Genomic DNA, 72,089 nt, shown 5'->3' on the forward strand with positions numbered 1-72,089 from the left:
CTGACAGAGATGCAGAGAAATACGCAAGAAAAATGGGATGAAGTCCGGAAAGAGATCACAGATGCCAGAAAGGAGATCGCAGAAATGAAACAAACTCTGGAAGGGTTTATAAGCAGAATGGATAGAATGCAAGAGGCCATTGATGGAATTGAAATCAGAGAACAGGAACGCATAGAAGCTGACATAGAGAGAGACAAAAGGATCTCCAGGAATGAAACAATATTAAGAGAACTGTGTGACCAATCTAAAAGGAGCAATATCCGTATTATAGGGGTCCCAGAAGAAGAAGAGAGAGGCAAAGAGATGGAAAGTATCTTAGAAGAAATAATTGCTGAAAACTTCCCCACACTGGGGGAGGAAGTAATCAAACAGACCACGGAAATACACAGAACCCCCAACAGAAAGGATCCAAGAAGGGCAACACCAAGACACATAATAATTAAAATGGCAAAGATCAAGGACAAGGAAAGAGTGTTAAAGGCAGCTAGAGAGAAAAAGGTCACCTATAAAGGGAAACCCATCAGGCTAACGTCAGATTTCTCAACAGAAACCCTACAGGCCAGAAGAGAATGGCATGATATATTTAATACAATGAAACAGAAGGGCCTTGAACCAAGGATACTGTATCCAGCACGACTATCATTCAAATATGACGGTGGGATTAAACAATTCCCAGACAAACAAAAGCTGAGGGAATTTGCTTTCCACAAACCACCTCTACAGAACATCTTACAGGGACTGCTCTAGATGGGAGCACTCCTAGACAGAGCACAGCACAAAACACCCAACATATGAAGAATCGAGGAGGAGGAACAAGAAGGGAGAGAAGAAAAGAATCTCCAGACAGTGTATATAACAGCTCAATAAGCGAGCTAAGTTAGGCAGTAAGATACTAAAGAGGCTAACCTTGAACCTTTGGTAACCACGAATTTAAAGCCTGCAATGGCAATAAGTACATATCTTTCAATAGTCACCCTAAATGTTAACGGGTTGAATGCACCAATCAAAAGACACAGAGTAACAGAATGGATAAAAAAGCAAGACCCATCTATATGCTGCTTACAAGAAACTCACCTCAAACCCAAAGACATGTACAGACTAAAAGTCAAGGGATGGAAAAACATATTTCAAGCAAACAACAGTGAGAAGAAAGCAGGGGTTGCAGTACTAATATCAGACAAAATAGACTTCAAAACAAAGAAAGTAACAAGAGATAAAGAAGGACACTACATAATGATAAAGGGCTCAGTCAAACAAGAGGATATAACCATTCTAAATATATATGCACCCAACACAGGAGCACCAGCATATGTGAAACAAATACTAACAGAACTAAAGGGGGATATAGACTGCAATGCATTCATTCTAGGAGACTTCAACACACCACTCACCCCAAAGGATAGATCCACTGGGCAGAAAATAAGTAAGGACACGGAAGCACTGAACAACACAGTAGAGCAGATGGACCTAATAGACATCTATAGAACTCTACATCCAAAAGCAGCGGGATATACATTCTTCTCAAGTGCACATGGAACATTCTCCAGAATAGACCACATACTAGGCCACAAAAAGAGCCTCAGAAAATTCCAAAAGATTGAAATCCTACCAACCAACTTTTCAGACCACAAAGGCATAAAACTAGAAATAAACTGTACAAAGAAAGCAAAGAGGCTCACGAACACATGGAGGCTTAACAACACGCTCCTAAATAATCAATGGATCAATGACCAAATCAAAATGGAGATCCAGCAATATATGGAAACAAATGACAACAACAACACTAAGCCCCAACTTCTGTGGGACACAGCAAAAGCAGTCTTAAGAGGAAAGTATATAGCAATCCAAGCATATTTAAAAAAGGAAGAGCAATCCCAAATGAATGGTCTAATGTCACAATTATCGAAATTGGAAAAAGAAGAACAGATGAGGCCTAAGGTCAGCAGAAGGAGGGACATAATAAAGATCAGAGAAGAAATAAATAAAATTGAGAAGAATAAAACAATAGCAAAAATCAATGAAACCAAGAGCTGGTTCTTCGAGAAAATAAACAAAATAGATAAGCCTCTAGCCAGACTTATTAAGAAGAAAAGAGAGTCAACACAAATCAACAGTATCAGAAACGAGAAAGGAAAAATCACGACGGACCCCACGGAAATGCAAAGAATTATTGGAGAATACTATGAAAACCTATATGCTAACAAGCTGGGAAACCTAGGAGAAATGGACAACTTCCTAGAAAAATATAACCTTCCAAGATTGACCCAGGAAGAAACAGAAAATCTAAACAGACCAATTACCAGCAACGAAATTGAAGAGGTAATCAAAAAACTACCAAAGAACAAAACCCCCGGGCCAGATGGATTTACCTCGGAATTTTATCAGACATACAGGGAAGACATAATACCCATTCTCCTTAAAGTTTTCCAAAAAATAGAGGAGGAGGGGATACTCCCAAACTCATTCTATGAAGCTAACATCACCCTAATACCAAAACCAGGCAAAGACCCCACCAAAAAAGAAAACTACAGACCAATATCCCTGATGAACGTAGATGCAAAAATACTCAACAAAATATTAGCAAACAGAATTCAAAAATACATCAAAAGGATCATACACCATGACCAAGTGGGATTCATTCCAGGGATGCAAGGATGGTACAACATTCGAAAGTCCATCAACATCATCCACCACATCAACAAAAAGAAAGACAAAAACCACATGATCATCTCCATAGATGCTGAAAAAGCATTTGACAAAGTTCAACATCCATTCATGTTAAAAACTCTCAGCAAAATGGGAATAGAGGGCAAGTACCTCAACATAATAAAGGCCATCTATGATAAACCCACAGCCAACATTATATTGAACAGCGAGAAGCTGAAAGCATTTCCTCTGAGATCGGGAACTAGACAGGGATGCCCACTCTCTCCACTGTTATTTAACATAGTACTGGAGGTCCTAGCCACGGCAATCAGACAAAATAAAGAAATACAAGGAATCCAGATTGGTAAAGAAGAAGTTAAACTGTCACTATTTGCAGATGACATGATACTGTACATAAAAAACCCTAAAGACTCCACCCCAAAACTACTAGAACTGATATCGGAATACAGCAAAGTTGCAGGATACAAAATCAACACACAGAAATCTGTGGCTTTCCTATATACTAACAATGAACCAACAGAGAGAGAAATCAGGAAAACAACTCCATTCACAATTGCATCAAAAAAAATAAAATACCTAGGAATAAACCTAACCAAAGAAGTGAAAGACTTATACTCTGAAAACTACAAGTCACTCTTAAGAGAAATTAAAGGGGACACTAACAGATGGAAACTCATCCCATGCTCGTGGCTAGGAAGAATTAATATCATTAAAATGGCCATCCTGCCCAAAGCAATATACAGATTTGATGCAATCCCTATGAAACTACCAGCAACATTCTTCAATGAACTGGAACAAATAATTCAAAAATTCATATGGAAACACCAAAGACCCCGAATAGCCAAAGCAATCCTGAGAAAGAAGAATAAAGTAGGGGGGATCTCACTCCCCAACTTCAAGCTCTACTATAAAGCCATAGTAATCAAGACAATTTGGTACTGGCACAAGAGCAGAGCCACAGACCAATGGAACAGACTAGAGAATCCAGACATTAACCCAGACATATATGGTCAATTAATATTTGATAAAGGAGCCATGGACATACAATGGCGAAATGACAGTCTCTTCAACAGGTGGTGCTGGCAAAACTGGACAGCTACATGTAGGAGAATGAAACTGGACCATTGTCTAACCCCATATACAAAAGTAAACTCAAAATGGATCAAAGACCTGAATGTAAGCCATGAAACCATTAAACTCCTGGAAGAAAACATAGGCGAAAACCTCTTAGACATAAACATGAGTGACCTCTTCTTGAACATATCTCCCCGGGCAAGGAAAACAACAGCAAAAATGAGTAAGTGGGACTATATTAAGCTGAAAAGCTTCTGTACAGCAAAAGACACCATCAATAGAACAAGAAGGATCCCTACAGTATGGGAGAATATATTTGAAAATGACACATCCGATAAAGGCTTGACGTCCAGAATATATAAGGAGCTCTCACGCCTCAACAAACAAAAAACAAATAACCCAATTAAAAAATGGGCAGAGGAACTGAACAGACAGTTCTCCAAAAAAGAAATACAGATGGCCAACAGACACATGAAAAGATGCTCCACATCGCTAATTATCAGAGAAATGCAAATTAAAACTACAATGAGGTATCACCTCACACCAGTAAGGATGGCTGCCATCCAAAAGACAAACAACAACAAATGTTGGCGAGGCTGTGGAGAAAGGGGAACCCTCCTACACTGCTGGTGGGAATGTAAGTTAGTTCAACCATTGTGGAAAGCAGTATGGAGGTACATCAAAATGCTCAAAACAGACTTACCATTTGACCCAGGAATTCCACTCCTAGGAATTTACCCTAAGAATGCAGCAATCAAGTTTGAGAAAGACAGATGCACCCCTATGTTTATTGCAGCACTATTTACAATAGCCAAGAATTGGAAGCAACCTAAATGTCCATCAATAGATGAATGGATAAAGAAGATGTGGTACATATACACAATGGAATACTACTCAGCTATAAGAAAAGGGAAAATCCAATCATTTGCAGCAACATGGATGGAGCTGGAGGGTATTATGCTCAGTGAAACAAGCCAAGCGGAGAAAGAGAAATACCAAATGATTTCACTTATCTGTGGAATATAAGAACAAAGGAAAAACTAAAGGAACAAAACAGCAGCAGAATCACAGAACTCAAGAATGGACTAACAGGTACCAAAGGGAAAGGGACTGGGGAGGATGGGTGGGTAGGGAGGGATAAGGGGGGGAGAAGTAGGGGGGTATTAAGATTAACATGCATGGGGGGGTAGGAGAAAAGGGAGGGCTGTACAACACAGAGAAGGCAAGTAGTGATTCTACAACATTTTGCTATGCTGATGGACAGTGACTGTAAAGGGGTTTATAGGGGAGACCTGGTATAGGGGAGAGCCTAGTAAACATAATATTCGTCATGTAAGTGTAGATTAGTGATAGCAAAAAAAAAAAAAAAAAAAAAAAGGGCAGTTCCTGTGTGGTAACCTCCAACGAGTTCTACACAAGGGTATAAAGGGCATATAAAAGTGTAGGCAAAGGGTCTGTTTGTGTTTATACAGAGGATCAAAGCCTAATTGGGCTACCCCGAAAATGAACTAAGATACGATATGAAAAAGAACTTCCAACATCTGCACCCTCTGGAAGACTCATGCCAGAAGATGATCATCAAAAAACCCCAACAAAGATCCACGCACTGCTACAGCTGTAGATGCACTCATCCCACCAGTTCCTGGACCTGCCATGGGAATGAGGAAGGAGATATCTAAGCTGGCCTGTGCATACAGTAAAAGAACAAAATTGGACTGGATCTATACTGTTGGAACTCAACCAAGAATTTGGAGAAGTGCAAATTGTAGCGCTCCAAAGTCTTACAACTACGAACTATTTATTGTTAAAAGAACATATGGCATGTGAACAGTCCCCAGGAATGGGTTGTTTTAATTTGTCTGATTTCTCTCAGACTGTTCAAGTTCATTTGGACAATATCCACCATATCATAGATAAGTTTTCACAAATGCCTAAGGTGCCTAACTGGTTTTCTTGGTTTCACTGCAGATGGCTGGTAATTACAGATATGCTTTGGTTATGTAACTATACTCCTATTATGTTAATGTGTGTGTGCAATTTAAGTAGTAGCTTAAAACCTATACATGCTGAAGTTACTCTACAAGAAGATATATCAAAGAAATAATCAATCTTCCCATGTTTTCTTCCGCCTGCTGCTTCTATAGCTTTTCTTCTTCCTTCCTAATTACAACCCTTAAATAGAATTCGTGCCTCATATCAAATTTACCGAGTATCATAATTCTTCCAAGTGGTAAAGATACCTCAAGACAAATGCTGGGCACAGAAGCCACAGGGCATAAATATGCAAAGAAGTAAAAAGCTAACTTTTTCAAACAATAAGGCTTCTCTCTCACTTACCAACTTCACATTTCCCTGTATGGCCCCGGAAGATGACTGGTTAGCCAGAGACGGGTAAGATTCCTCAAGGGAGGAACAACCTAAGACAGGCACAGTCGCAGGGGGGCCATCAGGTGAGAAATTGGGGATCAACAGAGGTGAGGCTTAGAACCTCACCCCCCCGTTCTGAGAGAAATCTTCTGCATACGTGGATGTTTTATTGCCCTGGTCTAGCTTGGATTAACACATAGTCTACAGGCACACACCTGATCATCTACATGTGCTCTCTTACAACACTAAACTATGTTTTCTACCTTTATCTTGTATCTACCTACCACTTCAGCATTTTATTAAAAATAATAATAATAAAGAGAGAAATGTGGTATCCACATATAAATCAAGTATAAAAACCAAATCAGTATTCATATTTGAACTGACTGTTTATAGTTCATAATGCATGAGCAAAACCGAAAGTTTCTGTGATGACTGCCCTTGTACTGTTCACTATGTAACTTATTCATTATGTAAGAATTTGTTCTACATGTAAAAACTTGTTTGTTATGCCTCAGAAGATTGGAGACTGACAAAAATTAGGCTTGGGGTGGAATAATGATTGTGCATTGAGCATTGACTCCCCTATACAGAATTTTATTGTCGTTAACAACCATTTGATCAATAAATATGAGAGATGCCCTCACAAAAAAAAAAAAAAAAAAAAGGACAGACTTCCAATGGTAAAATAAATTAGTAACCGGGATGTAATGTATAGCATAAGGAATATAGTCAAGATATTGTAACAGCCTGGTAGGGTGATAGCTGGAACCTAGAATTATGTATATAAATGTTCTACCACTGTGTTGTACACTTGAAACTCATGTAATGTAATACTGTGTGTCAACTACCCTTCAATAAAAAATAATTATTATAAAAAAAAAAAAAAAAAAAAAAAAAAAAGGATCAGAGGGTAAAAGCAGAGAGATGCAAAAATCCTGAACAGAATAGTAGCAAATCAAATCCAGCAATGCATACAAAGAATTATACACCATGACTAAGGGGATTTGTATGTCCATTATATCTCACTAAAAACATTGTAATTGTGTGGGATGATGGATGTGTTAACTGCCTCTAGTAATCACCAATCTGTTGTCTGTGTCTGTGAGTTCAGCTCCCTCCCCCATCCCCCGCACCATTTTTGCATTCTAAATATAAATGAGATCAAATCTTTTTCTGACTTGTTTCACTTCGCATAGCGCCCTTCAAGTCCATCCATGTTGTCACAAATGTCAGGATTTCCTCCTTCTTATGGCTTAACAGTATTCCAGTGTGTCTATATGTATATATGTGTACACACATCTCACATTTCTTTTTTTATTTTATTTTGGTATCATTAATCTACAATTACATGAAGGACATTATGTTTACTAGGCTCCCCCCTTCACCAAGTCTCCCCCACATCTCCGTTTACAGTCACTTTCCATCAACATAGTAAGATGCTGTAAAAACACTACTTGTCTTCTCTGTGTTGCACAGCCCTCCCCGTGCCCCTCTACACCACTATACATGTTAATCGTAATGCCCCCTTTCTTTTTTTTCCCACCCTTATCCCTCCCTTCCCACCCGTCCTCCCCAGTCCCTTTCCCTTTGGTAACTGTTAGTCCATTCTTGGGTTCTGTGCTTCCGCTGCTGTTTTGTTCCTTCAATTTTCTTTTGTTCTTATACTCCACGTATGAGTGAAATCATGTGGTACTTGTCTTTCTCTGCCTGGCATATTTCACTGAGCATAATACCCTCTAGCTCCATCCATGTTGTTGCGAATGGTAGGATCTGTTTTTTTCTTATAGCTGAGTAATATTCCATTGTGTATATGTACCACATCTTCTTTATCCATTCATCTACTGACGGACATTTAGGTTGCTTCCATATCTTGGCTATTGTAAATAGTGCAGCGATAAACATAGGGGTGCATCTGTCTTTTTCATACTGGAGTGCTGCATTCTTGGGGTAAATTCCTCGAAGTGGAATTCCTGGGTCAAATGGTATTTCTATTTTGAGCATTTTGAGGAACCTCCATACTGCTTTCCACAGTGGTTGAACTAATTTACATTCCCACCAGCAGTGTAGGAGGGTTCCCCTTTCTCCACAACCTCGCCAACATTTGTTGTTGTTTGTCTTTTGGATGGTAGCCATCCTTACTGGTGTGAGATGATATCTCATTGTGGTTTTAATTTGCATTTCTCTGATGACAAGCGATGTGGAGCATCTTTCCGTGTGTGTTGGCCATCTGAATTTTTTCTTTAGAGAACTGTCTATTCAGCTCCTCTGCCCATTTTTTAATTGGATTATTTGCTTTTTGTTTGTTGAGGTGACACACATCTCACATTTCTTACCCATCATTCATCAATAGGCATTTAGGTTGTTTCCACATTTTGGCTATTTGTGAATAATGAACACAGGGGTGCAGATACTGATTTGAGAATTGTCTTCTTTTCTAATGCAAATTTTCAGTGGTATAAAGTTTCCTCTAACTGACGTTTTAGCTGTAACCTACAAATTTTAGTATGGTCTAAATTTATTTTCATTCATTTCAATGTATTTTTTAAAACCTTGGGACTTCGTCTTTGACCCATGGATTATTTGGAATTGTGTTAATTTCTGTTTTCTTTCTTTTTCTGATTTCTAGTTTGATCGTGCTGTGTCCACAGAACATAGTCTGTACGATTTCAGTTCTAATACATTTGATAAGAATCGTTTATGGTCCAGGTTCTGGTCTGTCTTGGTGAACGATCTTTGGGTGCTCGAGCAGGATATGTATTGTGCTCTTTTGGGGGTTTAGGGTTCCATAACTGCTGATTAGCTCTTGTTATTTAGTTGATGGCAGCGTTTAGTCCGCAGGAGCAAGGGAAAGGCCAGTCAGCGCCCTGGGGTAACAAGCGCGGGCTGTTGCTGTCTCCTTCCAGGGTACACGCCTGGGCTTGCCGCCTCTCCTGACAACCTCGGCTAGTCCCTGCATCATTTATTTCACCGTGGCTGCCGCAGGCCTGAGGGTCAAGGTTCCGCCGCGAAGCAGCCGCTGAGCATGCGCACACCCTGGCCACGCGCAGGTCCCGCAGGGACGGGGAGACGCGAGAGAAGCGGGTCCGGCTTAGTTCCAGCGCGGATAGTCGCTGCTCGAGGTGAATGGCCTCTGTCCTGAGGGCGCGGGGGAAGCAGGTGCGCGCGGGGACTGGAGCCCCGGGGGCTGAGGGAAGAAGCGCCGTCGATGCCGGTGATGAGCGTTCGGGCTGCGATGGGGGCGGTCAGGGAACGGAGTGACGAGGGGCGGCGGTCCGCAGGGTCTGGGCGGGGGTCGGAGGCGGTCCGCGCGATGTTGGATGTGGGCCCGCGGGCGGACGGATGGGTCTGGAGTCCATGGGGCTGGATGACTGTGGGGACTGAGTAATGAGGAATCCGAGGCGTGAGTGGGCCTTAATCCTAATTGATTTCCTCTCTAACTGGCTGACTAGGTTTTTCCATTTATGATTTATTATCGTGGTATGTTTTGCTAGACTTGAAAAGCATATTGCCATGGGGTTTGTGTAAGTTTACACTGACCTTATTTTTTTAAAAATTTTTATTAAGGTATTATTGATATATACTTTTATGAAGCTTTCACATGAAAAAACAATGTGGTTACCATATTTACCTGTATCATCAAGTCCCCCCCATACCCCAATGCAGTCACTGTCCATCAGTGTAGTAGGATGCCACAGATTCACTGCCTTCTCTGTGCTACACTGTTTTCCCTGTGACCACCCACACCGTGTGCACTAAACATAATACCCCTCAAACCCCTTCTCCCTCCCTACCCACCTGCCCTCCCACACTCCTCCCCTTTGGTAACCACTAGTCCCTTCTTGGAGTCAGTGAATCTGCTGCTATTTTGTTCCTTCAGTTTTGCTTCGTTGTTATGCTCCACAAATGAGGGAAATCATTTGGCACTTGTCTTTCTCCGCCTGGGTTATTTCACTGAGCATAATATCCTCCAGCTCCATCCATGTTGTTGCAAATGGTAGGATTTGTTTCTTTCTTATGGCTGAATAGTATTCCATTGTGTATATGTACCACACCTTTTTTATCCATTCATCTACTGATGGACACTTAGGTTGCTTCCATATCTTGGCTATTATAAATAGTGCTACAATAAACATAGGGGTGCATATGTCTTTTTCAGTCTGAGAAGTTGTATTCTTTGGGTAAATTCCAAGGAGTGGAATTCCCAGGTCAAATGGCATTTCTATTTTTAGTTTTTTGAGGAACCTCCACATTGCTTTCCACAATGGTTAAACTAGTTTACATTCCCACCAGCAGTGTAGGAGGGTTCCCCTTTTTCCATATTCTCCCCAGCATTTGTTGTTCCTAGTCTTTCCTATGTTGGCCATCCTTACTGGTGTGAGGTGATATCTCACTGTGGTTTTAATTTGCATTTCCCTGAAAATTAGCAATGTGGAGCATCTTTTCATGTGCCTGTTGGCCATCTGAATTTCTTCTTTGGAGAAGTATCTGTTCAGATCCTCTGCCCATTTTTTAATTGGGTTATTTGCTTTTTGGTTGTACCTTTGTACAAGTTATCTCCTTCTGCATGCTCCCTATAACCCCTAGTTCAGTATATTAATGAACTTCCTTGCCCTTAAACCCTACATTATTCCTTATATTATGGTGACAGCACTTCCACAGTTCCTGGTGAATTATCCATCCCCCCAAAATTTTCTGTGGTGTTTTATCAACCCTATTCTGGTGCTTCTCACAGCCCTAATCCCAACAACCTGCCTCCAGGTGTTCACTAACTTGGTTTCACTATACATTATAATTTTTAAAATATCTTCCACATCTCTGCCTAACATGCTCAGTCTTTCCTCTAGCTTCTAAAGTGTATGAGATGTGATTACAGTGTCTACTTTAATGTCCTTGTCTACTAAGTCTGTCATCTGTGTCAAACTTGGGTAAGTTTCAATAGATTGATTTTTCTCCTCATATTGAGTCATATACTTCTGCCTCTTTGTAAATCAGTACATTTTTACTTGATGCCAGACATTATGTATTTAACATATCAGGTGCAGAGCATTTTCTATTTCTATAAATATTCTTGAGTTTTGTTCTGGAAATCATTATGGTATTTACAGAAAGTTTTGTGTTTTCAGGTATTGTTTTTAAACCTTGTCAGGTGGTACCAGTGATTTAATTCATGAATGATTTTGCCTCAGTCTGAGGCAAAACCCACTTACAATTTATGAGATTCTCCACCCTAATTGGCGGGATCAGGAACTGTGTCTCTGATCCCTTCAGGTAGGTCTTTCCTCAGCCTTGGGTAATTTCCCGTTACATACCACATATGTAAGGATCAGTATTCTTTGAAAATTCTCCAGCTCTTTAAAAACAGACTCTGTCTCTTTCACTTCAGTCTTCTTTCCTGAAGACTCTGTATGTTTGCACTGGCCTTCTTATATTCCCAGTTCCATTTCTGCACCTCAGAGAGAGATCATCAGTCCCCTTCTGGGTCTCTCTCCCCTTGTACCAGAGACTGGAAACTCTTTCCGACTAATAAACTAGGAAATTGTAAGACTCCTCTTGTATTTCTCATGTCTCTCAAGAACAACTGTAATTTTTTATCTGCTGTCCAATGTCCTGAAATCCATTCTTTTCATATATGCTTTCTATTTTCTTTAGTTATTTCCATGTTGGCCAAATGCCAAAGCCCTCATTGATAATCTTATATGCTCTCTTTTTTAATCCTTTTGGGCTAATACGATTTTGTTCAGGTTTTTACTCTCAAAATGGCTTTTCATTTTTACAGTACCTATCATTCCTCAACCTAGGATCAAAGCATTCCTTGGGAAACAAAAATTGGGTAATGTTTAATTTTCAAAACCTTTCAGTGCTGCACTCTTTAGAAACATGAACCCTACACTGTCTTTAGGCATGCAAGACCCTCCATGTTCTCCTCCCTTTCTGCTTTTCCAGCTTCCTTTCCTACCTTTTCTTTCATTTATGTTGTGCTCCAGGTATACTAAACCACACATTTTCCTCATTGAAGAGAATGCTTCTGAGGATTTGGTCGTTTTGTTTCTTATGCCTGAAACAATTAGCCACCCCAATTCATTTTTCCTTTTGAACTCTTATTTATGCTTCAAGACACAGATCATTATTTCCCTCTTTCTTTAAGTCTTTCCAAACTCATCAAAAAAGAGTTTATCATGCTTTCCTTTGTGTAGCCACCAAACTATTACTGCATGCATCTCAGTAGGTCGTACTTTCTGTTTGTCACTGTAGAGACACAGGCGAAGCCTTTTTTCATTTTGGTTCTGCAGCAACCCTTTGGTATGTACAGGACAGTACAAACCATCATTACTTCTGCTCACCAGATATTCCAGCTCTCCACCCTTCAGCCATGTAAGTTTATATTTGTTAGGCCTCTTTTGTGTGGGTAGAATAGTGTTTCTACTTATGGTCAGCAAGTTGTGAACAAAAAGACCTATATCATATTTTGGATGGATCATCTCTGAAAAGAGACTCTTCAGAACACCATTATCATTTCCACAGCTAACAGTGCTCTGGTGGCTGGCCCTTCAGCTTGGGTTGAGAGTGAGAAAAACATGAATCAGAGATGGCAATTCACTTGAGACAGATATGTAGCATAGCATGAGCAAAAAATCACTTTGATGTTTTAAGCTACTAAAAGGTTGCAGGTACTTTTTATGAAGCATCATCTAGCTTATCCTGACTAATATTAACTTAAATTCTTAATAAGTGTTAATTGAATGTACAGGACAACTAAATGAACAGACATATCTTATAGTTTCATAAATATTATATTAAATATTTGAAAAATATGATTCTGTAAAATGGCAATACTTTTATGGTCAAACTCTTTTCTAGTTCACATGGCTCTAGCTCATGTATGAATTGATGGGCTGTAGAACACAGGGTTCCAAGTGGTGGATCCAAACAAGAACCATAAGACTGCTATGAAATTTAAGTTTCTTTGATTATACAGAAAAGAACTAATTGATCTTATGATTAAAGAGATTCCATTCAGATAAACAATATTAGAGGTACCTACAGATTGATGAAATTTCTCTGGTTTGCTAATCTATTAATTATTTTCTGCAAGCTGAACACTGACTGAAGGTCATGGCATAAGTTAGGGCACATAGATCTCTTGTTCCTATGATGGGAAAATCACACAGTTCTTTTTATCATTGTCTTTGACTTATGTTCTTTGCAGTTTTCAAAGACATTTCACGATCATCATATATTTTATTTATTTTGCATTCAGTGGAGGAAATACATATATTTTTTGTGTCTATTTTACAATGAGTAAATAGAAGCAAGGAGAAATTAATTACTTTGTCTAAGATCATGCCATACATAAGATCCAGGGACTCAAATAGGTCTGAAGTCCAAATACTTGTTACTTTGTAGAAATAGGTTTCAAAATATTTTATTTTAACGTGCAGAAATTAATCTTCATATTAACCATAATGATAAAAAGTCCAGCGAATTGGTCTATTTTTACCTTAAGAAATTCTATGTATCAAAATATACCATTAAGAGGGGAAAAAAAAGAAATCCAAAAGGTAGAAAAACATATTTGCAATATGTAAATCCAACAAAAGATAAAGAGCCTCCACAAATCTATTTGAAAAGGACATTGAAACTAGCAAAAGATGGGCAGAGGACCTGAACAGACACATCACAAAAAAAGGGCATCCAAATGGCCAGTAACATATAAAAGGTACTTTAGTAACTTTATCATCAGAGAAATACAAATTAGAACAACATATACCTATTCCACTACATTTCAGGATGGGTGAAGTTTATATAATTAAGTGTTGAGAAGCATGTGGAGAAACCAGACTCTCATACACTGCTTGCAGGTGAGCAAATCGGTAATACCTCTTTGAAAAGTGTTTAACTCTATGTACCAAAGTTAAATATATGCATATCCCATGATCCAGAAATTCCACTCTGTGGTATACACTTAACAGAAATATGTATATGTTCAAAATAGAACTATTTATAATAGCCCAAAGTGATAATTCCTCAAATGTCTATCAATATAATGGGAAAATAAATTGTACTCTATGCAAGTAATGGAATACTGCACAGCCATGACAGTAATCTACAACTACATGTAATAGTACAGATGTCTCATTAACACAATTTGAGTGGGAAAGAAATAGACACAAAAAAGTACATGCTGTATGATTTCATTTATGTTAAGTTTAAAACAAAACAGATCTATTGTGTTTAAAAGTCAGGATAGTGGTTAACCTTGGGGGATTAGTAACTAGAACAAGGTGGGTCTTATGGTGGGATGGTAAAGTTCTGCTTCATGATTTTGATGGATTTTACACAATTATGTAAAGGCTGTGAAAACAAATTGAAAATATTAACTCATTTTAGAAGTGTATGTTTATGTGTATTACACTTTAAAAAAAGCTTAAAAAACTGAACTTAATGATCAAAAGATATCTTGTTTTCTGGTATTCCATGTTCACTTTATATTTCCATTTTTAAGAAGATTGCTAACAAAAAGAAAAGCAAGTAACTTAGAATCTGACATTTCAAGGAGCCACATTCAAGAATAAAGAAAATCCAATACAGTGATACATGACATCAAAATGTGGCAAGAATGTAGGCCTGAAATGTGAGAATACCGAGGCTTTGTTCATAAGTCTAATGTAAAGTATGTTTGGACAATACATTTATTTAATAGCCAGTTGATATTGTAATGGTCTGCTAGGTGAAAGCATGACACCAATTATACAAATTAAATTATTATTATTACAGTCCAGTTCTCTCAGCATATTATAAAGAGGTCTCAGAATATAGAAACCTAGGGCTGACAAGTGCAGCTTTACTGGGGAAACTAAAAACTGTATTCTGACAAATTACTTAACAATATTATTTGTTTGTAAAGGTTTGATTATTCTTGTGCTCCTAGTACTAAGCTAATGAAAAAATGTTCTTTTGTATTATTGCTCCTTAGAAAGCAATTATTCTGATGTCGTTACGGAGCCAACATGGCGGCGTGAGTAGGACAGTGGGAATCTCCTCCCAAAAACATATATATTTTCGAAAATACAACAAATACAACTAATCCTAAAAGAGAGACCAGAAGACACAGGACAACAGACAGAATACAACTACACCAGCGAGAACCCAGCGCCTGGTGAAAGGGGTGAGATACAAGTCCCGGACCGGCGGGACCCGAGCGCTCCTCCCCACAGCTCCCGGCAGGAGAAGAGTAGGCAGAGCGGGAGGGAGACGGAGCCCAGGACTGCTGAACACCCAGCCCCAGCCACCCGCACCAGAGCGCAGGCACACTGCATGCGTAGAGGGCTGGTAACTAATGAAATAGGGCAGCAAGACCTCTGAGCGGGTGCCAAAGCTGATGCCCCTGTGACAAAGAAAAGCGGAGGCTTTTTGAATGTCTTAAAGGGACAGGGATTTAACAGGTGGATGGAAACAGCATAGGTCACAGCCCAGTGGCAGGAAATTACAGGGAAAACCTGGCGCACTAACCCCCTGGGCAACAGCTCTGAGACCCCTCACGGAGGTAAACAGCCAAAGAGCCCCCCCACCCCCCACCCCGGTCCATTACCCCTCCAGGTGCTGCGAAAGCAGAGAAACAGCCTAAGGCAAACCCTGCCCACAGAAAGGGCGATCCATCCATATCGGCCAGGCAAGACACAAAGACCCAGCCTACTCGCAATTACCCAACACAAACCACTAGAGGACGCAGTTGTCCCAGTAAAGAAAGGCCAGTAGCAAGTGAAAAGTTTGGCCCTCCTAGCCGACAGTCAATAGCACCTGTCAACATGAAAAGGCAAAAAAATATGATCCAGACAAGACTAACCCAGACAGCTTCAGCATCTGCTACACCTTCCCCTGAGAAGGAACCTGGGGAGATAGATTTAACCAGTCTTCCTGAAAAAGAATTCAAAACAAAAGTCATAACCATGCTGATGGACTTGCAGAGAAATATGCAAGAACTAAGGAGGGAGAACACAGAAATAAAACAAGCTCTGGAAGGACTTCAAAACAGAATGGACGAGATGCAAGAGACCATTAATGGACTAGAAAACAGAAAACAGGAACGCAGAGAAGCTGATGCAGAGAGAGATAAAAGGATCTCCAGGAATGAAAGAATTTTAAGAGAGCTGAGTGACCAATCAAAATAAATAATATATGCATCATCGGAATAGCAGAAGGAGAAGAGACAGAAAAAGGGATAGAAAATGTCTTTGAAGAAATAATTGCCAAAAACTTCCCCAAACTAGGGGAAGAAATGGCCTCTCAGACCACAGAGGTACACAGAACTCCCATGACAAGGGATCCAAGGAGGGCAACACCAAGACACATAATAATTAAAATGGCAAAGATCAAAGACAAGGAAAAAATATTAAAGGCAGCCAGAGAGAAAAAAAAGGTCACCTACAAAGGAAAACCCATCAGGCTATCATCAGACTTCTCAACAGAAACCCTACAGGCCAGAAGAGAATGGCATGATATACTTAATGCAATGAAACAGAAGGGCCTCGAACCAAGACTACTGTATCCAGCACGAATATCATTTAAATATGAAGGAGGGATTAAACAATTCCCAGACAAACAAAAATTGAGGGAATTTGCCTCCCACAAACCACCTCTACAGGGCATCCTACAGGGACTGCTCTAGATGGGAGCACTCCTAAAAAGAGCACAGAACAAAACACCCAACATATGAAGAAGGGAGGAGGAGGAATAAGAAGGGAGAGAAATAAAGAATCATCAGACCGCGTTTATAATAGCTCAACAAGCGAGTTAACTTAGACAGTAAGATAGTAAAGAAGCTAACCCTGAACCTTTGGTAACCACAAACTTAAAGTCTGCAATGGCAATAAACTCATACCTTTCAATAATCACCCTAAATGTAAATGGACTGAATGCACCAATCAAAAGACACAGAGTAATAGAATGGATAAAAAAGCAAGATCCATTGATATGCTGCTTACAAGAGACTCACCTCAAACCCAAAGACATGCACAGACTTAAAGTCAAGGGATGGAAAAAGATATTTCATGCAAACAACACAGAGAAGATCAGGTGTTGCAATTCTGGTATCAAACAAAACAGACTTCAAAATAAAGAAAGTAACAAAAGACAAAGAAGGACATTACATAATGATAAAGGGCTCAGTCAAACAAGAGGATATAACCATTCTAAATATATATGCACCCAATACAAGAGAACCAACATATGTGAAACAAATACTAACAGAACTAAAGGAGGAAATAGAATGCAATGCATTCATTCTAGGAGACTTCAACACACCACTCACTCCAAAGGACATATCCACCAGACAGAAAATAAGTAAGGACACAGAGGCACTGAACAACACATTAGAACAGATGGACCTAATAGACATCTACAGAACTCTACATCCAAAAGCAACAGGATACACATTCTTCTCAAGTGCACATGGAACATTCTCCAGAATAGACCACATACTAGGCCACAAAAAGAGCCTCAGTAAATGCCAAAAGATTGAAATCCTACCAACCAACTTTTCAGACCACAAAGGCATAAAATTAGAAATAAACCGTACAAAGAAAGCAAAAAGGCTCACAAACACATGGAGGCTAAACAACACACTCCTAAATAATCAATGGATCAATGACCAAATCAAAATGGAGATCCAGCAATATATGGAAACAAACGACAACAACAACACTAAGCCCCAACTTCTGTGGGACACAGCAAAAGCAGTCTTAAGAGGAAAGTATATAGCAATCCAAGCATATTTAAAAAAGGAAGAACAATCCCAAATGAACGGTCTAATGTAACAATTATCGAAATTGAAAAAAGAAAAACAAATGAGACCTAAGGTCAGCAGAAGGAGGGACATAATAAAGATCAGAGAAGAAATAAATAAAATTGAGAAGAATAAAACAATAGCAAAAATCAATGAAACCAAGAGCTGGTTCTTCAAGAAAATAAACAAAATAGATAAGCCTCTAGCCAGACTTATTAAAAGGAAAGGAGAGTCAACACAAATAAATAGTATCAGAAATGAGAAAGGAAAAATCACGACAGACCCCACAGAAATACAAAGAATTATTAGAGAGTACTATGAAAACCTATATGCTAACAAGCTGGGAAACCTAGGAGAAATGGACAACTTCCTAGAAAAATACAACCTTCCAAGACTGACCCAGAAAGAAACAGAAAATCTAAACAGACCAATTACCGGCAACGAAATTGAAGCGGTAATCAAAAAACTACCAAAGAACAAAACCCCCGGGCCAGATGGATTTACCTCGGAATTTTATCAGACATACAGGGAAGACATAATACCCATTCTCCTTAGAGTTTTCCAAAAAATAGAGGAGGAGGGGATACTCCCAAACTCATTCTATGAAGCTAACATCACCCTAATACCAAAACCAGGCAAAGACCCCACCAAAAAAGAAAACTACAGACCAATATCCCTGATGAACATAGATGCAAAAATACTCAACAAAATATTAGCAAACCGAATTCAAAAATACATCAAAAGGATCGTACACCATGACCAAGTGGGATTCATCCCAGGGATTCAAGGATGACACAACATTCGAAAGTCCATCAACATCATCCACCACATCAACAAAAAGAAAGACAAAAACCACATGATCATGTCCATAGATGCTGAAAAAGCATTTGACAAAGCTCAACATCCATTCATGATAAAAACTCTCAGCAAAATGGGAATAGAGGGCAAGTACCTCAACATAATAAAGTCCATCTATGAAAAACCCACAGCCAACATTATATTGAACAGCGAGAAGCTGAAAGCTTTTCCTCTGAGATCGGGAACTAGACAGGGATGCCCACTCTCCCCACTGTTATTTAACATAGTACTGGAGGTCCTAGCCACGGCAATCAGACAGAACAAAAAAATACAGGGAATCCAGATTGGTAAAGAAGAAGTTAAACTGTCACTATTTGCAGATGACATGATACTGTACATAAAAAACCCTAAAGACTCCACCCCAAAACTACTAGAACTGATATCGGAATACAGCAAAGTTGCAGGATACAAAATCAACACAAAGAAATCTGTGGCTTTCCTATACACTAACAATGAACCAACAGAAAGAGAAATCAGGAAAACAACTCCATTCACAATTGCATCAAAAAAAATAAAATACCTAGGAATAAACCTAACCAAAGAAGTGAAAGATTTATACTCTGAAAACTACAAGTCACTCTTAAGAGAAATTAAAGGGGACACTAACAGATGGAAACTCATCCCATGCTCGTGGCTAGGAAGAATTAATATCGTCAAAATGGCCATGCGGCCCAAAGCAATATACAGATTTGATGCAATCCCTATGAAACTACCAGCAACATTCCTCAATGAACTGGAACAAATAATTCAAAAATTCATATGGAACCACCAAAGACCCCGAATAGCCAAAGCAATCCTGAGAAAGAAGAATAAAGTAGGGGGGGGATCTCACTCCCCAACTTCAAGCTCTACTATAAAGCCATAGTAATCAAGACAATTTGGTACTGGCACAAGAACAGAGCCACAGACCAATGGAACAGACTAGACAATCCAGACATTAACCCAGACATATATGGTCAATTAATATTTGGCAAAGGAGCCAGGGACATACAATGGCGAAATGACAGTCTCTTCAACAGATGGTGCTGGCAAAACTGGACAGCTACATGTAGGAGAATGAAACTGGACCATTGTCTAACCCCATATACAAAAGTAAACTCTAAATGGATCAAAGACCTGAATGTAAGTCACGAAACCATTAAGCTCTTGGAAGAAAACATAGGCAAAAACCTCTTAGACATAAACATGAGTGACCTCTTCTTGAACATATCTCCCCGGGCAAGGAAAACAACAGCAAAAATGAACAAGTGGGACTATATTAAGCTGAAAAGCTTCTGTACAGCAAAAGACACCATCAATAGAACAAAAAGGAACCCTACAGTATGGGAGAATATATTTGAAAATGATACATCCGATAAAGGCTTGACGTCCAGAATATATAAAGAGCTCACACGCCTCAACAAACAAAAAACAAATAACCCCAATTTAAAAATGGGCAGAGGAACTGAACAGACGGTTCTCCAAAAAAGAAATACAGATGCCCAACAGACACATGAAAAGATGCTCCACATCGCTAATTATCAGAGAAATGCAAATTAAAAGTACAATGAGGTATCACCTCACACCAGTAAGGATGACTGCCACCCAAAAGACAGACAACAACAAATGTTGGCGAAGCTGTGGAGAAAGGGGAACCCTCCTACACTGTTGGTGGGAATGTAAATTAGTTCAACCATTGTGGAAAGCAGTATGGAGGTACATCAAAATGCTCAAAACAAACATACCATTTGACCCAGGAATTGAACTCCTAGGAATTTACCCTAAGAAAGCAGAAATCAAGTATGAGAAAGACCAATGCACCCCTATGTTTATCGCAGCACTATTTACAATAGCCAAGTATTGGAAGCAACCTAAATGTCCATCGATAGATGAATGGATAAAGAAGATGTGGTACATATACACAATGGAATACTACTCAGCCATAAGAAAAGGGCAAATCCAACCATTTGCAGCAACATGGATGGAGCTGGAGGGTATTATGCTCAGTGAAACAAGCCAAGCGGCGAAAGAGAAATACCAAATGATCTCACTCATCTGTGGAGTATAAGAATAAAGGAAAAACTGAAGGAACAAAACAGCACCAGAATCACAGAACTCAAGAATGGACTAACAGGTACCAAAGGGAAAGGGACTGGGGAGGATGGGTGGGTAGGGAGGGATAAGGGGGGGAGAAAAAGGGAGGTATTAAGATTAGCATCCATAGGGGGGTGGGAGAATGGGGAGGGCTGTACAACACAGAGAAGACAAGTAGTGATTCTGCAACATTTTGCTACGCTGATGGACAGTTACTGTAAAGGGGTATATAGGGGGGACCTGGTATAGGGGTGAGCCTAGTAAACAAAGTATTCGTCATGTAAGTGTAGATTAATGTTAAAAAAAAAAGCAGTTCCTGTGTGGTGACCTCCAATGAGCTCTACACAATGATATAAAGGGCATATAAAAGTGTAGGCAAAGGGTCTGTCTGTGTTTATACAGAGGATCAAAGCCTAATTTCGCTACCCCGAAAATGAACTAAGATACGATATGAAAAAGAACTTTCAACGTCAGCACTCTCGGGAGGACTCATGCCAGAAGATGATCATCAAAAAAACCCCAACAAAGATCCACGCACTGCTACAGGTGTAGATGCACTCATCCCACCAATTCCTGGACTTGCCATGGGAATGAAGAAGGAGATATCTAAGCTGGCCTGTGCATACAGTAAAACAACAAATTTGACTGGATCTATACGGTTGGAACTCAACCAAGAATTAGGAGAAGTGCAAATTGTAGCTCTCCAAAATCTTACAACTACAGACTATTTACTGTTAAAAGAACATATGGGATGTGAACAGTCCCCAGGAATGGGTTGTTTTAATTTATCTGAATTCTCTCAGACTGTTCAAGTTCAGCTGGACATCATCCACCATATCATAGATAAGTTTTCACAAATGCCTAAGGTGCCTAACTGGTTTTCTTGGTTTCACGGGAGATGGCTGGTAATTACAGGTATGCTTTGGTTACGTAACTGTACTCCTATTATGTTAATGTGTGTGCACAATTTACTTAGTAGTTTAAAAACTATACATGCTGAAGTTACTCTACAAGAAGATATGTCAAAGAAATAATCAATCTCCCCAGGTTTTCTTCCGCCTGCTACTTCTATAGCTTTTCTTCTTCCCTTCTAATTACAACCCTTAAATAGAATTCGTGCCATATATCGAATTTACCGAGTATCATAATTCTTCCAAGGGGTAAAGACACCTCAAGACAAGTACTGGGATAGAAGCCACAGGGCATAAATATGCAAAGAAGTAAAAAGCTAACCTTTTCAAACAATAAGGCTTCTCTCTCACTGATCAACTTTACATTTCCCTGTATGGCCCCGGAAGATGACTGGTTAGCCAGAGACGGGTAAGATTCCTCAAGGGAGGAACAACCTAAGACAGGCACAGTCGCAGGGGGGCCAGCAGGTGAGAAAATGGGGATCAACAGAGGTGAGGCTTAGAACCTCACGCCCCGTTCTGAGAGAAATCTTCTGCATACGTGGATGTTTTAATGCCCATGTCTAGCTTGGATTAACACGTAGTCTACAGGCACACACCTGATCATCTACATTTGCTCTCTTACAACACTAAACTATGTTTTCTAGCTTTATCTCGTATCTCCCTAGCACTTCAGCATTTTATTAAAAATAATAATAATAAAGAGAGAAATGTGGTATCCACATATAAATCAAGTATAAAAATCAAATGAATATTCATATTTGAACTGACTGTTTATAGTTCATAATGCATGAGCGAAACCGAAAGCTTCTGTGATGACTGCCCCTGTAATGTTCACCATGTAACTTATTCACTATGTAAGAATTTGTACTCCATGTAAGAACTTGTTCCTTAAGCTTCAAAAGATTGGAGACTGACGAAAATTAGGCTTGGGGTGGATTAATGATTGTGCATTGAGCATTGACCCCCCTATAGAGAATTTTATTGTTGTCAACAACTATTTGATCAATAAATATGAGAGATGCCCTCACACACACACACACACACACAAAATATATATATATATATATATATATATATATACACGCACTTCCAATTGTAAAATAAATAAGTAACCGGGATGTAATGTATAGCATAAGGAATATAGTCAAAATATTGTAACAACTTGGTATGGTGATAACTGGTACCTAGAATTATCATGTATATAAATGTTGAATCACTGTGTTGTACACCTGAAACTAATGTAAAAAAAAAAAAAAGAATATGTACTCAATACATTCTTGATTTGTAATATTAAAAAAAAAAAGAAAGCAATTATTCTTTAATGCCTGCTGTGTACCAGCATTCAGTATGTATTTGTCTAGCACACAACAGCGACCGCCCGCGGACTCCTCCCGCCGGCTCTAAGGGCTTCCCTCGCCAGGACCGGGCGCCCTCTTCCTCACGCAGGCCTGTGCTCCTCGCAGCGGCAGCTCACGGTAAGCGGCCACCCCCAGGGGGCGGGCGGCGTCGGGTACGGGAGCGATCGGGCGGGGAAGGTGTCCGCTGCGAGAAGCCGCAGGCTGGGGCGCCTCGCTGCGGTGTCTGCGACCGGGGGCGCAGTCCAGCCCGCCGTCCGCTGGTGCGCCCCAAGAGGCGGCAGCGGGCGGCGGGGAGCGGGGTCTGCAGTGGGCCGCAGCGTGGACGGGCTGCCTCCACGGAGGGCCGTGGGGTCAGCAGCTGCGGGAGGCGCGAGTGTCTGTGCGCGGGGCGGACCTCCGAGGCTACCATCCGCAGGTGGCGCAGCCAGAGGCGAGGGCAAGGGAGCGGGGAGCGGGGTCTGCAGCGGGCCGCAGCGTGGAAGGGCTGCCTCCACGGAGGGCCGTGGGGTTAGCAGCTGCGGGAGGCGCGGGTGTCTGCGCGGAGCGGATCTCTGAGGTTGGCGGCGGCTGGCGGTGTCTCTTTGGTGTCGGTTGTCGGGTGCAGGGGCAACAACGTTGTAAGGGGACGGAGTCCGCCCACAACCGACGCCCAGCCCCCGCCAGCCAAAGCCAAGGGCCTCCGACGCCACTTCCTTCCACCGAAGCGCAGCTACCATCCCCGGAACCCGCCTCCCGCCTAGCCCCGCCAGCCGGTGCGCTGACACCCCCGGCCCGGACACCTGCCGCCACCACTGCCCTCCAGTGCCTTCTTCCCGCTGACGCTGACCTTGGCTACCTTTGCCTTGGCTCACTGACGCCCAGCGCTCTCTGCTGCCAGACGCCCTCAGACCCCTGCCACCGCCACCAGAGGCCCTCTGGCCAGGGACCCGGCTCCCTCGTTCTCATGCAGGCCTCGCCACCTTGCAGCAGCCTAGCTCATAGTAAGTAGCTGCCGCCATGTTGGCTTTTTGATCAGGGAATTTGGGAGTGTTGTATGGGCCCTGGGAGGAAAATGGAAAGCTGTGCGTGGGCGTTGGAAAGCCACGGGCAGCCCACGCACCTACCCAGCCAGGAAGGTGACCAGGTTTTATCCGGGAGCTTCCCAGGCCCTCCAGCTTCTCTGACTGAAGATAATGGTTCTGGTGTCTGGTCCATGGGTACGCGGGCATGGGCGCTGCGAAGGTGCATCCGCAGGGGCTGGGAGCCTTCTGTGCTCCCAAACGTGTCAGCTCGCAGGAGTTCAGGGGTTGTGTCAAGGTCCCTGCGGCTGCGTGGCGGCAGCCTGGCCCCCTGGTGAGTGCATCACGTGGTGTCGGCTCCCCTCTGTGTGTCTGTGTGTGTCTTACCTCTTGCACGTGTGGTGGTGTATGTGTGTTAGAGCACTGTGCGGCCTGGGACAGTGTGTGTCTCTGGGTGCCTGTGCACTAGGAGAACTCAAGGAAGGCAGCTGGCTCGCCACAACCGCCTAGCAGAGAGGTCAGGTGGGGAGACTTTGGGGCAGGCTGCTGGGGAGATTGCTCTCAGCAGGGACGCCCCTGGAGCGTGAATAGTCACAAGTGAGAGTATCGTTCCCACCCTCTTCCACGAGGCAGGTTGCCTGCAAATCAGGGCTTCCCCTGTGACCCACCCTCCCTGCCTCCGAGAAGAAGCTGCTAGTGGACTGTCCCTTCTTAGTGGAGAACCCCAGTGGGTCAGGTTCACCCTCTTAATTTTTGTTTTCCCTACAAGGTCTCCACAGGGAACAACTTCATCTCTCTGAACTCAACCCATGAAAGTTCTACTTGACCCATTTCTGCAAACATCTGCTGCTCTACCTCCAGGGTCACATGAGGCAGGTAGGTAACTCCATTTAGCATCCTCAGCAAGCCACCATTCAGTGTCCTTCCCAGTGTTCATCCCATAGCATTACAGAGAGCACAGCTGTTCTCTGAGAAACCTCCATCCTGCTTTCCATGGTGGCTACACCAACTTGCAATTTCCTCCCAGAGCTGCAGGTAGTTTTAACAAAACTAATTTTTATTTTAACGTTAATATCAACCATTTTACTTCTTGCATTCCATAAGCATGAGATGCTTTCCATTAACTTGTGTCACCTTCAGTTTCTTGCCTCAGTATCTTAGCATCTTCAGAGTACAGCTCTTTCACCTCCTTGGCTAAACATCCTCCAGATCTCTTACTGCTTTGCTACAACTGCAAGTGGGATTGTTTTCTTACATTCTCTTTCTGCAAATTTGTTTTTTTTATATATTTCTGTATATTCATTTTGTATCCTGCAGTTTTACTGAATTCATTGCTTAGTTTTAATCGTTTTTGTTGGATTTGTTAGTATTTTCTAGATAGAGTGTCATGCCATCTGCAAATAATGGCAATTTTACTTCCTCCTTACCAGTTTGGGGAACTTTTTTTCTTTTTCTTGTCTGACTTCTTTTTCTTTCTGATTGCTGTGGCTGGGACTTGAGGTACTCTGTTGAAGAAGTGTTGAGAGTGGACATCCTTGTCTTGTTCCTAATCCTATAGGAAGCATTTTCTACTTTTCACCATTATGATTTTGGCTATGGGTTAGTCCTATATTTCCTTAAAATATTGAGTCATGTTCCCTCTCAACCCACTTTGTTTTAAGAGATATTTATCATGAGTTGATGTTGAATTTTGCCAAATGCTTTTTTCTGCATGTTTCAAGATGATCATAGAGTTTTCACCCTTCCTTTTGTAATGCGGTGTATCTCATTGAGTAATTTGTTGATAACTGATCCATTGTTGCTTCCTTGGAAAATATCCCACTTGGTCGTGGTCAGTGATCCTTTCAGTGCATTTTTTAATTCCGTCTGCTCATGTTTTGTTGAATATTGTTGCATCTATGTTCATCAGGGCTATTGGGCTGTAATTTTCTATTTTTCTAGTGTTTTCTTTTTTCTTGGTTTTGATGTCAGTGTAATGCTGGCCTTGTAGAATGAATTTGGAAATGCTTTATTCCTCACAGTTTTGAGTATATATATATATATATATATATATATATATATATATGTTTCATAGAATTGAGCTGTGAAGTCACTTGATGGTGGGCTTTTTTCTTTGTTGTTTTCTTTTATTATTCCCAATTCATTTTTGTTATGAATAATCAATCTCTTCAGATTTCCTATTTCGTCCTACTTCAGACTTGGGAAAGTGTTGGTTTCTAGGAACCTATCCATTTCTTCTAGGTTGCCCAATTTATTGGCATGTAATTTTTTGTAGTAATGTCTTGTAATCCTTTGTACTTACATAGTTTATATTTTAATGTTGTCTCTTCAGCACTGATTGTGTTTGAGTGTTCTATCTTTTTCTAATGAGTCTCACTAGAAGTTTATAATTTTTGTCTCTCTGGAGAAACTTTTTTTTATATTTTTGTAATACTATACATCATTTAATCCTCCTGCCTTTATTGTTTTCTTCCTTCTCACTTGGTGCTTTGTTCTTTTTCTAATGCCTTTAGAGGTAATTTTAGACTGCCTATTTGAAATTTTTCTTGTTTCAGGAGGTAGTCCTGTATTGCTAGAAATGTCTCTCTCAGAAGGGCTTTTGCTGTGTCCTAAAGATTTTCATCTGTTCTTTTTCTATCTTTATTCAGTTTTCAGGTATTTTTAGTTTTCCTCTTAGATGTACCTGTTGCACCATTGGTTGTTTAGCATCATGCTGTTTCGCCTTCATGTATTTGTGTTTTTTTCCAGTTTTTTCCTGTAACTGATTACTAGCTTGCCTTCCAGTGTGGTTGGAAAAGATGCTTCATAGGATTTGACTCTTAAGTTTATTGAGATTTGGTTTCTGTCTGATGTGTGATATCTCTCGGAAAGTGCACATTTAAAAATATGTATTGTTTGTTTTGGGATGGATTCTTCTATATATGTTGGTTAAGTCCATCTGGTCTAATAACTTGTTCAAAGCTCCTGTTTTATTTTCAATTTTCTGTATAGATGGTCAATTCTTTGATGTCCATCTGTAGGGTGATAAATTCCCTGCTCTTATTGCATTACACTGTTTTTCTCCCTTTATGTTTGTTCATATTTGTTTTATATGTTTAGGCACTCCTCTGTGGGGTGCATATATATTTATAGTTTCTATGTCTTCTTGCTACATTGATGGCTTTATTGTTATGTAATGCCTTCTCTGTTGTATGTCCTTTGTCTTAAAGTCTTTCCATGTCTGATAGTAGTATTGCTTCCCATCTTTTTCTTTTTTTTTTTAGTTTCACTTGCATAGGGTATCTTTTCCCATTCCTTCACTTTTAGTCTGTTTGTGTCCTCAAATGAAGTGAATTTCTTGCTGGGAGCATACAGATGGCCTTGTATTTTCATCCAATCAGTCACCCTGTGTCTTTTAATTGGAGCATTTAGATTCTTATATTTATAGTGATTATTGATAGCTCCATCCTTATTTTCACTTTGTGAACTGTTTTATTTTTTTTGGAGTCTTTTTCTGTTCGTTACTCTCTTGGTGATGAGTATAGTTTTTTTTAGTATCGCGCTTGGATTATTTTCTCTGTATCAGCTCTAGGTTTTTAGCTTGTGGATACCTTGAGGTTCACCTATAATATCTTAAGTGTACAGCAGCCTATGAAATTAATTTCAGATGCATTCTGATGGTATTAAGTTTTTACTCTCCCTTCTCCATGCTTCATGCATATGATAGCATGTATTCATGATGATTCCCTTAACAAATTTTTTAAATAAATTGAATCCAGCACCGTATGTTAAAAACACTATCCTTTAAATAGCCTGAATAGCCTCTGTTGAGACTCACTTGCCCATATATGAATGGGGATCTATTTTTGGAATTTCTACCCTATTCCATTGATCTTGTTTATTTTGACACCAAATCCACACTGTCTTAATTACTGTAGCTTTATGAAGAGCCTTGAGGATTCACCTTTTGTTCTTCTTTTTCAAAGTTCTTCCAGATATTTGAGGTGCCATACATTTTCATATGATTTTTAGCATCAGCTTATCAATTTTTACAAAAGGTATACTGGGATTTTAATTGAATCCATAGGTGAATCCATAGATTGATTTGGGGAGAATTGAGATCTTAACAATATTGAGTCTTCTGATCCTTCAGCACAGTATGCCTGTCCATTTGTTTGGCTCTTTTTGATTTCTCTCAGTGATGTTTTGTACTTTTTGTAATGTACAGGTCTTACGTATATTCTTTTGGACTTGCCCTTAACTTTTTCATAGTTTTTATACTACCATGGTATTTTAAAATTTCTATTTCCACTTGTTGCTAATATATAGAAACCAAGTCTTTACTCTGTGGGCAATTGTGAGGTGTGCTATTTAGTTTTGAAATACTTGAGGATTTTCTGGATACTTTTTTATTATTAGCTCCTATTTTTAATGCCCTGTAGTCAGAGAATATATGTTGTGTGACTTGACTCCTTGGATCCTATAAATTTATTGAGACTTGTTTTATGGCTCAAATATACCATATTGATAAATGTTCCAATGTACTTGGAAAGAATGTCAATTCTGTTGTTGTTAGGAAAATATTCTATAAATGTCACTCAGTTCAGACTGGTTGGTAGTACTGTTCAGTTCTTCTGTATCCTTATTGATTTTCAGTTATACATGTACTATGATTGTTGGGAGAGAGGCATTGAAATTTCCAAGTATAATTATGAAATGCACATTACAGTTCTATCAGTTTCTGCTTTGTATATTTTGAAGTTCTATTATTAGGCGTATATGTGTTTAGGATTGTTAGGTCTTTTTGACCAATTGACCCCTTTATCATTCTGAAATGGCCATTTTTCCTCCTAGTAATATTCTTGGCTACACGAAATCTTTGTCAGATATCCCTATAGTCACTCTAGCTTTATTTTGATAAGCTAATCCTTTTACCTTTAACTTATTTGTATCTTCTTATTTAAAGTGATTTTTTTTGTAGGCAGTATATATTTGGGTCTTTGGACACAATTTGACAGTCTCTGTCTTTTAATTAGGATGTTCAGACCATTAATATTTAGTTAATATTAATACATGAGTTTGAATCTACCATGTTGCTATTTATTTTCTATTTGTCTCATCTGTTTTTTTATTCCCTTTCTCCTCATTTTCTTCTTACTTTTGGATTAATAGAACAGACAAAACTTTTCCATTTTATCTCCTTAGTTGGCTTTTTAGCCACACCTACTTGTGTTATTGAGGTTATTTTAGGGTTTAGGGTATACATCTTTAGTTTATTATACTTTTCCTTCAAGTGACATATCACTTCATATGCAATATTAAAACCTTACAAGAGTATCCTTCCATTTCACCTCTATTGGCCTTTGTGCTGTTTTTGTTACACAGTTTATTTCTGCATATGTTATAAACCTCACCATACAGTATTTTTGCTTTAAACACTTCTTCTTAGCAGCATACCTCCAACAAGCTTCTCCTTTCTGTTTTCTTGTTAGAAATTTGTCTAAAATAAGAACAAGTAGGATCTGAGATCATGAGGTTTCATAACCTTTCCTGTGTAGTCTTTGTTGCACCAATTTAACTGCTCAGAAGCTTTTTCCACCTAGCTTCCTGGTTGTTATTTGTGGATTTGTTGGATAAGCAACCTTCAAATATAAGTGAATTGTCACTGGATAAAGAAAGTAGATAAAAACTCAGAAAGTGATTAGAAAGAGAACTTGGGATAATTCAGTAAAGAGAAACAGATCAAATCTAGTTTGACTATAACTGTTACCAGTCAAAATAAAGTTATTCATGGAAAGGGTGGTGGGAGGTGGGGGCTATGCTCTGTATTTGTTTCTTTATTATAGGACTAAAGTGTTGGCCAAAGTTGTCTTCTTTTCCCTTTTATGAACTGGTCTAAAATGTTCTCCCTTCACTTCATGAGGCATCTCCCCATTTCCCAAGCCAGATTTGATGATGGAGGCATTTTATATTTTCTTTAGCCAGCAGTATTAGATGTAGAAAAACCTCACCAACTTAGAATAAAGAAACTTCCCCTGGAAATAATGAACAGTATGGATTCTGGGATAGTGTAATATGTTTCGGTACATTCAAATACTTTGAATAAAGTCGATGATGGAACGAACAATAGGAAGAAAAGAGTGGGCTCCATATAATGAGAATTGTAAAAACTGGTTAATGGGCAAAGGAGGAACAAAGTCCTTGCTTATACACCAGCGTAGCTTTCAAGTCCTTCATTTTTAAATACTTGATCTCTGCTTCCTAATCAAGGGTACAATACAATTGTCCATTTCTCAAATCCCTCCTTCTCCCAGCACCTAGTTTGGTATTTCTTCGCGTTCTCTATTAAGATTATTGTTCTAAATTGAGTTCTAAAATGCCTCAAACTTAGCGTTCCATTAAGGGAAGCTTGCTGATGAGAGCCGTTCAGTACCCACTTCGGCTTCCCAGTCATTTAAGACCATTTCCTAAATCAAAGCTTGCGATGCGTGGCGAGCTTGGCAAGTGTCCTCGGGTTCTCTATCCTGGCGGCCGGGCGGCCGCGCAGAGGCTGGGGCGCGCGGGGCCGCGGGCTCCTGTTCCAGGCGGGTTCGTGGGGGCTCGGCGGGGCGGCGGCCGGAGGACGCGCGGGGGGCGCGGCTGGGATAGACGAGCGCGCGCGCACACACTCGCGCCGGCCGCCCGCCAGCAGGCGGGAGAGGGTTTCCCCGAGACGCCGACTCGGGGCGGGGACCGCCACGTTCCCACGGGCGACCTGGGTGACAGAAGCAAGCGGAGCGAGGAGGGCGCTGGGCCCACCGTCCGCCACGCCCGGGTGAGGTGGCGGCCCTGCCCACGCCCCGCGGGGGACGCTGCCCCAGCCTCGCACCCGCGCCCCTGGCCGTGGTCGCGGCGGCCCGGAGCGCGCTGCCCCCAGACGCACCGGGCTCTCGGCGGAGACGACGGCGGCGGACCATCCTCGCCTCTTCGCTTCTTCCCTCCAGGCCCGAGTCCCCGCAGCCGCGCGGGGATGAGCCCCGAGCCGGTCCCGGTGGCGGCTGCGGGGAGCCGTCCGCGCGGGCGACTACGAAATGGTAGCCGAGCTGTTGCTGGCCGGGCTGGCGCAGCCCGACCGCGGCCTGTGCCTGCGGCTGGGGGACGCGCTGGCTCGCGCGGGCCGCCTCCCCGAGGCCCTGGGCGCTTTCCGCTGCGCTGCGCGGCTCGGGGCGCTGCGGCCTGAGGATCTGGGGGAGCTGGCGGGCGGCCTGGCGCGCCCCCTGGGCCAGCGCGAGGGGGCGGCTGCAGCCTGCGAAGCCGGGCGAGGGCCAGTCGGCCTCGGCGGCCGCGGCACCGCGACACCTGCTCGGCTGCCCGCGCTGCCAGCGGCTACTCCACAAGTCGGTGACCCTGTCGTGCGGGCTCACGGTGCGCAGGCGCTGCGTGGACTTGGGGCCCGCGCGGCCGCTGGCGCGGCGAGTCAACGTGGTGCTGAGCGGCCTGCTGGAGAAGTGCCGAGGGCCGGGTGCGCAGGCTGGCGGGCCAGGCGCGGAGTCTGCAGCGTCAGCAGCAGCCCGAGGTCGCAGTGCTCAGGTGCGGCCAAGCCCTGGACCTGGGTAAGTCGGCCGTGGGAGCTGCCGTCGTCCCGCACGCCTGTCGAGCGGCAGGGGTGGGAGTAGAGGCTTTGTTCAGGCTTGGGGGTTGTTTTACTTTACGAAGGCGGAAAGGTGAAGATGCAGACAGAGTGGCTGGTGTCAAGGTCAGTTGAACCCCCTGGGTGTTTTTTTCCTGGGAACCCCCACAGCCCTCCAAGGCCTAGATGGCCTTTCCACCCCATCTCTGCTGTTCGGTAGTGGGAGGATGAAAGTGTGTTTGCTTGTCCTGCAGGAAAATGCCAACAACTAACACCCTAGAGGCGCACACCGGAGGTCTTGGGACATGGAAGGATTTTGCTTTGAAGGAATCCAGGAAGGATTCCCTTCCACTGCTTTTATTACTTCATACTGTCAGGCTCTGTTTCCTCTCCAAAAAAAAAAAAAAAAAAAGGTGCTATGGTGTAATTAGCTTTTTAGTTATGCTAACCAGTGCTGTGACCTTTTAATTTTTAAATTTTTTGTAAATGGAAGTCTATAAGGAACTCCCTCCTTGCGTCCTCCGCAACCTCCACCACCTGTTAAGAATACATAATTTAAAGGAAGACCAAACTTTCAGCAAATGATTTCGGCTCCCAAAGAGTGTGCTTTATTGACAGTTGTTTTGGGGAGAGAAGTGTGTGTGTGTGTGGAGGGTGATTTGTTTTCTGAATTCACTGGCTTTGTCACGGTGTATAGATGATTTAAATCACTAGTAAAGACGACTTGGCTTAATCTTTCGTTATTAAGAGTCTTCTTGTGTGCTATAGTCAGAATGTATTTTATTTTAAATTTAGGGGTAAGGTTTTCTCTTTTAGAAGGCATACCTGTATCTAAGTTGGGAGATTCTCTGCTGGAGTAAGCAGTTAAATTGCTTTATATAACAGGTACTCTGTACTATTTTTGCAACCAACATATCCACACTTTAACAGGCTATGTGTTTTTGAGTTTCCTACTATTTTGTTTATGACAATGTGGTGTGGAGCCTCCTTGTCCAGAAGAAATATTGTGTAAGCCACACATATAATTTAAAATTTTCTGGTAGCTAAATGTAAGTGGTTAGAAGGAAGCAGGTGAAATTAATCATAATGATTTTTAACCTTATACATTCAAGGTGTTATTATTTCAGCATACCTTCATTTAAAAAAAAGACTGAGATTTTACTGCCTTTAAAGAAAAAAACTATCTTTGAAATCCATTGTGTATTTTACATTTACTGTCTACCTCAATTTGGACACTGAATTTTCATCAGAAACACTTCCACTACACTTAGATTCCATGAAATGTAGAGTTGAAAAAATAGACTCACTTTGTAAAGTTGTTTCAAATTAGGTTTTCCACTGACTGAACAGAGTCTCTGTTTTTTAAACTTTGGTTTCAAATAATTTAAATTACATAGGATGAATAACTTAGTTCCTTGTTGTTCTAGCCTCTTCTCAAGTGCCCTGTAGCCACATGTGGCTAGTGGCTATTGTGTCAGACAGTACAAGTATGGAACTTTTCAAAACTTTGCTGGAAATATAAAAGATCACAGTACCAGCTGTTGGAGATGTATAACACGAGAACTACCATATGCTGCTGATGGGTCTGCAAATTATACCCCTGGAAAATTGTTTGGTAGTATCTGAAAATGTTAAATATGACCTTTGGCCAAGCAGTTTCAATGAGGCATGTGCATATGTGCACTGAAGGCATGTATAAGAATATACAAGAGTGTGTATCATTATTAGAGATAGCCCCAAAGTAGAAAGAACCCAAATGCCCAATAATAGCTGAATGAATGGGTAAGTATATTATGATGCCTTTTGGAATACAGACAGAAAATAAACCACCTGGTTGCACACTATATTGTGGATGAATTACAGACATAATGTTAAGTGAAAGAAGCCAGACTCAAAAGCATTTTTACTGTATGATTCTATTTATCTGTAAGTCCAAACAGGCAAAATTACTACAGCATGTTAGAAGTAAGGGCAGTGGTTACCTTTGGGGGAGAAAACAGAGAATGTGAATTGTGAGGAAGTAGGAGGAGGACCTGAGTGGCAATAGTGATGTTTTGTTTATTGACCTAGAAGATGGCTTCATAGGTATGTTCACTTTGTGATAGTTCATTGAACTATAAATTTATAATTTGTGGCTTTTCTGTGTGTATATTAGACCTCAGTTTAAAAGTAGTAAACAAATTCTTGCAGTCAGCTCATCTTGAGAACTTACATTCAGTATGCTCAGTATTCATTTTCCTTTCAAAGATTAGAAAAGAAAGGCAAGTTTCTCTAGTTTAAAATTTATGGAATGTTTTATGTTTCATACTAAATTAGCCCCCAAAAAGGGCTTGATATAGTAAAAAAGGTTACAGGTTTTTGTTTTTTGTTTTTTGTTTTTTTTTACTTCAGAAATACTTGTGTTTAGATCTGAGCCCTGATATGTACTTATTATGTGACCTTAACCAAGTGTGGTAATCATTAATGCAATTCCCCAAATATTTCTATCTTATACCTTCCCCAAACAAGGTAGGATTGCATTCCTGGACTCATTATGGTTGGGTGGAGCCATGTGACTAATTTTGGTCTGTAAGTTGTGAGTAGGATTCAAAATAACTAATAAATATGTTAAAGAAAACAGAAATATGTGTATGAAAAATAAAGAACTCAATAGATAGCCATCTATAAAAAAGAACCAAATGGGTATTTTAGAACTCTCAACATCTGAAGTTGAGAATTAATTAGATGGATTAAAACAGAGTAGACACATATATGGGATACAGACAAAAGTTCTAAAATCTGTGAAATTTGAATCTCAGAAGAGGGGAGAGGGAAAAAAGGCAAGAGAAATATTTGAAGAAAAATGGTTGAGAATTTTCCAAATTTGACAAACTTTAAGCAGTTCAGTAAGCCCAAAGGGATAAATACAAACACTCACAGGATAAACACAAACACTCGCAGGATAAACAAAACATACCAAAGCATGTTATAGTCAAGTTTCTGAAAATAAAGAGAAATATAAAAGCAGTTAGAGAACACAGGACATTTTCCTTCAGAGGAGCTATAATAAGACTGAAAGCTGATTTTTCAAAAAAAAAAACATTAAAACTAGAAGATAATGGAATAACATCTTCAAAGTGCTGAAAGGTGGTGGGTAGGAAGAGCTTACCTGGAATTCTTTACCCAGTTGCAAATATCTTTAAGAATTGAAGACAAAAATATAGATGTTTTATCCATATAAATAAATAAAGGTAAAGGACTTTTATTGCCATCAGAATTGTACTACATGAAATACAGGGGAATTCTTTAGGCTAGAGGAAAATGTCCAGATGGAAGCATACCACTAAAGGAAGGAATGAAGACCCATAAAAAGGGTAAATATATGAATAAATGTAAGATAATATTGATTATTTCAAACCATAACAATAATATTTTGTTGTATTTATAACATAGGTAAAAGTAAAACATGGCAATAGCACAAAGTCAGGATGAGTAAATAAAGTAAATGGTTTTATGGTCTGTGTATCTTTTTGGATGTGGTAAAAGTACTAATTTAAAGTTGCTGATAAAACAGCTTTGCACATTTCAATCTCTTGGGTAGCCACTGAAAGGATAATGAAAGAAGCTAAAATTACAAAGCTATGGTGGCATAATTAAGAAATACTTGATTTCTTCCAAAAGAAAGTAAAAAGGAAGAATAAAACGACAGTGAATAAATGAAATGATTAGAAAAGAAATTTAAAAATGGGACTTACCCAATAAATAAATAAATAAATAAATGGGACTTACCTTGCATTCAATATACATATACATTTAAGTATTCCACTTAAAATTCAACTATTGGCAGACTAGATTAAACAAAACAGTTACATGAGGTACACATGAGATAAACCTTAGATAGAATGACACAAAAAGGTGGAAATTAGTAGGATGGGAAAAGATGCTCTACAAAGACTATCCAAAAGAAATATGATATGACAACATTGCTATGGGATGAGGTAGGCTTTAGGGCATGGGGCATCATGAGAGATGGGGATATTGTGATAAAGAGGTCAATTCAACAGAAAATATGTATCATTCCTAAGTATGTATGACTCTAAAATCAGGTGTGTACAAGCACACAGAGCAAAAGGTGACAAAACTAAAAAGAGAGATATTTGGAGAGTTTGAATAAAAGTCTTAGTAGCTAATAAAATAAGGATAGAAAAATAAGGATATAGATTGAGACAACATACTTCAGCACATTGATTTAATTAATGTATGGCACTACAGACAATGATGGAATATGCCATCTGTCAGGATCACATGATCACAAGCAGCTAGACTTGGCCTCTGGTTATATTTGCCAACCCTTCGGTTAGGCCATAAAACAAGTAGCAACAAATATTAAGATTAAATCAGACCATATATGTTGTTTAAACACTGTGGACTTGAACTAATATTCAGTAGCAAATAACTAGAATATTTTCAAATATTTTGAAATTAAGCAATACATTTTTGTATAATGTATAGGTCAAGTAAGAATTCACAATGAAATTAGAAAATATTTTAGCTGAATTATAATGAAAATATAAGTATCAAAACTGAGATGCCACTGCAACAGTGTTTAGAGGGAAATGTATTGCTTAACATGCCCGTGCCACAAAAGAACAGTTGGGAATTGGTGAATTTCAGGCTTCTGTTTCAAGATTCCAGAGGACTATAAGCAAATTGAGTCCAGAGGAAGTAGAAATAAGGAAATAAAGGTAAGAGAAAAAAAATGACAATAAAGGAAAAATACAGTCCAGTATTTCTTATGACAATACATGCAGAAATCCTAAAACAAAAATATTAGTAAACTGAGTCCAGTGAGACACTTAAAGAACAGAACATTGTGATTAAGTCAAATGTTACTGTGTTTAATCATTGTAAGTCAACCAGTATAATTCACTGTAACCACAGAATAAAGGAGAAAATCATATGACCTGTGTTAAAATCTCTGAGAAAACTAGGAAAAAAAGGAAACTTTCTCAGTATGTTAACAAGTATCTACAAAAATCTATTCCAACCATCATGACTGAAGATGAAATATTGAATGTTTTCCTGCTGAAGCAAAAGGGGACAAGGGTGTTCTCTGTCATCACTGCCATTCAACATTGTACTGAAGATCCTAGCTAATGCAGTGAGGAGAAAAGAAAAAAGAAGATTGGAAAAATACAAGAAGCCTGTTGCTATTTTTAGATGACATGTTGCAGTACATAGAAACTCCACAGGAATATTTGAACTATCAGAAATTATAAAGGAATTATCAAGATTGTTGAATATAAAGTCACTATAAAAAGATCAATGATTACCATATATTTAGCAAAAAACAAATAGAAAACAAAAATTTTAAACAACCCCTTCATATAACAACAACAAAAAAATCCGTGGAATAAATCCTGACATACCTGAAAGATGATCAAGACCTCTGCACTGAAAATACAAAACATTTCTGGGAGTAAAACAGACTTAAATACATGGATACCACATGCAAAAGAATGAAACTGGACCCCTATCTTACACCACTCACAAAAATTTACTTGACATAGTTTAAAGACTTGAATGTAAAAACTAAAACTATAAAACTCCTAGAAGAAAACGTAGGGAAAAACTACTTAGCATTGGTCTTGGCAGTAATTTTTGAATAAGATGCCAAAAGCATAGGCAACAAAAGCTAAAATAAACAAGTAGGTCTATATCAAACTAAAAGTTTCTACATGGCAAAGGATACAATGAATTGAAAAGGCAAACTATGGAATGGGATAAAATATTTATAAACCATATATATGATAATGGGCTAATATCCTAAATCTATAAAGAACTTAACAAAGCTCAATAGCAAAAATCAAATAACGTGATTAAAGGATGGACAAAGAACCCAAATAGACATTTTTCCAAAGAAGACATATAAATGAACAATAGGTACATGAAAAGGTGCTCGACATCACTAAATATCAGGGAAATGCAAATCAGAACCACAATGAGATAGCACTTTATGCTGTTAGAATGGCTACTATTGAAAAGCCAAGAGATAACCAATGTTGGTAAAGATACGGAGAAAAGGAGACCCTTGTACTGTATTGGTGAGAATGTAAATTGGTACAGTTATTATGGAAAACAGTATGCAGGTTCCTCAAAAAATTAAAAAATATAACTACCATAAGATCCAGTAATCCCACTTTTGGGTATGTATTTAAAGGAAATGAAATCAGTATCTTGAACTGATATCTGCACTTCTGTGTTCACTGCAGCATTATTCATACTAGCCAACCCTGGGAAAAAACCTAAGTGTCCATGGATGGATGAATGGATAAAAATATGATACACACACATACACATTAGAATATTATTCATCCTTAGAAGGAAATCATATCATTTACAACAACATGGGTGAACTTGGAAGGAACTATGCTAAGTGAAATAAGCCAGACAGAAAAGACAAATACTGTATGGTATCATTATATGTAGAATTAAATAAAAAGAAAAAGATTAAATAAAAAAAATTAAATAAAAATAAAAAGAATTAAATAAAAGGAATTTTTAAAAAAATGTTAACTGTGTGAGGTGCCAGATGTGTTAATTATCTTGATCATGGTAATCATTTCACAATGTGTATATATATCAAACATCATGTTGGATACTTTATACTTTATATACAGTTGTATTTGTCAATTATTTCTCATTTCATAGAAACAGAACAAAATGGTGGTTGTCGAGGGGAAGGGGAAATGGGGAGATGTAAGTCAAAGGGTACAAGCTTTCAGTTGTAAGAAGAGTTCAGTTCTGAGGAGCTAATGTGCAGTATGGTGACTATACTTGTTAATACAGTATTGCCTACTTGAAATTTGCTAAGGGTAGATCTTAAGCATTCTCACCACACACAAAAAATGTTAACTGTGTGAGGTGACGGATGTATTAATTATCTTGATCATGGTAATCATTTCACAATGTGTATATATATCAAACATCATGTTGGACACTTTATACTTTATATACAGTTGTATTTGTCAATTATTTCTCAGTAAATTTGGATTTAAAAAGAATTCAGCTAACAGCTGGAGGAGGTTAAAGTCTTAGTTTTGGGCTCTGTGACAGTATTTTTCCTTTGCTTTAAGCCCCAGAGCATTTCAATCCTGAGACATTTCAAGGAGATAAACAGGGTGAACTGTGCCATGCACATGACCCTTCGTAACTGCCAATTTGAGCAAGGTTACAGGTTTCAGCATATGTCAAGTAACTTAAAATTTTCTTGTCCATCAAATGATTCATTTTTTTTTAAACAAAACTAATAAAACTTCTAAAAAATCAATAAAACATGTAAATAGATAAACAGTGTAACTAATCATACAGTGGAACATTATTTAGTGATAGAAAAGAATAAAGTGTATTCAACAACACGGGTGAATCTCAGAGGTGTCACATTAAGTGAAGGAAGGCACACAAATACACCTATGATTTTATTTATATGAAATTCTCAAAACTATGGTGACAAATCAGTGGTTCCTGGACTTGGACAGAGGAGGGGATTGACTTCAAAGGGCATGAGAAAACTTTTGGGGTGATGGAAATGTGCTGTATCAAGGTTGTGGTTGTAGATTTGCTACGATAGTTTCTGTAGCAAAAGAAAAAAAGGAAAAAAAAACTGAGTACATTGCTCAGTTTCCAAAGTAGGAAAGATAGAGCCATCCTCAGTGGGTTTTTGTTGATACCACTTAGTATGAGAATAAAACAAATAGTTTTAATGTTCCTTAAAGGGTGGTTTGTATGCAAGTAATCAGTTTTTTTTAAATGTGTATCTTGCCTTTGATGAATCTAGGGACAACTATGTATATCTGTCAAAACTAATCACATTGTACATTTTAAATGGGTGAATTTTATTGCATATAAATTATGTCTCAAAAAATGTGACAGTAAGAAAGTATAAAAAAGATTAAGTCCATCACTGAAGAGAATGAGGGAATGTTAATGGGATTCGAAATTTCAATAGATTTTTTTGGAATGTGGAGGAATGCATGAAGGAGCAGAGGTGTCACAATTCAAATAGGAGCTGAGCTCCTATCCTCATCCAGGCAGGATTTGACTTAGACTCTTAAGAGTAAGGAATGAGGTTTGTTTGATGGTGCTGGTCACACACTGTGCACAACAGCAGTGGGGAAAAAATCATAGACTCCCCCTCCAAAGAATGTGGGCCACCTGCCTGGGGAAAGTCATGGCAGCCAATGCACATGGCGGGTCCCCCTGAGTGAGCCCCCCTGAATCCCAGTGTATGGGCTCCCGGCCTAAGGTCTTTCTTCCTTGTGGCACACATGAAAATGAAATCTCCCAAATAGGTCTCACTCCTGCTGCCAGGACCCAGTGTATCTTCCATTCAGCGATGAAGTTCATAAGGACAAAGATCTAATTGACTCCAGGTCAGAGGGAACCTGTTGGGAACAGTGCATCTTTCTTAGTTACGAACAAAGAAGCAGGGATCAACAAGGCGAAATCTAATAATGCAGAAGAGAAAGAGTTAAAAAAATCATCAGAACAACTGACCCCAATGGAAATACAATATGTGAACTAGTAAATATGAATATGAATGGACCACAAATTCTTACAATTATTTGAGAAGATTGAACAACCATAAAAAAAAAAGTGCTGTTGGAAAATAATGGTCCATACTGCATTTTGTTCATTTCTGTTGTGAAATACCTTGTATATTATGCTTTGTTTTTATACTAATTTCTGGCCATGTGTGTCTTCTCACAAGACTGTATGCTCCTTGAAGACAGGAACAATCTGGTGATCTGTGATTACCCAGTGAACTTAAAGCTTTTAGACAGTCAGTTCTCTCTCAGCATGTCCCTTAGAACTGCTTAGGCCTCAGATTCCAAGTATGGGGACTCCTGTGTTGTGAGTGTAGTTTGTATTTGTGACATTCAAGTTTGTTCAGTTTCCAAGGTAGTAGAGCTAAAGCCATCCTTGGGAGGTTTTGTTTATTCTACTTAGTATGAAAATATAACGAATAGTTCCAGTGCTTTTTTTTTCAGGGCTGTTTGTATGCAAGCATATAATCACACTGTTTTTTTTCTAGTGTGTATTTTGTCTTTTGATGAATGCAGGGACATCATGTGAAAGCGCAAGCTCTTTCTGGATTGGGAAGAAGTACGGAAGTGTTGAAGGAATTTCTCTATTGCCTTGCTTTAAATCCTGAATGTAACTCAATGAAGAAAGAGCACAGAAGGTGTGATTTCCTTCAGATGACTTTGTGCTTTAAGTCTTATTTACAGCCTTTGTGTCCATGCAGAGTAAATCTGGCATGTAAAATAAACAAGAAACATAATTCTCAATATTCATGACAGTGTGATTTAAAACACACAGTAATAATGATGAGTTACATGCATTTGATAACTTTCACCTGTGGATAAAGCAGAATGTTTCATGAGCCAGCATGCACATACCTCAGTTCTGCTGAAATAATGGTGTATTTGTGAGGCAGGGTTGATGTATGAGGCTCAGGAGGCAAAGCCATCATTTCAAGAATTATAATGTTTGTATAGCAACCCTATAATTTTTCACTGTGATATATGCAAAGTATATCAATTTAGCTACATAGGTTGACTTGAAATTTTCAGCAAAGTTTCACCAGCATGATGCAGAAATATCTGCTCCTTTATGCAAATCTTTAACCCAGTCTTATTAGAGATCACCAAGTCACACTTAACATAGGAATCTACCCTATAAGAAAGCCTGTGCAATAGTTACACAGTGTTAGCACTTCCAGTGACCGGGCGTTCTTGTTTTTATATCTGTATTTCCTGATTTTAACACTAGTGCCAACTTCTACTATAAATTTACCCTGTAATTTCCACTTTATATTCTAGTTTTATTTTCTAAAGCAAGAGAAAATGCATCTGTTCTCCCTCCATCATTTTAAACCACCTTAGATATTTGAGAACAGCTGTTGCCTTTGCCTCCAGTTATCTTTGGACCAAGCAACCTTTTCTCACAGAACAGGGTGGTAAGGTTTCCTCTGGATGCAGTCTAGTGTACCCCATGGGTCAGCATCCAGTGGTGAACTTTACATTGTGTTCACACTGTGAGGCGTGTTTATTTATTTTTAGCCCAGTACCATCACACAGTTGGCTCCTATTTGAACTGCAGTTGGCCAAAACACCTAGATCAATTTTTATTAATGAGAAGTTTCTAGTAATATTTTTTATGCTTTTTTTGGTACAGCTGACTGGTCTTGGATAATCCTGTTAGATTGTCATTCATTGGTTTTGACCCTTGTTTCAACTTGTCAAAACACTATTGAATCCTGAGTCAGCTCTTTCAACTACCCCTGCCTGCTTTGTCACCCCTGCAAATTTCGCAAGAATCTTAAAACATCTCTCACCTGATCCTTCCAACAGTATCATGAGAGATTCAGCCTGAGCTAAGAAGAGACTAAGCAGATGCACAAAGGCCCCAGGACCAGGGTTCAGGTCTCTTGGCTCCTTGTTGGTCCAGCACTTGCAGACATGGTGTTTTGCCTCCATCATTCTGTGGGTGGAGAGGTCCTCTATCACAGACAGTGCCAAACAGTGCCAGCCTGTTGATGCCCCCAGAACATGCTACCCTCCCTGAGAGCCTGCCTCTCCCCCTGCTGGTAAAACTTCTCAGAGCAAGTGCTGAGGACACTGAGGTCCCCAAGGGGCTTTTCCTCATTGCTACAGAGGTCACTGGTTCTCGTATACTCACCTGCCACACGGAGAACATGGGGGCCTTCTTCATTCGGGTCTCAGTCGCTCCTTTTGCCCTCTGATGCCCTTGGAGTCACCTGAGTCCAGGAGGTTTGGCAGGACCATCAGGAGACGAGCGATCTCTTCCCACCACCACCACAAAAAAAAGTTGGTCCAGGGCTTGTGAACCAGAATCATAGCCTTTCACCTTCTCTCTCTCTTTAAAGTTCTTAACGAGGTGTCTTTTCTGGTTCTTTTGTAAATTGGGCAGTCATCTGGAAATATCTCAATCCTGTGGATGATCCCCATTTAGTTTTAATGTGGCATTCCCTGAAACCTCTACACCCCACTTTTCTCTTATCCATGAGACTTTTAGGGGAGATTTTCTGTAGCAGAGGTGTAAGGACCAGACAGAAGAAATAGCAATGTGCGTATTTTATAATTGGTAAGATGCAGATAGAAAGGGACTAGGAACTAAATGCTTAAAGTGTTGACTGTAGCTTCAGAAATGTGTGGATTTTAAGATAATGGCAATTGGAATATGAAAATTACTCTTTTCAATGTTTTAGGCCTATTTGGCCTCATAATCTGTTCTGAATCTTTAGGGCATATTAGGTATTTTTCAAGTGTTTTAAAATAATTTTCTTCTTCTTGTCAGTTTTATAGGTAATGTGTGAGGTGTCTTTCCCTGCTTCAGAAAATATGCATCCAAATTCGACACCTTCCATCCAAAGCAGAATGTCTAACTCCCGATTAAAGGCTCAGTGTCACAGCCATATAAACAGCCAGCCTGCTCTGGATGAAGGTGGCAGTGCCGGCAGTTCTAAGGTATGAAGTGCTTGCCAGTATTATCTTGATTAAGGCGGCAATGCCTTAATTTTGAACACTGACAAGTTATTCAGACTGTAGCATTACATTAGAAGTACTTCTCCAGACCAGGTCTAGTTCCTCGACCTGGAAGTTGGAGCTTTTAAAGGAAGTTGGCAAAAGTAATGACAATGACTGAACCTTGAAAGAAACTTTTAGAACATCTCCAAGCAACCCAAAATATCAGGAGACTTGAAATCATTTTGGCATGAGAAAAAGAAAGCAGAGGGATATTTGAATATATGAAGTTCAATGGACCTGTCTCAGGAAGATGTTATCCTGTATTTTCCCATGAAAAGAATGAAGTTCATCTTAGAAGTTAACAGATGAAACAAATTATGAAGAGTACAAGCCTCATTTCCTAAGAAAAAAATTTTTAAGATTTCAAAGAAACACTAATGTATGAATTTATATTTCTCTTCTGCCATGATTTGTTTAATATTCAAAATTATTTTTTTCTCACCCAGAATCCACTGAGAAATGTGATGTGTTTAGAAATCCCAGTTCTTCAGTTTTATATTTTATACTGGGTTTACACTTGGAGGAGGACAAAGAAGTGTTAGAAAGTATCCTTCCGTTGGCACCCAGCACCTGTGCGAAGAGACAGCTTCCAAGTGATTTGGAAGATGCTCCTGACTTGAACGCCCCTGGAAAAATTCCCAAGAAAGGTCAGTGAGCTATTCTGTCATGGAGTGTGTGACTCCAGAGTGATACAATGTCAGCCAATCAATATATTTTTTTAAAGTTTTACAGAGGTAGTTTAAAATTAATAATAAAATGAATAACTAGATCAACTCTAGATTATAGAACAGTTTATTTGTTAAGCCTACAAAGATTTAATAGTAAAAAGCAGAAAAAGCTTAACTTTTATTTGTGCTCACTGCCTAGATGAATTATTGGGTAGGAATTCTTCCTGCCCACTGTGATTTGCATTGTGTAACACATTTTATCCAGAGGAAATACAGTTATTGTGTGCTCTTATCCAGATGTGCAAGTGTTAATGACAGCATTTAAAATTTTTTCAGAGGCAGTTTCCTCACCTCAAAGGAACATGAACCCTAATGCAGAAAGTGCAGAGTTCTCAATAGATGTACCTGACTTTGAGTGTGCCCTTTGCATGAGGTAGGATGACATCGAATTTATGCAACTCTTTGAAAAAATTCAGCCTTTCTGAATTTTGTATTCTAAACATATGGCCTTTGTATTATGAGAGAAATTATGTATACCTCAGTAATAATTGATTTCTAAAAATTTGGTAAGGAAGATAAATGGAAATGGATATGTGATTTCGAGAACAGCAAGGGAATTGACTAAGGGACTCATTATAAAATAAAGAGATTACTTGAAAATTTGTCTCTTGTGGACAGTTTTTGCTGAAAATTCAAGCTATTTTTTCCAGGTTGCTCTTAGAGCCTGTCACGGCACCGTGTGGACATACATTTGCCTAAAATGCCTTGAGCGCTGCCTCGACCATGCCCCACATTGTCCACTGTGCACAGAAAAACTTTCCGAGGTAAGTATTTCTTGTGAAATGACGAGGCAGTTCTGCTTTTCATTCCTCAGAAAGTGCTCATTTCATCGGTTGGCTTTGCTTCTACCACCCATTTGTTGAAGAAATTAGGGTTTCTTCTGTCAAAGACAGGCCTTTTCCCGCCTCTCTAGATTCTCAAAGAATACACAGGGGAAGTTGAGAGACAGAAGCAACTAAATTTCAGGGAAATTTTCTGGCATGAATTTTAGCTGAGATATATACATAAATTTAACTTTAAAAAATTGAAGTATAGTTGATCTACAGTATTATATTGGTTTCAAGAACACAGCAGTGATTTGGCAGTTATCTACATTATTAAATGCTCACTCCAACTAGTTACAACATAGAAAGATGTTACAGTATTACTGATTATATTCTCTCTGTTGTACTTTGATGCCTGTGACTAATTTATATTATGATTGAGATTTTGCGCCTCTTTATCCCCCTCACATATTCACCCACCCACCCCAGTAGTTGAGATATATTGAAAATAGCTGATATAATTGGAACTCTTATGTGTCAATAATAAATAGCTGAGATAACATTACTGAGTCCTTATTGTATGTTAACCACAGAGGGTTCAGTTAACATTGGGTGCACTTAGCATGTGGGCCAGGAGTTTCCGTTTGCCCCACCCTCTGGTGGAGTCATACCAGGGTGCTCAGTTTTGCATAGGAGTGGAGACTTGACCCCTTCTGACTGCCGGAAGCCCCTTTGGTGTGCCAGCAGTTGTGTCTTTTGTCTGAAATCAAAACCAGTAAAACTGAGGTTCCATGGGGGAAGCTTCTTAATGATGTCTGACCCAAATGTGAACTGTTACATCCAAGCATTGGGTATGGTGAATGCAGTAAACAACATTTAAAAGCTGAAGGTTTTCTGATTAACTTTTCAGGTAGTGAATCTGAATCAACTATATTGCTCTCTGGTCTGGTGGCCCCACTGACTTTTCACAAAGTAAGTTATTTAGCTTCTTAGGGAGGCAGGGATTTTTTTTCCATCCACAGAATGATACTGATGATATTTGCCTTAATTACCTCCCAGAGATTAAACTCACTTAATGTATTTTAAATAAGATAAAGTATGTTTTTTAGGTGAAATTCATTTTTTAAATCAAACATTGTAAAGTAGATATTATATACTCAAGTGAATCTTTAAATAATTATAACTTTTTAATTTACTGCTAAAACTTATTGAAATGAGCTACTATAATTGAAACCTTTCTAAAACATTATATGTACATACTTGATTTGTTAAATTGTATACATACTGGATCTTCCTACATTATCCAGGGTTCTCAGGAACATCAACCATCAATACTATATGCTGTGTGTCATGATGGATGCTTTTGAGTCTACACGGCAGTCCCCTTTCATGGCTCCTGTAGGCCCTACTCCATGGTGTTTGCTGTCTCTGCTGGCTAACAGCGACGTAGCCTGGCCTGCTGCCTTGTTTCACCCATGCTTGTCTGGGCCAGTGAGCCTAGATGGCCCCCCTGATCTCAGAGAGTAAAATGCATGTCTTCACGACCACTGTTCGTAACACCCTTCACTCACTTCTGTATGCAGTGCTGTGTGATAAAGCCATGCCTGGAGGTGGGCACTAGAATATAAGCTCCTCAGGGACAGGGATGGCTTCTGTTATGTTTTCACACTATTTGCAATGACTAGAATGCATACTAGAGGTTCAGGAAACCTTGCTGAATGAACAAATGAATGAAGGAATGAATGATTAATGCAAGCTATACACAGAGGGCCAGTGTTCCCAAAATTAGAATATAATACAATGAACTAAAATCCCAATTCATAATTTGATCTTTCTTTGATGGAGCTATCACTTCATGAGCTGAGACTTCCTCACTTGCATTGTTATAAACATGATCTTTATCAATTACCTGTGTATCTACAGAAATCTTGGTTGATACAATGCTAAGTAGTGTGAATTTTATTGTATCACCCATCAGTGAAAGGATACCATAAACTAACAGTATAAAATACCTCTGTCATTAATAATGAAAATTAGGAAGCAGGATTTTAAATTAAGTAAAACTTGTTTCTGCTAGTTATTCTGTTACTGAGGTTCTCAAACACAGCGGTTCCCAGAGGTTGAGCTCCTAGGTCTCAGTCACTTAACAGCAGTACATGTAGCTCGTTTCCCACAAGCTAAAGGGAAGCTTGGCAGTATGTCTGGGACCCACCCAGGCATAAGTGTGTCAGAAATGTGGAGAGCCAGGCATGCACATGCTACCAAAGAAACAGCAGCATGTGGAAGCCTAGCAGGCCTAGGGTCCCGGCTATGCCTCAGTAACTTTGCACTGGTCCCCCAACCTTGCTGAAACCTGGTTCCTTCATCGGTGCACTGTAGATCATTCCCATCATGTAGTGCTGTCTCAAGGCCTCATGGTGTGTGCGCTTGGTCTTGAGTTCAGGTTAAGGAAGAAAATCCTTGTCAACCATGAAGCTTTATCTGTTTGTTCTCCTCCTTGGCAGAGAAATTTGAAAGCCTCAAAATAGAAAAAAATGTTCATTGCTAAAAATTTTTGCAAATTAATTGAAAGAGGTTACCATAAATATTTCAAAAGTGTATTTGAACAAAATTATATAGTTCTTTCTGGTATCTAAACAACTGATACTGAATTTTTCAGAATTGAAAAGGCATAGTGTAAAGAAACAGAAGGGAGAACAGGATTGCCACTCAAAATAGGCTGGACAGTTGTTTTTTGTTGTTTAAAATGATTAAAGTTTTGTGTCGTAGTAGTCTTTGACTAGTGAAATCTTATAGTTCCTTCCATTTTTTTCTTTAGAACACATTACCTTTGATTACGAGATAGTTTTGCTTTTCATCAGAATTTTTTCCTTATTTATTTATTTTTATTGCAGTAGAATTGGCTTATAATATTTTATTAGTTTCAGGTGTATAATATAAAGATGTGATATTTGTGAATATAAGTCTAGTTAACATCTGTCACCACACAACTAAAAAAACTTTCTTGTGATGAGAACTTTTAAGATCTGCTCTCTCAGCAACTTTCAAATATGCAGTATAATATTATTAATTATAGTCACCATTCTGTACATTACACCCCAGGACTTTTATAACTGAAGTTTGTACCTTTTGACCCTCTTTACTCATTTCATCCCATCTCCCACTCCACCTCTGGCAACCATCAATCTTATTTCTGTGTCCATGAGGTTGGTTTTGCTTTTTTTTTAGTTTCCACACATAAATGAGATGATAAAATATTTGTCTTTCTCTGACTTATTTCACTTCACCTAATACCCTCGAGGTCATCAGAACTTTTTTTAGTGATCATGAACTATAACCTTTTCTAAGTAAACTAATGTAATTTGTTGTATTCTCTTTTGTCAGTTAAGTAAGACAGGCTTGGCAGGAAACCCGGGTGAGCTGAGAACATTCTAAGACTGTGGTCCTTGGCTTTCTTTCCCCACTCAAGACAAAGGCAGGCCTGAAGTTTTTATTTCTTAAATGAGAAAATTGAGGTTGACTTACATTTGCTATTTTCAATGACTCGTACTCCCCTCTGTTTCTAACACCTGCATCCCCGTTAACATTTTCCTCTGCCCTGCAGCCTGACCAGAGACGTCCCCATCTTTGTGTGTGCCATGGCCTTCCCCACCGTCCCATTCACTCCACGTCTTTGAGCCCCACTATTGGCTTATGATAAGAAGATGCATGGAAACTGGCACCAAGCGGTTTGGCATGTGTTTATCTGCTGAGCATGCAGGGTAAGAATTATCAGCATTCAAAAGGTCCTACTTAAATGCAAAAATTAGTCATTTTCTTGAAGAATAATTTAAGATGTGGCTCCCATTAGATAACAAAGTATAAATTAATAGCCATCCATGATGTGATCCCAGCCTTCTTTCTAGCCTCACTGCTTACTCCTTTTTTTCAGACATCATCCTTGCTAGTCTACTATCATATCATCAGTTAACATTTTCTAAATATAGTTTATGCTTCCTTCCAAAATACCTCCATGCTTCCCTCTGCCAACAGTTCTTTTCTAGCTCATCAATATACAGACAAATCCAGTCTAACTTCTAAGGTTTAAAAACATTGCTGTATCTTCCATGAAGCCTTTCTCTATGCACAGCCAGAAAAACCCATGGCACTTGATTTTTACCTCTCCTTGTTTTACATGATTTGTCTAGGGAAGATGTTGCAAACCATCAGGCAGCTCCCCTCCATGGGCTGCTTTGGAGACTCTGGGTGCTTCCCATGTCTTGGCTTCCTGATCCCCTCAGGCTTTGTCATTACCATGTGGTCGTGATAAGGTCCCTGTATCCAAGTTCTAGCTGGTGGAGGTACATGTGCTCTAAACGATCTGGAGAAAAGGGGCACGCATTACTATAGATCACACCTACTTCAAAGGAGGCTGGTAAATCTAGTGATGGCTGTTTAGGGCCACCCACTAGATTCTACCATAAATACTATATATTCAATAAAAAGGAAAATATTTTTTAAAAGATATGTGTAGGACCTTTATGGGAAAACTTCTATAAACTCATTGAAAGATATTCAAGAAATCTAATTAAATGGAGAGAAATACCATGTTTGTGGATGCATAGGCTCAATGTCATAGAGATGTCAGTTTTATTCAAATCAGTTTGTCAATCCAAAGTAGTCACAGTGAACATCCCAAGAGGGTTTTAAATGGAATCACTCAAGCTGGCTTTAGAATCACTATGGAAAAGTAAAAGACCAAGACCATGATAGTTTAAAAGAATCCAGCTGAGCAAGATGGGAGACCATCCCTATAATAAACTTAACATGTCATAGTATGTAGACCATTGGAAGAGAATACAGAGATAAGAAACATCCACTCATATGTGGATTCCAAATTTATAAATATTTTTGAGAAAAGGCAAACTGCTCAATAAAAGGTGCTCAGAAAATTAGTGGGTAATCCAAACAGGAAAAAAAAAAAAACTCTGCCTTACACCATACACACAAATTAACACATTTACATTTCCAGTGTGAAATGTGAAAAAATATAAAAATGTCAAAGAGAAAATATTGGGGGCTATCTTTACAATTCGAAGTGGGGAAAGATTCTTTTTTTTAACACAAAAATGCTGAGAGCACATAGCATAAAGGAAGATACTATTTTGTTTGTATTTCTTATCCCTTAAGCTCCTGGCTTTAATCTAGAAAAAAAGAAGGACCTCCTATGTTTTTAAAATCACAGTCATTTCTCCTGACTGTCCTGGCAGGATTTCAGAGTACGGCTGCATGCTGGAGATTAAGGACGTCAGAACGTTTCCTGATGGAAGCTCAGTTGTGGACACAATTGGAATTAGTCGGTTCCGAGTTTTAAGCCACCGTCACAGGGATGGCTATAACACAGCGGACAGTGAATATCTTGAAGATGAAAAGGTGAGGTTTATTTTACTGGTGTGTGTTTAGAGGTCAGGTGCCTTGTTTCCCTCTGTGTTTTGAAACACTTGGTCAGAGTCTTTTGGTTATATTACTTATTTCCTCCTTAATTCATCACTTAAAATTTATTTTATAATCTCAGTGGATTTTTAACTGAGTTGAGCAGTGGAAAATACTGTCCTCCTGTAAAGATTGCCTTTCACTGCACATTGCAAAATGCACTTTGTGATTTGTTGTTTTGATGTTCTAGCCCAGGAATTGGCAGGCTTTTTTTGTGAAGTGTCCTACAGCAAATAGTGTACTTTAGACTTTCCAGGTCATGTAGTCTCTCACAACTACTCTGCTCTGCTGTTATCACCCAGAATTATTTATGTGTCTGAAAAAAATACCTGAACACATATTTTGACATATTAACAAAATGCTTTGAAGGGAGTGTCAAAAAAACTTGTACAATGATGTCCACAGCAGTCTTTCTCTTTAATAGCCAAGAATAAAAACAGCTCATGTGCTCATCAACAGTAAATGAACAGATAAATGAATTGGAATATTACTTGGAAGTGAAAAGGAAAGACCTCCTGATGCCCATACAACCTGGATGAATTGCATGGATGTTATGCTAAGCTGGAGAAGGCAGACACACACAGCATGCACTGTGTGACCTCATTTATATACCTGGTCAGAGAGCGGTTGCAGAGTGGGAGAGTGGTGACTCGAAAGAGGGTGGCAGAGTCCTAGGTGATGGAGTGTTCTCCATCCTGTTTTTAGGATGGTGGTTACACTGGAGTGTAGAGTTGACAAAACTCAGCCAACAATTCAGATCTGTTCATTTTTTTGTATGTAATTTATGCTGCAACAGAAACATTAAAATATTTAGAAGGAGGAGGTCCTCAGAATTATTGTATTCCTCTTGAATTTTCTGGGTCACATTTAGAAATGGGGAAAGTGAGAGTCTTCAGGTATCTCACATGACACTAGAAGTCATTTTGAGAACAATGATGTACATTTGCATCAGCTGTGAGTAGAGGCACATCCACAGTGCCAGCTGTGTCCCTGTGCCAGCTGTGTCCCTGTGCCAGCTGCTGTTCCCGGTCGTCGGTGAGCACAGGGCCTTGCAGTGCAGAGGAGCAGAGCTCAGCAAGATGAGCTCCAAGGTCCTGGCTTTAAAGGATGAGACCAAACGTATTCCTCGGGGTCCCTCTGCTGCAGTGATCACAGATCTGATGGGAGGGTTTACTTACTGTTGTGGTTGGTGGCTTTTAGGAGCGTAACTTTTTTTTTATTGGGAACTCAAATAGCTACAACATGAAATAATTTTAGTTTTGATTTAAAGAAAACCCTCTACTGCATGTGAGTATTTGATTCATTGGAATCAAATTGAGAATGGGTGTGTGCATTGTATCTAATTTCTCAGTTCACTCAAGTTTTCAGATACTGGCATTTTATAACTAGAAAGGAACTGGATGGCTTACCCCGTTTTTACAGATGAGAAAACTCTGCCCTTAGGAAGCTAAACAACTGGCTGCAATTCACACACGGGAGTCAGTGATGAAACCAGAGCAAACCTGCGTCCCCTGGTCCCCAGCCCAGTACCTTTCCCAGCCAGGCATTCCTAAGCAGAACTGGGACATACTTAAAACAAGCGACCTAACAGTGGATACATACCCAGAAGCTAAGCAGGGTGAATCTGAAGTGCCAGGGCCTGCCACCCACGTAAGGCCTATGCAGCCTGTGCACCGCGGCTGTAACCTGGCCTTTGAAATGCAGTTTGATGACGTTGAATACAATTTTTAAAATGTCTAACATTTTCCCTTGGTAATTCTACTTCCGGGAAACTGTCTTGAAGAGATGACAGCCCTTTCTCTTACCAAAAAAAAACAATGAAAATAAACAAACCCAAACACATTTGCATTTTTAATATTAATATTATTGTTTTTTAAAAATGTATTTTATGTGAAGGATTGAGTTAATTATGGTATATCTCAAATATTGCATGTAGCCATTGAAAATTATTCATAACTACATGGTTTGTGTACCTATACTGTTAAGAGAAAAATCAGGATGTTATAGACAAGACAGGGTAGCTAGATCTCCACTATGCAAGAAGCATGAATTCCTGTGCTGAACATATATCATGTTTATAGAACACTAATGACTCATCAAGGGAATTGATGCCGTGAATCTGCCTGGCGGATGTGGGGGAGGTAACTGTTTTTCATGTACAATAATGAATTGTTGAAAAGGTCACCGCTTTTTCCTTGATCAGGTGGAAGGTCCAGAGTATGAAGAACTGACCACTCTTCATGACTCAGTTTATCAACAGTCTGTCTCCTGGTTCACATCACTTCAGGATCACATGAAAGAACAGATTTTAAGCCATTTTGGGTTAATGCCAGACAGGGAACCTGAGCCTCCAGTATATTCTCCTTTTTTCTCTTCCAGCACTATTATTGCTTGCTAAGACACATTATTCTGAAGGAAAATTAGGCAGTTCTATGCTACATGGAGCCAACGTAATTGCTTATGATCCATTCATTTATGAACAGCCCAGAGAAGCACAGTATAGTAGCATGTGCCTTTTGGGACAAAACAGTAAATGCTTTCTGATTAATACCAAATAAAAGGCCATTTCTTTTCTATCAAAAGTCAGTTTATTCTGTCATGTTTTGTACTTTCATTCCTCTCACCAACATTGTAAGATTTAGGTGGTGATGTTTAGTGTATTGGCCTGAACTCTGCATGCTTTGCACACACTATGGCCTTGACCCAGCACACAGGTGTTAATAGTGCTGAGAAAAGTCCCCTGGCTCTCGTTACTCCTTGCCCCCAGTCCAGTCCTGCTGGCTTTCTCTGGTGCTCCCCACGAGTGCTATGAGGGATTCGGTTCCTTAGGCAATGACTGGGCTTCAGGTCTGTGATGCTTTCCTAAGTGCAAATGATCCCCCTCCCCTGTGTCTGGGTGACAGAGCCTGGCAGGGGGGATTAGGCTTGTGACTGGGAGCGTATAGTTCCTCCTCCTGTGCACGCCCACCTGCCTTAGAGAAAGGGACAGGACCAGCCCTCAGCAGATTAGGGCAAGATGAAATGTCTTCTGTGCCTTTTCCAACCATTTTTATGCTTCTTTTTCTTGTCTCTTAAGGGCTTCTGTCTTGTACCCCCTGACTTTTCCAAACTCAGGATGGTGCTTTGGGCCAAGAACTGCTCTTCCCCACCCTCCGCTCTCCTACAGCCCCTCCTCCTACTCCGCCCTGCCTCTCAGATTCAGAAAGTAAGGTGATTAACTCGAATTAAGGCACGGATCAATCTTTTATTCTAGGGATTTCTGCTTATTACTCAAATTAACCTGTAACTGGGAGATATATTAATTTTCTACTACTGCTGTAAGATATCACACAAATGTAGTAGCTTAGAACAATAGAAGTTCTCAGAGTTCTGGAGGTGAGATGTCCCCACCAGGCCTCACTCCGCTTTGACCAAGGTGAGGGCAGGACCTTAGTCCTTTCTGGAGGTTCCACAGGGGAATCCGTTTTCTCGCCTTTTTTAGCTTCTAAAGGCTGCTGGCATTCCCTGGCTCTTGCCCCTTCCTCATCTTCCAAGCCAGAGCATTGCATCTCTCCTAAAGACCGTTCTTCTAGTCATGTCTCCCTCTGACCACAGTGCAGGAAACTTCTCTGCTTGAAGGGCCTGGGTGATGAGGTTGAGCCCATTGGGAAAATCCAGCATAATCTCCCCACCTCAGGGTCCTTAATCACCTCAGCAAAGTCCCTTTGGCCATGTGGGCACCATGTTCACAGGCGTCAGTGGTTAGGGGATAGACACCTTTGGGACACCACGTGTCTTCCTGCCACAGGATTTTAGGTAGTATATGGGAGATGTTTTCATGACAAGTCTCTTCTCCCTAAGCTTGATATTCAGCTTTTTCCCACTGTGTAAGATGAGCAGGGAAAGGAGAGTTTTCTCCAACATTTTTGCCTCCTTCCTTGGGAGAGAAGTTGGTACCTTCCTCACAGTGACTTGGGCTGCCCTGTGCCTTGGGCGGTACTGTTACTTCTGATCTTTCAGCGAAACCTTCCTCACCCTAAGCTGAGGTGACTCCAGAGTCTGCTATCCCCAGTTTCCAACTGGGATTCTGCCTACCTTCGGCATGGGAGTGGAGGGGAATCCAAGACACCGGCAGCAAGGAAGCTGGGATATCTTGGCTGCAGGCCCAGGAATATGGACAGCTTTACAATCAGCTTTTGCCTATAGCTCAGTCCACAATCCAATACTTTTTGGTTAAGTATTTTGTGTTGGTTTCAGCCAATGGCTAGTGAAGCTCTCAGCCAGAAATGCCTGGGGGCCCTGGTGAGCTTCCCACAGACATCTTCCCTTTCCAAATGTCAGTTACCACTGGGCCAACCCTTGTGGTTCTTACTGTGATTGCCCTTCAGCAACAACCATTGACAACTTTGAAAAAACAGAGGTTTATTATTCACAAGACCTGGAAATTCCACAGCACACCTGGGGCTGTACCCGAGGTCACGGGTAGAGAGTGTGCACGGGCTGGGGATTCTGCTTTTATTGAGGTCCAGAGTAGGATTCTAGGGGTTCACTCTTTATTTGTGAATTTAAAACGAGTTGGAATTTAAAGCACTGGAAGAGAAAAAAAACAAGTGGCTCTGACGGACAGTTACCAAAGTTACCAAAACCAACCAAGATCTTCAAAATGAAGGAGCCTTAGTCCAGGGAGGTGACCTGGCTCTTTATCTAGACCTGTGGCTGGCAGTGTGTTTATTCAGCATAACAGCTGTGGAATGGATGTCTTGGCAATCAAAGCTTAAGTCAGGCATTTGTATCACAAAAGAGAAGGAAACCACAACTGTTAGGGCTTACACGCCATTATGTGAAATAAAGGCTGTCAGCACAGTAATTCTTACACATGTAATTTGTAGTAATCCCCATATATATACAATTAACACTGGCATGTAGATGTTCCATATATATATACACACACACACACACGTTTGTCACATTCACTTTAACACAAGATTTATTTTATTATAACACTCAAACTAAGCAGGCAAATCTACTTAATATTATGCTTATATAGTGTTTGTAAAACGTAACAACCCGGAACATTGGAAAGGACAAGTAACAATTACAGCTCCCTCTTCTGGCTGGGCTATACTCTTCACTAGCGCTTAGAACAGAAGCAACTAATTCATAGAATGTCGCTTGTGGAAGATGCTTCTCTTTGCAAGTTCTTCCTTTTGTGAGTTCTCTCACACTTCCCTGTGTAACGTAAAAGTACATTTTGTATTTTAAGGTCTGGGTAAATTTGCAAGTAGACCTAAAATAGGATTGGTGGCATTTAATTCTTGCTCACATGTCTGGTGGTGGAACAAAAGACAACACTGAGAGAACAGGCTTGTATTTTAGGCTATAATGTTGTATTTTCCTTTCATTTCTGTTGCAGAGTAATGCTAGTGGTCCCGCTTGGTCCTGGCGGGTCCTGGCAGTGTTGCCACTGGAACGCAAGGCTCAGCTGGCCATCCTCGGCATGACCTCACTTAGAGAGCATCTCCTTGCCATTCGGCGAATATTAGTCATCATCACACATAAGATGAATAGTCGGCAAGAGCTGGGTGATAGCAGGGCAAGAAATAATTGATTTTCTTTCTCTGCCAAGGTTTCTGGAGGCCCTTGTACTTTTATGAGGAGTGCCAGACTGGACAATTAACATCCCATTCATCATGCTTTGCAAAATGCTTGTTGATAGGGTCGCAAAATGGAGCACTGAGCAAACACTGCTTCCTACTCCGAAGTTTAAAAGTCTGTGCCTGGTGGGATCTACCTTTATACAAAGTTGGCCTGAAGTTTACATGGAGCCTATGGTCAGAAAACAACCTGAGAAAAATCTCCTTGAAGCAGACGCTTCTTGTGTGCAGTTTACTGACACCACATATGGTTGACACATGGTTTAGGTTTTGTAAGAAGGAAGAAATCCCTTCCCAGTAAAGTATCTTGCTACACCAGATGGGAACAGCATGCTTCAGCAGCTAGACAGGAAGGGGGCAATCATGTTATCAGGAAGCAGATTTCTCAGAGCACAGGCTACCTGAAACTGGGCTTAGGGTTTGTGTGTCACTGTGAACTTGTTTGTGAAACTGAGGAATCAAACCATTGTCCGGTTCAGGAGCCAAAATCAGTTCTTACCCAAGAAGTAGTAGCTACTGGATAGAACTGTGTGTTATATCCTGTGGTAATTCGGGTATGTAAGTTGCATGTTATAATGAATATAAAAATACAAAAGTGTAACTTGAGTACAGAAAAATCTGAGATAGTTTAGTTCATTTTAGCATATATATACACAAAGAATGAGCAAAAGTGAACTAAAACAGCATAATCCTGTTTCTTTAATGCAACAGACACTGAACATTTAGGAAATAGTCATCTTCTACTAGGATTTGCATTAAATTAGGCCCACCAAGTAAATTTGCATTCACCATCCATCCATTTATATATGAAGACGTTATTAAGCTGCTATGAAATGGAAATCTACCTATTGCAGGAAAATATATGAGGAGAAGACATGTAAGGAGAGAACAGTTTGTATGAGATGTAAGTACTCAGCAAGTTTTTCTACAACCCTAACCTAAAAGTTGTCTTTAGTTTTTTGGGGGGGATAGGGAAAAGAGGTGTTTCAATGATCAGAACAGGTGCTATCTATTAAAGAAGAATATGTATAACTTCCAGTCTCTATAGCATGTTGGTTATATTTCCTGGAATAACCATTCGGACCTGCGGTGCTGAGCGGCTCTTACTCGCCGACCCAGCTGATGCTTTCAGTTGGCATCTCGGTCTGTGAAGCGGAGGCTCTTCACTGAAGGATGATGAGAACCAGACTAGGGAGTGAACCACAGCTGTAAGGTTTGCTGTATTCACTCAAGGTGTGTGAGGTTTGAGTTTAAAAAACATATATTTCATAATACCAAGTGGTGGCTTATCAATCCATCAAGCATTTTATTAGACTTTATAATAGTATTTCTTCTTAATTGTAGGAGTTTTCCATAGCTAAAACTCAGTTTCACCATGGGAGTGAGAAAATACTGTTCTTAGTTATAAGTTACAAGGAGAAAACTTGGTTGGAAAAATATTTTCCAGTCGGATGTTGCCAGCGCTTCACTTATGGTGAATCTCAAATCTCATCTTGAATGTGGGTTAAAGGCAGTTTGGCCAAATAATTTCCAAACTATTTTATTAATTCAAGCATTGGCAATAGCCTTTAACATTCTTTGGCATTATACCCTAACCTGCTCATCTGAAAGCGAGCAAAGCTGCATTTAGTTTGCCAGAAGACCTTTATTAGAAAAGGGTCATGAAAGTGGGTTTGTACTGATTATTCCCTGTCTCTTTTAGAAAATCTTCTTCTACCTTAAAGTCAACTCATTGCTGTTTGAATTTGGGAGTGTCTATCTAACCATGTGATCATAGCTTCCCTAGGAGCCTTCCTGAAGTTTCTGTGCTGAGAGTGTTAGAGCTTTCCCCGTAACAGCTGGATGCTGCTGCTCTCAGCCTCCCTCAGCAAATGTCATAACTGGTATAGTTGTTTAAGCAGAACCATTAAGCTTTCTCTTCCTGGTTGTGCCTGCCTCTGTCTGAGTCGTCATCTCTTTGGGAGTGCTCTTACATAAAAACCTGTTAAACAGTAATGGCACAGCCTAGAGCAACAAAAGCTTTGGTTGGTTGGTTTTTTGGCCCCAAAAGGAAATGACCACCATCACGTCATACCCTGTCCTGCATCAAATCCCACATAGTTCAAAGTGGGAGTAGCTGGGTACTTCCTGGGCACTTAGTGACATTGTTTGTCAGGAAGTTGAACCAAAGAAAGTATACTCCAAGTCCTGTTATGAGGAAGTGTCCTTTTATAAGTTAATGAAAGAAAGAAACCCAAACTCCAGTTTGCTACAAATCCAGCTAAAGCAGAACAATCCCTCCTCCTCTGCCTGCCCCTCTTTTTAAGGATTTCTCAGAAAGTACCACAATCTCTTGGGCAAAGTAAGAGCATTCCAGTTCCGTGTTTCCAAAAATGTTCTGACACTGATGCTCTAGTTATGTTAGAATAAAAACCAGTCTACTTAGGGGAGTAGCAGTGTGGGGGAGTGACTGCTCTGTAAGCACAGGACTCGACGTGCAGTGCACTCTGTTAGGTGTTTTTCCATCCACTCCCTCGAGTGGCTTGACTCAGTTCCCTCCCTGCCTACATCTTTGAAATGCAGCTGACATCCTGACCAGCAGTATTCTGAAAGCCTATGAGATATATAGGGCATCCCATCCCATATGTTGTCCCTTTCTTCAGAATTGAAAGAATATCTTCTGAAGTGCCATATGAAAACAGTTAAAAATTTTAAGGATTGCCAGGCAACCACAGTAAGTTTTAACTAATTCATGTGTCAAATTTTGGAGTGCAGTCGCATTTCAAAACCACAGAAATGTCCTTTTAACTATCGCCCTGCCCAGACCAAAACAAAAACTGTTTAATAACTTGTATCTCGACCCTTAACATATGTCAAGTCTTAACACAGGACTTTTGAATCATCAATAAACAAAGTTATACCACGAACTCTGATATTATCATGTGTCATAGGATTATTTGAAAATTGACAGTTGTTAACAATCAAAAATGTACCACCATCTGACCTCAGCTGTATTATATAGGCGTCATTAGGATTTTTAAGTTGCTTTCAGAAGTACTCATCTGTTTCTTCTGCTTCCTTTCTTTTTTGTGTGTTTTCCCACCACTTAAATGACTTTGGTAAAAACCACTCTTTATACTGTCAATCAAATAAGAGAGAAATGTCTGAAAGACAGGAAGAAGATAGTAGTGTGTTAGGAAGAAAATAAATATGGGTGACTGCTTTTTGTTTAATGAGTTTTATTTTTCCCAGGCACACCTGTGGAGTAGAGGTCCCCTCCCCTTTTAACATGGATAGCAGTGGTAGCCTGCAGCAAGCTCTTCTCCTTTAGCACCGTCCTTACAAAAGGCCCTGTTATGGCCCACTGAAACCGAATTCCCGGGGAAGCTAGAACTGAATGGGGGGTGTGGCTGTGCCAGCCACACGCAAGGGGAAAATGGAACCCCGAATGTTGCCAAATGTCACCTCCTCTCTACTAGGGCTAGACACTTAATTCTGAGCCATTGGCTGCTGACTCCTAGAAGGTGTTTTCACCCTTTCAACTCCTTACCTTAACCTCACATTGACTTTCACCTCTCAGCTGCTAAAGCAGTTACCCAAATCTGCTGAATCCTATCTAGTAGACTGTGGTAGTGGGTCTGCTTTAGATGAATTAGAGTATTGCCATAGCATACACTCATGAAGAAATTGAAGTGCCACCATTGTACTTGGCCAAGCTGGAGACATGATTAGCTCTGATTTGTACCTGGATCTTAATTTATAAAGGTGGCTGAGTGATAACACAGAGAGGTCAGTGCCATTGAAAGAAAAGTTTTTTGCTATTTATGGTTCTGCTAGAAATGAGAGGCATGCCGCACAGGGCCACAGGGAGCAGCAGCAGAGCCGGGAGCAGAAGCGGGAGCGAGGGGGGAGCATGGGGGAGAGCCTTCTGTGTTCCTGCAGGAAAGGCCAGGCAAGGCAGTGGGGGCAGCTTGGGTCTGGCTAGTGTGGATAAGGTGGGTGAGCTCTGGGATGTGGGGCGGTCTCTAGTTTCCTGGTACTGGCCTTGGGCGATCAGGACAGAGGATCATTGGCTCCTGGAGTGTCTGGGCCAGGCAGAGGGGTGGCTCCCTGTGGGCTGTGGGCTGTGTTCATGTGAAAGGCAACTCCCTTGGAGGCCCTTTGCTATCTGGATGGTTCAGCTAGCCAGGCGGGAGCGGTCTCTCCGGTTAGCAAGGCCCCTAAAATGTCAAAATATCATCAACATTTTTTTAAATGTGTAATACAGTTGGTCCTCTGATGTTTGACATCATTATAAGGAAACTTGGGAGTGAATGAAAATGGAGACTTTTAGAGGGTAGGGCATAAGTTACCTTAAAGAGCATAGGAAGCATTTTATTAGAGTAGAGAGGAGGAAGCCAGGTAGAGGTGTGAGGATTCCCTGAGGCCAACCCATACTTCTGTTTCCCATGTAGATGGTATTAGCCAAGATCACAGATCTGGAATTTAGGGGGAGTCTTAAACAATATCTCAGTGGAGTTGTACACTGTGTTAGAAGTATGAGTCTGACAATAATATTTTGGTGTATTTCTTGGCTGAGAGGATGGCAGGTCCAGCAGTTATGCCATTGGTTATGCCAGAGTACGATCTGATAAGTGAGCAAAGCACATCTAAGATTAGTGGTATGTGTTTGTAATCGAGAGAAGGGAGGGGTTATGTTTGGAAACAAGGAGCAGGAGGTGGTGGTAGCAAGCTGGAGTTGGCAGCAAGTCCGAGAAGGCAATGGGGAGTGAAGGGTCCTCTCCCAGGGGCTTGACTGACAGAAGGTAGATGCTTCCTGGGGAAAGTGATCACCATTAATTTTTGGAATGTTGTACAGATAGGAGTCACCTGGAAGTGGAGGGGTTTGGGCAGGCAGCAATGAATATATCAGGATTATGGGCTAAGTAGACAGCAAGCTCTGAAACATAATAGTATCCCTAATACTGAAGGAAGAAAAGCAAAAATGTCCTGTGTTCAGTTTGTGCCTTAGGCAAGGCAGTGCACAGACAGAAGCTTTAGTGTTGGTGTAAGTTGTCTCCAGTGGCCAGCTTGTGGTCTGGAGAGATGGTGTCTGGGCAGTGGGCTTCTGGGCCTGGGTAATGTTGTCTGGAATGTGGGACACTCAGGTTGATGGACTCTCAGCACTTGCTATGTTCGGTTGAAGAGTCTGCAGACTGGTGAAAGCACCCCACCAGTAATAATAAGACAAGCAGTCAACAGAGTGGTGGGCAGAGTTTTGGTTTTTTATTTTTTGGTGGAAGTGTAGGTTCGGGTCCCACATTGGATGAGCAGCTGCCTGGCCTGTGGGAATGTCTAATTAATGGGTCCCAAGAGAATATGTGCGCTTAACCTAGCCTCCAGCCATTATGGGATTGGGGCAAGACTGAAAATTTATAAAGAGAGGGGCAGCATTATTAAAGGATCTAATATACAATGAGCTCATATACATGAAGGCAGGACATATCCCACTTTAAATGTAGGGAAGGGCAATGGGAAAATTTTTTTCCAACTTTACTGATGAATAATGGACAAATATAAGTGTATATATTTAAAGTGTACAACACCATGATTTGATATACATATACATTGAGATAATTAACACATCCATCACCTCATATAGTTAACTGTGTGTGTGTGTGTGTGTGTGAGATGCAAATGCCTAAGATCTACTCTCAACAGTTTTCAAGTATATGATACTGCATGCTGTATAGTAGATCCTCAGAACTCACTCTTCTTATAACTGGAAGTTTGTACCCTTTGAGCTACATCTCCCCATATCCTCCTCCTCCAAGTCCCTGGATGCCACCATTGTATTCCTTATTTCTATGAAATCAGCTTTTTTTCCCCTTCAGATTCCACATAAATTATTGCCTTTCTGTGTCTGGCTTATTTCACTCAGCATAATGTTCTCCAGGTTCATCCATGTTGTCACAAATGGCAAAATTTCCTTCTTTTTAAGGCAGAATAACATTCCACATTCCACACATGTATTGTATGTGTACACACACACACCAGATTTCATACACTGAAGGACACTTAAGTTGTTTCCATACCTTGGCTATTGTGAATAACACTGCAGTGAACATGAGGATGCTGTATTTCTTTGAAATACTGATTTCATTTATTTTCCTATATGGTTTGTAAATATTTTCTTCCATTCTGTAGGTTGCCTTTTCAATTTATTGATTGTTTGCTGTGCAGAAGCACTTCATTTGTTTAGTTTAGCTTTTGTTGCCTATGTTTTTGGCATCTTATCCAAAAAATCATTGCCAGGACCAGTGTTGGGGAGCTATTCTCTTAGTTTTCTTCTAAGAGTTTTATAGTTTTAGGTCTTACATATAAATCTTTAATCCATTTTGAGTTAATTTTTCCAGGCATAAGATAGGGGTCCAGTTTCATCCTTTTGCATGTGGATATTCAGTTTTCCTAACATCATTTATTGAAGAGACTGTCTTTTTACCCATTATATGTTCTTGGCACCCTTGTCAAAGACTAGTTGACCTTATATATGTGGGTTTATTTTTAGGTTATCTATTTTGTTCCACTGGTCTGTGGAACTGGTTCCACTGGTCTATGTGCCTTTTTATGCCAGTATGACACTATTTTGATGACTATAACTTTGTAATATAGTTTGAAATCAGGAAGTGGGACACCTCTGTCTTTCTCAGATTGCTTTGGCTCTTTGGGATCTTGTATAGTTCCATATGAATTTAAGATAGTTTTTTTTCTATTTGTGAAAAATGCCATTGGAATTTTGATAGGTACCACTGAAATCATAGATCACTTTGAGTAATATAATATTTTAACACTATCAATTCTTCCAATCCAAGAACATGGGATAACTTTCCATTTATTTATCTCTTCAATTTCTTTCATCAATTTGTTATTTCAGTGTACATGTCTTTTACCTCCCTGGTTTAAATTTATTCCAAAGTATTTTACTGTTTTTGGTGCAGTTGCAAATGGGATTGTTTTCTTAATTTCTCTTTCAGATAGTTTGCTGTTAGTGCAGAGAAATGCAATTGATTTTCGTATATTGATTTTGTATCCTGAAACTTTACTGAATACGTGGATTAGTTTTAATAGTTTTTTGATGGAGCCTTTGGAGTTTTCTGTATATAAGATCTGCAAACAGAGATGATTTTACTTATTCCTTTCGAATTTGGTTGCCTTTTACTTCTTTTTCATGCTCAGTTGCAATGGCTAGGCCTTCCAATCCTGTCTTTAATAAAAGGGGTAAGAATGGGCATCCTTGTCTGTCCATGACCTTAGAGGAGAGGCTTTTAATTTTTCACCCCTGAGTATGATGTTAGCTGTGGGTTTGTCATATATGGCCTTTCTTATATCGAGGAAGATTCCTTCTACATTAATTTGTTGAGGATTTTTATCATGAAAAGATGTTGAATTTTGTCAAATGCTTTTTCTGCATCCATTGAAATGATCATATGAATTCCATCCTTCATTCTGTTAATGTGGTATCATATTGATTTGCTTACGTTGAACCATCCATACATCCCAGGAGTAAACCCCACTTGGTCGTGATGTAGGATCCCTTATTCCTTTAAGGTGTTCCTGAATTTCGTTTGCTAGTATTTTGTTGAGAATTCTGTCAATCTGTGTTCATCAGGGATATTGGCCTGTAATTTTATTTTCCTGGAGTGTTCTCATCTGTCTTCAGTATCAGGGTATTTTTTTAGCCAGCCTCATAAAATGAGTTTGGAAATGTTCCTTCCTCTTCAATTTTTTGGAAGAGTTTGAGAAAGATTGGTATTAATTATTTAAATGTTTGGTTGAATTTGCCAGTGAAATTACTGGGACCTATGTTTTTCTTGTTGGGAGATTTTGATTACTGATTGAATCTCCTTGCTTGTTATGATCTGTTCAGATTGTCTATTACTTTGTGATTCACAGTTTTAGTAAGTTGTATGTTTCTTTGAATTTATCCATTCTAAGTTATCTCATTAGTTGACATATAAATGTTCATAGTAGTCTCTAGGGATCTTTTATGTTTCTGTGATATCAATCGTAATGTCTCCACTTTTATTTATCATGTATTTGAATAATCTCTGTTCTTTCTTAATTTAGCTAAAGGTTTATCAATTTTATCTTTAAAAAAAAGTTTTAGTTTCACTGATCTTTTCTGTTATTTTTCTAGCTTCTAATTAATTTCTGCTCTAATCTTTATTGTTTCCTTCCTTCTGCTAACTTTTGACTTAGTTTATTCTTCTTTTTCTAGTTCCTAAAGGTTTATGGTTGGGTTTTTACTTGAGATATTTCATTTTTCCTAATGTAGGCATTTATTGCTATAAAGTTCTCTCTTGGAACTGCTTTTCTGGCATCCTGTAAGTTTTGATATGCTGTGTTTCATTTGTCTCAAGATACATTTTTGATTACCCTTTTGATTACTTCTCTGAGTCATTGGCTCAAAAGTGTGTCTATTTCTACATATTTGTGAGTATTTTATCTCTCTGTTATTTATTTCTAGCTTCATACCATTGTACTTGAAAAAGATACTTGATAAGACTTCATCTTAAATTTTTTAAGGCTTGTTTTGTGGCATATATAACCTATCATAGAGAATTTTTGGTAGGTTTGTATATATTATACACTGTATTCATAATAAAAGAAGTTGGAGAAAAGAAAAATTTTTCAAATTGTCACCAATCTACAAAACTTTTTGAACATATGTATTTTTTAAAAATCTTCACATAAGTGGGTCCACACAGTTTAAACCCATATTTTTCAAATGTTAACTGTACTTACTGCAATGAAATGACTCTAAAGTAAAATATTAAGTGAATGAACTTCATGTCTACTGATCTTAGGTTGCCAGTAATGAACAACCAGACTTCAAAAATTGTGATCAGCTAGAACAAAGAAATCCGTGTTTATCTTCACCTCCTTTCTAAAGTCTCCTTCCTTTTGTGGTCTTATGCTATGCAACCAATCAGCTTTGATACCATCAAAATAACTCTGGACCCTGAATTTCAGTGATTCATATTGCCAATAGCAGCTGACACGGATGCACAGCCTGTTGAACTATATAAAGTTAATATATTACAAAATAAATTTTAAAGAGAAACAGATTTATACATTGTTCCAAGGACAGTATGTCATTTTTCCTTTTTATAAACCAACAGAAGGAACATCTGGTGCAGTGAAACCTATTAGGTGAAAAGTATGTTTAATTGTTTACCTTTAACTGGAAATTTTAAAATAAAATTTAAAATATCAACTTAGTATCACCTAAAATGTTATGCCAAATAAGAGGCCCATAAGTTTCTTCTCCAGGACTTACATAGGTGAACCAGATTCTAATACCAATTATTAAATTTATGTTCTCTTGTAATTATGGATGACCCTGGATACCCAGATCCTTCTAATCCCCCTCCACTTTACTTTAAGGGGGTCCAGATAGGACAAACAGCATTTCCACTGTGCCTGCAACAAGGTAGATGACTCCTAGTGATGTGAGCTCTTACCCAACAGTAAAAAACAAAGGCTTTATAAGAGTCCTTATAGGATGGGGAGAAGGATAAAAGGCTATTTCTTTTTCAGGAGAAATCAAAGTATGCTTCTCTCATATGCTTCACCACTTGTTTCTGTGTCTGATCTTTGAGGTTCAGCCTCCCTGGGTGCTTTTCTGAATCCACATTTTTGCTGAATAAGAAAGTTAAACCTAGACTGTTAGTGCCATGTTCAGGGTCCCTTCATAGTCACCAAAATGTTGGGAAATCTGACCTGGGGAGATCTCCCTGTGTGCTAGGTAATACCTCAACCTGTGGAGCATTCTTGACTCTGCTCAAGCAAGAATTAACGAGCAGGTCGAGCAGGTCCAAGCAAAGAGTAGTTTAATAAAGCAAAGTACACATTCAAGGAGGGAGTGAGGGTGTGCTCCAGAGGTGAGCAGCCCTGGGGAATATTTTGTGTGCACTTGAGAAGAATGTATTTTGATGCTTTTGGGTGGAGTGTTCTATATATATCTATCAGAGTCATTTGGTATGAACTGTAGGTCAAGTCCATTATTTTCTTAAGGATTTTCCTTCTGGAAGATAACCATTGTTAAAAGTGGGGTATTGAAGTCCCTGCTATTATTGCATTACTGTCTATTTCTGACTTAAGATCTATAAATAATTGTTTAATAAATTTAGGAATTCCAATATGGACTATGTATATATTTGCAATTGTGTCATCTTGATGAATTGATTCCTTTATCTTTATATAATCACCCTTTTTGTCTCTTGTTACAGCTTTTAACTTAAAGCCTATTTTGTCTATTGAGTATATAGCTACCACTGCTCTCTTTTGCTTTCCCTTTGTATGGAATAGTTTTTCCATCTCTTCACTTTTAGCCTTTAAGTGTCCTTAAAGCTTAAGTGAGTCCCTGTGGGCAAAATATAGTTGGGTTTTGTTTTCATTATCCTTAGCTATTCTATGTCTTCTAATTGGAGAATTTAAACCATTTACCTTTAGAGTAATTAGTGATAGGTAAAGACTTACTATCACCATTTTTTTTGTTTTCTGATTATTTTATAGTTCCTTTGTTTATTTCTTCTGTTGTCTTTCTTTCTGAATTGATGATTTTTGTAGTGATATGCTTGGATTCTTTCTATTTATCACTATGACAGGTTTTTGCTTTATGACTTCCACAAGGCTTTCATAATACATCTTATCGTTATAATAGTCTATTTTAAGCTGATAACAGTTTAATTGCCTAAAAAGTCCTATACATTTACTTGCCTCTCCCATTTGTTGATGTCATAATTTATATCTTTTTATATTATGTATCCACAAACAAAATATTGAAGCTATAGTTATTTTTAACACTTTCATCTTTTAACCTAGCTGGTTAAAAAGAGAGTAGAAAGTGGTTTACACACCACCATTGTGGTATTATAGAGTATTTTGAATTTGACTATATATTTATCTTTACTAATGAATTTTATACTTTCATATGTTTTCATGTTACTGATTATCATCCTTTAGTTTCAATTTGGATAGCTCCCTTTAGTGTTCTTGTATGGCAGTCTAGTGGTGATGAAGTCCCTCACCTTCTGTTTGTCTGGGAAAATCTTTTATCACTCCATTACTTCTGAAGGACAACTTTTCTGGGTAAACTATTCATGGTTTGCTGTTTGTTTCTTTGAACACTTCAAATATATCACCCCACTCCCTCGTGGTCTACAAGGTTTCTGCAGAAAAATCTGCTAGAAAAGCCTTATTATGGGTTCATTTGTGTGATAGATCTTTTTTCTCTCTTACTGCTTTCAAAACTCTCTTTGTCTTTGATTTTTGAGAGTTTCATTATGATGTGTTTCAGTAAATATCTCTTTAGGTTGAACCTATTTGGAGACTTTTGAGCTTCAAATGGATGGATGATCCATATCTCTTCCTAGATTTGGGAAATTTCATCCATTATTTCTTTAAATGATTTCCTGTCTCTCTCTTCTCCTTTTGTGACATTCATAAAGTGACTGTTTCTCACTTGAGGTACTACAGTTCACACAGATTTTCTTCACTCTTTCTCATTCTTTTTATTTATTTTGTTGTCTCCGGTTGGATAATATCAGCAATCTGTCTTTAAATTCACAGATTCTTTCTTCCAACCTTTTCAGATTGGCTTTAGTGGAGAAAGACTTTCACCAGCAGGTGGGCTGTCAGGGTGCTGGCTGAGTGGGTGCATCTCTTGTTCTGGGGAGGACACAGTGGCATAGTCTCCATGTAGGTCTGTTATGTCAGTGACGATTACATGGCTCTTTGGTGGCCAATACTGTGGTGGTGTTGCTGATGGCAGTGGTGGCGAGGGCACTGGAGCCCTTGGTGGTGAAGGTTGCTGAGTCCCTCCTGTTCTCCTCTGTTGCCTGAGGAAGTCCTAGTTGAGGGGTCCCCTGCTTGCACCAGGTGGGTGTGCTGACACTCAGTGTGGCAATGGAACTGTGGTCCAGGGATCAGTTGTAAGTATGACTGCCACAGAACCGTGGCATCTGGGTCCTGGGGCTCAGTGCCTGTTATGCCAGTGTCGTGGTGCTGGCATTTACACATCTTCCATCAAGCCAGGGTCTGGGTCTCAGTCTCAATACAGTGACTCAGCCCCAGGGCCAGGGACACAGTCGCAGCACGGCCTCTTACCCAGGCATGATGGTACAGCAATGGCTTGGGCCAGGAGGCAGGGGGCAATATCAGCATGCTCTGGGGATGGGGTATCAAAGTTCTGACTCTGACCCCAGGAGCAGGGTGCAGAGTGACAGTGGGTTGACCCCAGTTATGCTAGATCAGAACCCCAGCTCAGGAACCAGGGAGGGGACACAGCTGCATCAGTACAGCCTGGTGATAGCAGGTCAGTGCTTGGACTTATGACCCAGGGGGCAGGGCAAGAGCAGTAGCCAGAACAGTACAAAGGATCAAAGCCCCAATTCGGACTCAGGAGTCAGGTCACAGGGCAGCAGCAGCATTCCCTGGTGATGGAGGTCAAAAGCTGTGCCCTGGGGCCCTGCAGAGTCACAGAACAGCAGAAGCAAGGTCCTGTTAAAGCCAGTGTCTGCACTCAGGGACCGGGTTACAGAATGCCAGCAGTGCTGCCCTGGTCATGGCAGGTCAAAGCCATGACTTGGGACCTGAGGGTGGGGCACAGAGCAACTCCAGTTCTGTATATGGGAAGGTACTGCTGTGTCCCCACCCCAAAGAGTAGGACATGGCAGTGACTGGGGCCCTGGGGGCAGTGACAGCTCCAGCCATGGGGAGGGGACCCAGCAGGGAGGCCTCTGGGTGGCTCCATCGGCTGAGTGCAGTGTCGGTAAAGATGGGGTTCCATGGGACAAAGGCTGCAAACATCCCCTGCAGTGGTGAGGGCTGTGCGGGTCTTGCTGCTCTCCTTCCCCAGGGAGTGAAGTCCCTCCCAGGGGTCCCTCTTGGCGCCCAGCTGCTCTGGACTAGGGGTGGGGCGGTGCGGATAAAATGCTTCCTCCACTGCTCTTCACAGCTGTCCTTAGTTTTTGAGCTGCAAGGTCTCAGTTGCCACCTTGCTGTAATCCAGAGCTTTCCCAGAGCTGCATTCAGCAGCAGGTAGTTGTTTATTTGCTGTTTTTGTTGTTTTCATGAGGGAGATGAATGTTAGGACCATAGAGCCCACCATCTTGTCACATATTTTTCCGGAAAGTTTTTTAAAGTTTGTGTGGGGGTGAGTCAGCCAAAGGGCCCTGAATTCAGAAAAGTCAGGTTGAGGGCAGGACTGGGATCCAATCAGGGGTCTGTTTGCCAGACTGGAATTTGAAAGAGTTGTTTGAAGAAGCCATTCTCTCATGTAACTGGCTCTCTGGGGTCTTAGAGGGATGGGAAAGTTCTGGGGAAGAGCTCTTCCAAAAGCCCAGCACCGCATATCCCGAGAGGTGGGAGGTGTGTCGTGGCTGCTACCCATGGTGTCTGTGGCTCCTGAGGGGCCGAGGAGTGTCCGGCAAGGCCTTGTGTAGCATGGATGGTGTGTGTGATCCTGACTCAGGTTTTGTATCTGTGAGGTGCTAGATCCGCAGAAGTTTTTACCTTGAAAGGGCAATTCTGACCAGTTTGTGGAAATGTACGGATCAGGCCCTTTGCTGAGCAGAGCACCTGCCTGGGGTTTGGCCAGTTGTGCTGACCCTCAGGCCCTGTCCCAGAGCAGTGGTGGCAGCCTCCTGATGTTGTAACAGTTTAGGTCTGAGGAGGGGCCCGTAGCAGGTCAGTAGGTGGCAGCAATGCGAGTGCCCAGGCACAGTGGCCAGGAGGCTTTTGCAGCCCCCTCTGAGCTGAGAAACTCCCTCAGCTCCCAGGGGAGCAGGAACAGAGTATCCCTTCCCCTTTTCCTTGTTCCTTTATTTTTATTGAGATATAATCTGTGTATTGTATTGAACATTGAGCCACTGTTCTCCGTGGAAGGGGTCTCATATCCCGCTGGGCTGGGGGAAAAATCAGCATAGCAAGGCAAGCGACAACACAAAGATCTGCCCTTGAAACAACTTTTAAGCCTCTTGGGTGCCACGGTGTCCCTGAGGACAGTGCCTAGCACTATGTCACCAGTGGATCCCTATAGCACATGGGGACCCACACCGAGACTCTGCAGGGGACCCTTGCTAGAAGGGCAGGCCAGTGGATCACTCACTCACAGCATGGGGAGGAAGGTCAGCGCCATTGAGCTGCCTGCCATTCACTTGGTAGTGGTTGGCTTCATTGATCAGACCAACACCATCTATTGGGGGAAGTCACTCTTTGCTCCTTATTTGGGAGAAGCCTCTGCCTGGTATGTTAGCCAGTTAGCCTAGTCGTCCTAAGGGTCACCAGCCCAGAAACTAGGTGTATCAGGATAGGGGATCAAATGGGACTCATGGATACAATTACATATTCCAGAAGGTGCCAGTAGGGAATTACAATTACCATCAGCCTGGACTGTAGCCCCTAAGTAAATGAGGGCCATAGAGGCCCGCACTGTTGAGGGTATCTTGGTGTTTAGGCAGTAACACCATGGGGCATACAGCAGGTGCAGCATAAGTGGCAGCTGCCAGAGGACAAGTGTGCCAACAGCCAGCTGTGCTTCCATAGGCAGTATGGGCTATTTATTGAATCTAGTAAGTCAGGAGGCATGCCCCTCTGTTGAACACAGGCTTCTTGCTATACCAGTTGTACTAAAATATATCCATAGGATTTTAATTTACGGAGGTGATGACTGCACGACAACATGGAGAGGCTAAAGGCATGCCACACGGGGTCACAGGCAGCAGAGCCGGAAGCAGAAGCGGGAGCGAGGGGGGAGCATGGGGGAGAGCCTTCTGTGTTCCTGCGGGAAAGGCCGGGCAAGGCAGGGGGGGCAGCTTGGGTCTGGCTAGTGTGGGTAAGGTGGGTGGGCTCTGGACTGTAGGGGTGGTCTCTAGTTGTCTCGTGCTGACCCTGGGCGATCAGGCAGAGGAATACTGGCTCCTGGAGTGTCAGAGCCAGGCAGAGGGGGCGCCCAGAGTGTGGGCTCTGAGCTTTGAGTTGTCGTGTGAAAGTCCTGCTGCCTGGGAGGCCCTTTGCCATCTCTAAGGTAGGCTAGCAGGGCAGGGGAAGTCTCTCCCCAGTCAGGGAGACTTCCAAGATATCAAAATGTCATAAAATATTAAAAAGAAATACATGGTATTAGCTCATTCTAGCATTTCTGGCCCCAGCCTCTGTAAGAGATTGGTGCTCTCCACTTGAGTAGGGATTTCTCTGCAGAGGGGTGGGCTGGGCTTGTGAGCACAGGCAGAGATGTGTAGCTGAGGGACAGCTCCGCAGAGCAGGGGGCTCCCTCAGCATATGACTGCCCCCAGGGAGAAAGATCACATGTGATAATAACAGGATACACTGCGGAAGTTTGCCTGAGTCATGTGGCTCAGTTGGCATATGTGGCCCTTAACAAAAGTGGGTTTGCAGCATTGATTAGCTCTGACCTTTTACTTGCAGGGGTCATTTTAAAGCATTGTTTGGGGATCTTTGCTATTCACTGTCCTCTTTTAACTTGAATGGTTTGGTGGAGTTTAGCACTATTAACAGTGTGATCAGTGACTGGTCTGACTCACCTTTGCCCCACCCACCCACTTTCCCACTCCCATACTCACAGTTTTCCACCAAACTCTGAGAAAAAATGGTAATAGATGGGTTGAAACTCTATTTATATATTGCTCTTTCACGCTAATAGAGGATGGTGTTGTTAGCATCTTAATTTTATAGTTGTGAGATGATTTTACCAGTTAAGAATTTGATACATATTTTTTCTTATTTAATTAGAAGAGCAAGTTTGAACAAATAAGTCAATGTAGACAAAAATCATGCCTGTCTAGAAAAAGATAGGCAATGTGTTTTCATATTCATATAATGTAGATTATTCCTCTGGCCTTCCTTTTTTACTGAAGTTCAAGTCAGCATTAAAGGTGTAATAACAATATCCAGCATTTCTCAGTTGTTCAGGTGAGGCCAAGCTTAAATGTTGCAGTATTTACTTCATGTATTCTTGTACTGTTCATTTGCATTCATTGCAGTTGTGTATATAACACATCATATTTGGAGTAAATAAAACTTACAGTGTTGTAAATGTTCTTAATAAATAATTGAACCTAAGCAATAAGGTAGAGTGATGGGAAATTAGATCACATCAATGCATAGGATATTGCCTTAATTTCCTGTGGCTGCTCCAACTGATTAACACACACCTGGTGGCTTAAAACAGAAATACGTT

The 72,089-nt window shown here is 40.3% G+C and overlaps 2 protein-coding genes across 2 annotated transcripts; both read left to right on the forward strand.

Annotated features, from left to right (window-relative positions):
- Window positions 1-15,119: 15,119 nt before the first annotated feature.
- Window positions 15,120-40,862, forward strand: LOC118930369 (uncharacterized). Its single transcript, XM_036921508.2, has 4 exons — window positions 15,120-15,127; window positions 23,232-24,076; window positions 24,864-24,970; window positions 40,784-40,862. The coding sequence occupies exons 1-3, from the start codon at window positions 15,120-15,122 to the stop codon at window positions 24,905-24,907; spliced, it is 897 nt and encodes a 298-aa protein (XP_036777403.2). The 3' UTR covers window positions 24,908-24,970; window positions 40,784-40,862.
- On the forward strand, window positions 30,558-56,462 carry LOC118930368 (LON peptidase N-terminal domain and RING finger protein 2-like). The gene is given in 16 exon segments (XM_057497520.1): window positions 30,558-31,056; window positions 31,121-31,358; window positions 31,360-31,563; window positions 31,565-31,808; window positions 40,784-40,905; window positions 43,044-43,051; window positions 43,720-43,920; window positions 44,278-44,374; window positions 44,652-44,689; window positions 44,692-44,859; window positions 46,168-46,288; window positions 48,370-48,423; window positions 48,425-48,526; window positions 50,015-50,177; window positions 52,441-52,590; window positions 55,630-56,462. Coding segments are annotated over 16 exon segments (2,604 nt in total). The 3' UTR covers window positions 55,825-56,462.
- Window positions 56,463-72,089: the final 15,627 nt, after the last annotated feature.

Source organism: Manis pentadactyla, chromosome 2, assembly GCF_030020395.1.
Source record: "Manis pentadactyla isolate mManPen7 chromosome 2, mManPen7.hap1, whole genome shotgun sequence".
Taxonomy (NCBI): Eukaryota; Metazoa; Chordata; class Mammalia; order Pholidota; family Manidae; genus Manis; species Manis pentadactyla.

What these genes read in the sequence shown, in the direction of transcription:
- LOC118930369 (XM_036921508.2), top strand. An exon ending in TTGCAGCAGCCTAGCTCATA is followed by an intron (nt 24,077 to 24,863) that starts GTAAGTAGCTGC and finishes TTTCCCTACAAG; the next exon opens with GTCTCCACAGGGAACAACTT.